At 38.3% G+C, this 72,089-nt stretch overlaps 1 long non-coding RNA gene across 3 annotated transcripts; it reads left to right on the forward strand.

Moving 5' to 3' along the window:
• Positions 1–8,459: 8,459 nt before the first annotated feature.
• LOC308551355 lies at positions 8,460–40,263 on the forward strand. Of its 3 annotated transcripts, none has more exons than XR_013998010.1 (6): positions 8,460–10,195; positions 24,596–24,685; positions 29,234–29,368; positions 30,736–30,954; positions 31,906–32,038; positions 33,202–40,263. It is a non-coding gene; the product is annotated as an uncharacterized lncRNA (long non-coding RNA). The 3 variants fall into 3 exon arrangements; XR_013998011.1 differs by lacking the exon at positions 8,460–10,195 and adding an exon at positions 20,013–22,745 and having other exon boundaries at positions 23,443–24,685; XR_013998012.1 differs by lacking the exon at positions 8,460–10,195 and adding an exon at positions 20,013–22,745.
• Positions 40,264–72,089: the final 31,826 nt, after the last annotated feature.

The raw sequence follows: 72,089 nt of genomic DNA on the forward strand, positions 1-72,089 counted from the left end.
CCACCTTGGCGAGGGGTGCGCTGCTACCTTTTGTCCTAGATGATGTCCTTTACGATGCCCTAGATGTAGCCATGCGGCTCTGCCAAGTCCACAGCACGCAGACACGGGGCACCCTCATGTTTCAGGCGCACCCAACGCAGAGCCGGCACTGTTCCTCTGCCCGGCGCCTTTGCTCTGCGTGGTGCCTTTTCCTCTGAGCAGAGACTTTCCTCGGCCCGAAGCTCCCGCGGCTCATGGAAGAAGTCTGGTGCCTAGCACAGACGAAAGAGGATCGGCTATTCTTTTACCTCTGAGTGCCTGTGGTAGTCAGAATTGGGGCCGGGTCAATTTCTTGTGGATTATTTTATTCAAGGTTAAGCTTATTTGTTAAATTCCTTCTTTAAAAAAATATATCTTTATTGATTTCGGAGAGAGGGAGAGACAGAAACATCAGTGATGAGAGAGTCGTCGTTGATCGGCTGCCTCCTGCACGCCCCCTACTGGGGCAACCCAGGCATGTGCCCTGACTGGGAATCTAACTGCAGTCTCCTGGATCCTAGGTAGATGCTCAACTGCAGTCCTTTTTTAAAAGGTGAGCTGCAGCTTTGGCCAGTATGGCTCGGTGGTCAGAGGGTGGGCCCAGGAACTGAAGGGTCTCAGGTTTGACTCCTGGTCAAGGGCAGGTACCTGGGTTGCGGGGTTGCTCCCCTGCCTCACCCCCACCCCCGTCAGGGCGCGCAGGGGGAGGCAAACAATTGATGTGTCTCTCACATTAATGTTTCTCTCTCCCTCTTCCCCTCCCTTCCACTCTCTTTAAAATTCAGTGAAAAAAATATCCTGGGGTGAGGATAAACAAAAAAGGAAGGAAGGAAGGAAGGAAGGAAGGAAGGAAGGAAGGAAGGAAGGAAGGAAGGAAGGAAGGGAGGGAGGGAGGGAGGGAGGGAGGGAGGGAGGGAGGGAGGGAGGAAGGAAGGAAGGAAGGAAGGAAGGAAGGAAGGAAGGAAGGGGGGAAGGAAGGAAGGAAGGAAGGAAGGAAGGAAGGAAGGAAAGAAGGAAGAAAGGGGGGAGGGAGGGAGAGAGAAAGAAAGAGAAAGGCGAGCTGCAGCTTTTTTTTTTTTTTTTTTTACTCTGTCTCTATGTCTCTATTGATTTCAGAGAGGAAAGGAGAGGGAGAGAGATAGAAACATCAACGATGAGAGAGTCATTGATCTGCTGCTTCCTGCACACCCCCTACTGGGGATCGAGCCAGAAACCGGGCATGTGCCCTGACAGGGAATCGAACCTCGATCTCCTGGATTGTAGGTCCATGCGCAACTGCTGAGCCACTCCCGGCAGGGCTAGTCTCTTATCTTACTGTTTTCAAAGGAGTAAACTGATTCCTGCAGAATCACCTGGGGCTACACTTATGTTCTTATTTTTGGCTTAAAATATCAACAATTTATTACTTCTCATGATTTATATGGCATTGTCTGAAGCCACTCATACAGCTTCTTTCAACTGGCAGCTTGACTAAGACGAAAATCCAAGATCGCTGGTTTGGTACCTTAGCTGGAGTAGCTGAAATGGCTGGAAGCTGATGGACCTGTCTCTCTCTTAAAAACAAGAAAAGTGTGTATATATACATATATATATGTACTTAAATATATATAATATGTTTTTATTGATTTTAGAGAGAGAGGAAGGGAGAGGGATAGAGAGATAGAAACATCGAGAGAGAAACATTGACTGGCTGTTTCCTGCCTGCTCCTTACTGGGGATCAATCCCACAATCTGGGCATGTGCCCTGACCCAGAATCAAACTGGTGACCCTGTTCATGGGGGAAGCTCAACCACCGAGCCACACCAGCTAAGCTGGACCTGTGTCTTTATTAGGGCAGTTAGACTATCTACACTGTGGCCCAGGGCTTCACTATCTCCATGATCTCCCCAATTTCCCCCCAACATTAAAAAAATTGTGATAAAATACACAAAATATAAATTTACTATTTTAATAATTTTAAAGTATATAATTCAGTTACATTTAACCCTTCAAATGTGGTGGAACTATCTTCACTGTCTAGTTCCAGAACATTTTCATGACCCCAAAAGAAAACCTCTCCCATTAAGTAGCCACTTCCCATTACCCTCTCCCCCCATCTCCTTCCAACCCCTGGCAATCACTAATTTCCTTTCTGATTCTATGGAATTGCTTTGTCTGGATATTTTACATAAATAGAATCATGCAATATGTGGCTTTTTTGTTTTTTTGAATTAGCATGTTTTTGAGATTCATCTTCCTTGTAGCATGCCTCAGTATTTCATTTTTTAATTGTTGAATAATCTATTGTGTGGTTATACCACATTTTTTATCCATTCATCAGTTGATGGGCATTTGGGTTATTTCCACTTTTTTTGCTTTTGTGAATAATATTCTTAATTTCCCTTTCAAGCTGTTCATTGCTAGTGTGTAGAAATACAACTGATTTTGTATCTTGCATCATTGCTGAATGCATTTATTAATTTATTAGCACTAATAGTTTTTCTGCATGTTTAAGATTATATATATATTATATATAGTCATGTCATCTATGAATAGAAATAGTTTACTTTTACTCTTTCAATTTTAAAAAAAATATGTTTTTATTGACTTTTTTAAAGAGAGAGGAAAGGAGAGGGATAGAGAGATAGAAATATCAGTGAGAGAAACATTATATTGGTCAGCTGCCTCCTGCACTCCCCCTACTGGGAATCAAGCCTGCAACCTGGGCATGTGTCCTGACCTGTAATTGAACTGGGAACCTCTTGGTTAATGAGTTGATGCTCAACCACTGAGCAACACCAGTTGGGCTACTTTTCCAATTCTGATGCCTTTTATAGCTTTCTTGCCTAGTTGTTGGGGTTAGAACTTCCAGGACAATGTTGAATTCCAGTGGTGAAAGTGGGCATCCCTGTCTTGTTCTTGATCTTAGGGGAAAACTTTCATAATTTCATAATTGAGTGTGCTATTAGCTGTGTTTTTTAATGAATAAATATCCTTTATAATGCTGAGGAGGTTACCTTTTATTCCTAGTTTGTTGACTGTTTTTACAATGATAAAGTGTTAGATTTTATCAAATGCTTTTTCTGGATCAATTAAGATGTTGTGCCTGGCTGGCTTGGCTCAGTGGTTGAGCATTGACCCATGAACCAGGAGGTCACAGTTTGATTCCTGGTCAGGACACATGCCTGGGTTTTAGGTTCCATCCCCCTTCCTCTCTCTGAAATCAATAAATAAAGCATATATTTTTTTAAAAGATTTTGTTTCCTTCATTCTTTCAATGTGGTGTATTACATTGATTGATATTCATTTATTAAAACACTGTTGTATTCCTGGGATAAATTCCAATTGGGAGTGATTTATAACCTTTTTAATATGCTGCTGGATTTGGTTTGCTAGTATTTGTTGAGAATTTTTGCATCTATGTACATATGGAATATTAGCCTGTAGCTTTCTTTTATTTGTTGTATCTTTGACTTTGATGTCATAGAATGAGTTAGGAGATGTTTCCTACTTTCTTATTTTTTGGAAGAGTTTGAAAACTATTGGTGTTAATTCTTTTTCAAACCTCTGGTAGATTTCAATAGTGAAGCCATCTGGTCCTGGATTTTTCTTTGTTGGGAGGTTTTATGTTACTGATTTAATCTCCTTACTTGGTATAGGTTTGTTCAGGTTTTCTGTTTCTTCTTGAGCCAGATTTGGTAGTTTGTATGTTACTTGGAATTTGTCCAATTCATCTAGGTTATCTAAATTTTTAGTGTTCAATTGATCATAATAGTACTGTGTTTGTTCTGTTTTAGTAATGTCTAATTTTTTTAAAAAGATTACAGAACAAGGTCTATAATTGTCCCCTCTGGCACCAGTAAACCACAATAAGAATGTAGGCTGCCATCCACACAGCAGTGGTTCAGCTAGGAAATGGCAGTGGGAGGGTTGGTAAGCAAAAATGCCACGATGCTCTTTTACTGTATTTTAGCAGCCTTTCTTCATTAAGTACTCCTCTGTTTTCTGTAGTTATTTTTTGTTAGATTCTAGAGTTCTGAAAAAGTTAATTCTGACCGTTTTCTCCAGCGTAATGGTTGCTTCAGTGGATGATGAATCAATCCTTGGACCTCTCTCTTCTTTCATTCTCAGTGATGTCACCTGCCCCTAATATTTCATTTTGATTATGAAAATTTTCAATCCTGCAGCAAGGATGAAAGAATAGTACAGTGAAGACCCCCCACAAATGTTCTACCACTAACGTGCTGTTATACTTATTTTTAATCATATAACTATCTATCAATCCATTAACTCATCTTAGGCTTTGATGCATTTCAAAGTAAATTGCAGACTTCCATATATACTTTGACACTTCCATATGTATATCATGAATAGAATTCAATATTCCTTTATAAAATTTTAAATTTTGATGAAAAGCATATACATAGTGAAGTTTATAATTATTAAGTATATATTCACTGAGCTTTGACATGTGTAACTCCATGTTCTTTCTTCTATAAACATAAGAACCTTTCCCAATGTCCTAATATGCCCTTGAAGGACACCATAAATGGTGTGTGGTGGGGCAGGATTAGAGGAATTTCCCAAATATTCTGATGAGGTTCATAAGATGTTGAGCTAAGTAGAAGCATGTTACAGGGCATGTGACCCATCTTTACTATCTGATGATTATCTCCATAGCATCCCCACAAAATTCACCACTGGCTTACACACCTTCAGAGATTGGCATCTCACCAGTTTTGGAGGTGAGATGCCAGTCTCTTCCACCTTTGGACAACTTAGAGTATTCAGACATCTTTATTTATATAGATATTTACATAGCGCTATACACAACAAGGCTAAGCCATCTCTTTCTCCCACTGCAGACAGTCCCTTAAGTTTGTAAAGAGTCCTTCCTCAAGTATTCTCTTTTTCATGTCTTTTTTTTTTTTAACTTATCTTTATTGTTGAAAGTATTACAGATGTCCCCCTTCCCCCCTCCCATTGATCTCCTCCACCAGGCATCCACACCCTTCCCAAGCCTTCTCCACACAATTGTCTGTGTTCTTAGGTTATGCATATCATAGTATGTCTTTGTTCCTTTAACTGCTTTTCACTGATAATGACCCCCATCATCCTGCTAATTTGATTTTGAATGCTTTATCAAATCCCTCTTTAAATGCCACTGCATGAAAGCCAAGGACAAATTTCCGCTGAGGGGAGGATGTGTTCACATTAGGAGAAGTTGAGTACTTTTCCTTCTCTCTTTCTTCTGATGCTGAACTGGTGTAAATAAGGCATTTCCCCCTTCAACTCAGATCTTAGTTGGGCTTCCTTCCTATTATACCTTGGCTCCTTTCCTGCAGGCTGGCTCAGTGTTTCTTTGATAATTTCGTGCTGCCATCTGGTGGCAAAATCAGGTCATTTCTGCCTTTTTTTGAATTTGAGCGGGAATTTTAAAAAAAGAGAACTTGATTTCTTCCTCCCACATAGTTCCTGCTGTATGGCATGCATTTGGATTAAGTAAAGCCTGAAGGTGATAAATGGGAGGAGAGAGCAGGGATGCTCCAAGGTATGATGCATAGCATAGTATGTCTTTGTTCCTTTAACTGCTTTTCACTGATAATGACCCCCATCAGCCTGCTAATTTGATTTTGAATGCTTTATCAAATCCCTTTTTAAATGCCACTGCATGAAAGCCAAGGACAAACTTCCTTTTACAGGCAAAAATTGTTATGGAGTTCCTTTCTATATAAGTAATCTGATTAAAATGTATTATAAAATGGATGGGCTCATGTGAGGTATAGTAATTTAGAAATGAAGACTTAGAATAATGGGCAAATATATATTTGCTTATTCAACAGTTCATGTGAAAATTCTTCATAATGTCCATGTATCATCTCTTCCTTTTCAGGTCCAGAAAACATTTCACTTTTTTTTAAATTGTCAAATGCACCATACCTGGCTAATTTAAAAGGTAGCAACACTGTTGCTACTTCCAACACAACTACTCTTTTTCGAACCTGTTTGTACCTAAAAACTAGAGATTTCTTACCTCTGCAGTTCTTTTAGCCTAGTTATCTGCAGTAGACCTGGATAGCCTAGAGCCTGAACATGTCCTGTTTCCGATATGAGTGAGAGTCACCCCAAATCGTCACATTATCAGCATTTTGGCAGCTTAATCTCACCTGATCTCATGAAAGAAATTACTGTGACAACCAATGGAAGTAATCTGCTAGCCTGGCCACCCTCTTGGAACCAGGATCTGGACACTGAACTCCGGGGCAACTAGTTTATAGCTCCTCTTTTCACCTTTTGAGGTTTATTTTTGTGGGATAAAATGTTTTAATTTCATAAAGTCAATTTTTTTTTTGTAGTTGATGCCCTTTGAGTGTTAAGAAAATTTTCCAGAACCCAAAGTCTAAAATATATGGAATATTTCCACAATTGTAGAAAATTCTTTTGGACAGAGCTGTATTTGACAGATCTAGTTACTTTAACAATTGGAGCCTGTGTTAAAGACACAATAACCTGAAACAGGTTAAATTTTATAGTGGGGTCAGGTTCCTAGTGATACTATTATTTTATGGCCTATAGAGCAGGAGTTTAAGACTGGTCAGGTGGCCTGATAGTATTGCTGCTGGTGGTAGTTGATTTTCTTCTTTTTTTCTGTTTTCTTTTTTTTTAATCCTCACCCTAGGATATTTTTTCCATTGCTTTTCAGAGAGTGGAAGGGAGACAGAGAGAAACATCGATGTGAGAGACACATCTATTGGTTGTCCCCTGCATGCGCCCTGACCTGGGCGGGGGATCGAGCCTGCAACTGAGGTACGTACCCTTGGCCGGAATCAAACCCAGGACCATTCAGTCCACAGGCCGACACTCTAACCACTGAGCCAAACCGAGTAGGGCTGGTTTGCTTCTTAGGTCCTCCTAGTTAGTCCAGGCTGAGATCCCAGGTGTTAAGGGAATACTACTTGATTATAATCCTTTTTTCCCTGATGGCTGAGTGATATCAAAGTGGTTATAGCTACTACTTTTTACAGGTATCATTATTTTTGAAATATACCACGTTCATTATAGTGATTTTAAACTCCATACAATTCCTACAGTTCTCACTAGAGAGATCTGACACACAACGTAGGCTTGTCAACAGAGTTATTTTACTAAAGTGCAACCAAAGTTATCTGAGTCCAAAGACCTCTACTCTGGTATCCTCATGCTGCTACTAGCTCTTTAAACCAAAATAGAAGTCAACATCCCTCAATTTACCAATTTACCAATCTATACAATGAATGAATCGTTCCCCCTATTTGTTTCATTAGGAACCTGTGAAAGCTTAAATTAGGGTGAAATCTTATAGCAGGCCTTGCTTATAGGCTTTTGCTCCATAGTTTAATTTTTGGGTGTTCAGGAAGGCTCCTGTGGAAAATTATCTTTCAGAATGAAATCCCATTATTAAATTCTCTTGGTGTTAAGCACTGTCTTCTCAAGGGTACTACTTTTATAACAAAATATTCCTCATTTGGAGTAAGATTTTTTTGTGTGTGTGAACCAAGAGCATTTAGAAGATGGAGTGTACCCTTTAAGGATGAAAATTTGCATACTTTATTTTTATTTATCTGGAGACTTACGGGCATGGTTGCCCGATAGTATTACTTTCCAGTTCAGACAGTGCGAGGACAATGCCTCCTTTGACTTTCTAGGCGTTGTTGTGTGATACAGGTTACAAATAGTACTCCTTGATTATTTAGGGACCAAATCGGCATTCTGTGCAATTCCATTCTTTCTTTGTTCCTTGTTGCTCACCATCTGACTTTCAGTATCTTATGATCAGGGGCCATACAAAGACAGAGTACTGGATCAGAAAATGTACTGACTCAGAATCATGGTGAGTGACCTCATGTACATTGTGTAACATTTATGGATGTCTATTTCATAATTTATAAAACTGAGGAATAAACCTTCACTATCACATTAGATAATGGAAGAGGAAGTTCCTTGAAGAAAGTTCTAACCTTCTAGACCCTTCCTGGCTTCTTTGGTTCATACATTTAGATACTTTATTAACATATCAAAGCTCTACTTCCCCTTTCTCCTTTTCCAAAACCACACTAAACTAAAATCTTTTCTTTTGGTATATTATTTGTGGAGAATTTTAGCATCAGTTATGTAATTTTATTTACTTAACATCCCCATTTTATAGATGACAACCCATTGAAAACCCATTGAAATTATGGCTCCTGGATTAGAAATGAAGCCTACTTCCAGTCTAGTGTTCTTTCAGATATGTTTCTATTTTCTTGAAATCTCCCTTTTTCTCATTGCTGAATAAATTTTAAACCAACTAAATCACAAAGATGTCTGGCTTTCAATCTTCTAGGCCACACCTCTTCCACTCCCTCCTCCCCCAGTCCCCACCCCTTTACTTCTTAAAGCTCTGCAATGTGCTGCCTGCGCCATATTTCTTCTTCTCCCGAGGTGGAATAGACTTTAGCTAATAGCTGATGTCTTCAGCCATGTGGTTCTTTCTGGAACATTTTCCAGCTCCCAACCACTCTTTATGGCGCATTTCTTTTAAAAAATTCACCAAACTTCTATAAAATATTTAAAAAATTTTAAACTTTCTTCCAGTATTTTCTTGACAGCTCCCTATTTCTTAGGTACTTCGGGTATTTTTATGCCATTTTCCATTTGAAAGGAATTTTTCTTTGCAATAATTTTTGGTTGAGGACTCTTTTTTTGTGGTCTAGTTTTCTATTCCTTCCACTTTTCTGTATTTTGCCCATCAGGGCTGCGGATATCTGGCTTTATTTATTTACTTTTAAAAATTTGCCCATCGGGGCCGCGGATACCTGCTTTTAATTTTTTTCCCCCCCTTAGCCCATCGGGGCCTCGGATACCTGCTGTGTCCCCCCCCCCTTCTCCCAAACCACTGGCCCATCGGGGCCTAGGATACCTGCTATTTTTTTTTTTTTTTTTACTTGCCCATCGGGGCCGCGGATACCTGCTTTAATTTTTTTTCTTGCCCATCGGGGCCACGGATACCTGCTTAGATTTTTTTTTCAATCGCTCGAAAAGTTGGTCTCTGTGGTTCGTTGTACTATCGGGAATGTCTACAATATTTTGCTGCTAATCTTTGGTGTTGTGTGAGTGAACCTACAGCTTTGGCTGGGAGATGACTTTGCAGTTAGGCTAAGGGGTTACTTAGGCTGGGGAAGAAATATGGCGGCGGGCCACTTTAGGTTTCCTGCGGAGCTCAGCTGACGGTTAGTTGGTTGGGCTTGGTGTAAATTAGGGAGGCAATATGGATAGTGGAACAGGGAGAGTCATGAGCTAAATATTTTGAATGACCTGATTTGGGGCTTGTTAGGAGATGTGCATGCATTGTGGTATCCTGAGATAGAATAATAGGATTATCCTGTGTCGCAAGGGGCTAGCAGAAAATGAGAGGGAGAAGACTTAGGGGCAGGGTTCAAAATGGCCGCTTGACTTTCGGTATTGCTCAGAACGGCTTTCTGCTTTGTTAGCGTGTCCAAAATGGCGTGTCCAATCTTGCTGCAGTGTTCAAGTGGTGGTGAGGTCTTTGTTCTAGTGCACAACATGGCGTTGGACATATTCTGTTACATGGTATAAGATGGCGGCGCCAGGATTTGCCGCATTGTAAAACATGGCGGGCTTTTGCCTTTGCGGCAAGAATTGCCGGACAGGATTTGCCGCAGGAGGAAATGGCAGGCCTTTTCTTGCAGATAATCAGTTTGTCACGTGGACGGGGGGGGGGGAGGGGATTGCGCGGTACATTCTTCGCGGGCTTTGCTCCAGGTAGCGGGCTGCATTGTTAAATATGGCGTTCATTTCCGGCTTGCAGCAAAAAAGTGAAAGGTGAGATGATTGCCGCGGATTGCCGCATGACCCATCCATTCAAACAGGGTGCTACAATTGGATACAGCCAATTAATGGCGGATGGAATTAGACCAAGTTAGCATGGCTCCTGCAGGGGCCACGTACTGAAGTCTGCTCCCAGTGGGTGGTGCCCAAGGTCTTTCCAAGGACATTTGGCCCTTCCAACTCCCTCCTCTTGCCAGCTCCCTCCCCTCCAGCATTGCCTCTTTGCTCTTCCACGCTGGCAAGGACCAAAATGGATCACAGATGACCAACAGGTGGCAGAAGAGGAATCCCTGCCTTCAAGAGGAACACCTACTCCTGGCTAATGCTGGGGTTGGATTTGCATTTCTACTTATTTCTTGAATGTCAGTCATAGATAGCTCGATTATGTGGTTTGCTAGGGTTAGATTTAAGCCTCAGGTCACCATTATGGCATTATTTGTAGAATTCATTTCAGTTACATTTAATGAGTTCAGTTTTGAGAATTCATCCTTGAAGTTTTCAATTTCTTTTTTATAAATGGCTTAAACTTTTATTTTTTTGGCCTAAAATATCCAAAATCGAATAATTTGACATTAAAACTTCACTAATTTGTTTTACTTTGAAATTGATGTAATAAACTACTTCACTTTGGATTTTTGAAGTCTTATAGCACATAAATAGTTAATTAAAAACTTTATGACTGAATAAAAAAGTATTTGAAGGTCCATTCCAGTCCAGGCCTTGCTTTATTCCCATCTTTAATGCTGCACTGATTGGCCAACCTATCAGGCAAATAACTTGATTTGCTGGGGACTTGTTTCATTTGTTCAAGCTTGGAGTATTAAATGCCCACATAATCAATATTCTGTAGTATTCTGCCTCCACAGTCCCCAGCTCCTCCCCCCCCGCCCCTAGAACCCCCATATCTAGCCCCAGCCCTTCATCCCCCCCAGCCCCATCCCCAGCCCCATCCCCAGCCCGAGCCGCAGCCCCAGCCCCAGCCCCAGCCCCAGCCCCAGCCCCAGCCCCAGCCCCAGCCCCAGCCCCAGCCATCCCCTTCAGCCCTACTCCCTAAATCATATACTGTGCTGACCATTTAAACTCTTTGCATGAAATTCTAATTATCCATAATCCTGCCCATCGGATTATATCCTAGTCAAACCACTTTTGGATTCAGTAGTGAACACAGAAAACCCAAGTCTTTTGTTCAGCAGTTAATGTACTCAGTCCCAATTGTCAGCCTTGTCCAAAGGCACCCTACCAACTTTGCCCTGCTTCTGGGGAATCCTGCTGTTCTGGGACAATGAAAATACCAAAATTGTAATTCTACATTGTCTCACCTATAATCAATGGTCATCCATTCCCTTTTCATTTCTACTAGGCAATGCTGACTGTCTGAGACCATGTTCCATGAATAACTAATGAGTAGAATTCGAATTGTCCATATCCCTGGTCATCACACAAATCCTTTGCAACTTTGGATTATACAAGGGATGTTCATGCTCAAAGCCCTTAACTTTGGAATATTAATGGACAGAATTATTCATAGTCCTGCCTAACAGGTAAGACCCACCCATGCTCTTTTCATCACTCATGGGTTCTGGGAATATGTAAAATACTAATTGTCCATAATCCCACCAGTCAGTCTAGGATATCCCTTATCTCAATGTCAACATGGCATATATTCATAGTCTTGTGCAATAAAAAATGGAATCATACTCCATTGCACGGTCTAGGATATTGCTAAGGATTGAAGATTGCTCAAGAACTCAGCTCTTGGACACCTAATTTCCACAATCATAGTTGTCCAGAGTACTGTGTATTTAAAAGGTCCACTGTATCCGATTTGGTAGGTGTAATGTGGACTCATTACTGAAGGATCCTTTTAAATTAAAAATACCCGTAATTGCATTTATGCATGTCTGTAACCTAGCCACAACCACTCCTATAGTATTCCAGCACTGGGGCATTTAATGTGCTTAAATACTACTACTGCCCTTATGTAGCTGTGGAACCCTTTCATACTCACTTTGCATTAAAACAGGGTCCTTCCAGCAGTTACAGTGCTTAAATGCCACTCCTACCATTATGCTAATGTGGAACCCATCCATTGTCACTTTGCATTAAAAAAGGGTCATTGTGGCAGTTAATGTGTTTAGGTCCCACTACTGTCCTTACCTTAGTATGGAACACACCCATCCTCACTTTGCATTGAGACAAGCCCTGGGGCAGTTAATGTGCTTAAATTCCACTACTGTCTCTATGTTACTGGAAAACACGCCCATTGTCACTTTGCATTAAAATAGGGTCCTTGGGGGCAGTTCCTGTGTTTAGATTCCACTACTGTTCTTTCTTTAGTATGGAACACACCCATCCTCACTTTGCATTAAGGCCCAGTCCTTGGGGCAGTTAATGTGCTTAATGACATTACTGCCTTTATATTAATGTGGAACACATCTTTCCTCCCTTTGCATTAAAAAGGGTCCTCCGGCAGTTAATGTGCTTAAATGCAGATACTGCCTTTATGTTAATGTGGAACCCACCCTACATTGCTTTGCATTAAAAAGATTGCTCTGGGAGATGCCTGTACTGGTCTTAGTGTGGAACACACCCATTCTCACTTTGCATTAGAACAGGGTCCTTGGGGCAGTTAATGTGCTTAAATGCCACTACTGTCCCTATGTTACTGGAAAACACACCCATGGTCACTTTGGGTTAAAATAGACCTTGGGGCAGGAAATGTGCTTAGTTCTGTCCTTATCTTACTATAGAATAAACCCATGGTCACTTTGCATTAAGACTGGGTGACTGGGGCAGATAACGTGCTTAAAAGCTGGTACTGTCCCTATGTTACTATAAAACACACCCATCTACTCTGCATTAAAACCTGGACCTTGGGGCAGTTAAAGTGCTTAAAAGCCACTATTGCTGTTATGCTAATGTGGAACCCACCCATTGTCACTTTGCATTAAAAAAGGGTCATTGTGGCAGTTAATGTGCTTTGATGCCGTTGCTGTTCTTATCTCACAATTGAACACACCCATCCTCTTGGATTAAAACTGAATCCCTTTGGCAGTTAATGTTCTTAAGGCCACTACTACCTTTATGGTAATGTGGAACCCACCCTACATTGCTTTGCATTAAAAAGGGTGCTCTGGCAGATGCCACTACTGGTCTTACTTTAGTGTGGAACACACCCATCCTCACTTTGCATTAGAACAGGGTCTTGGGGGCAGTTAATGTGCTTAAATGTCACTACTGTCCTTATATTACTATAAAACACACCCATGGTCACTTTGCATAAAAACGGTCCTTCCGGCAATTTATGTTTTTAGGTACCACTTCTGTCCTAACCTTACTGTAGAATAAACCCGTGGTCACTTTGCATTAAGACTGGGTAATTGGGGCAGTTAACCTGCCTAAACCCATTACTCTCCCTATGTTACTATAAAACACATCCATTGTCACTCTGCATTAAAATCCTGTTCTTGGGGCAGTTAAAGTGCTTAAATGCCACTTCTGCTGTTATGCTAATGTGGAACCAGTCCATTGTCACTTTGCATTAAAAAGGGTCATTGTGGCAGTTAATGTGCTTTGATGCCACCACTGTTCTTACCTCAGAATCGAACACACCCATCCTTTTCGATTAAAACAGGGTCACTTCAGCAGTTAATGTGCTTAAGGCCACTACTACCTTTATGGTAATGTGGAACCCACCCTACACCGCTTTGCATTAAAAAGGGTGCTCTGGCAGATGCCACTACTGGTCTTACTTTAGTGTGGAACACACCCATCCTCACTTTGCATTAGAACAGGGTCTTAGGGGCAGTTAATGTGCTTAAATGTCACTACTGTCCTTATATTACTATAAAACACACCCATGGTCACTTTGCATAAAAACGGTCCTTCCGGCAATTTATGTTTTTAGGTACCACTTCTGTCCTAACCTTACCATGGTCACTTTGCATTAAGACTGGGTAATTGGGGCAGTTAACCTGCCTAAACCCATTACTCTCCCTATGTTACTATAAAACACATCCATCGTCACTCTGCATTAAAACCCTGTTCTTGGGGCAGTTAAAGTGCTTAAATGCCACTTCTGCTGTTATGCTAATGTGGAACCAGCCCATTGTCACTTTGCTTTAAAAAGGGTCATTGTGGCAGTTAATGTGCTTAGATGTCACTACTGTCCTTACCTTAGTATGGAATGTACCCATCCTTTGCATTAAGACAGAGGCCCGGGGGCAGTTAATGTGCTTAAATTCCACTATGGTCTCTATGTTACTGGAAAACACACCCATTGTTACTTTGCATTAAAATAGGGTCTTTGGGGCAGTTCATGTGCTTAGATGGCACTACTGGTCTTACCTTAGAATCGAACACACCCATCCTCACTTTGCAAGAAGACCCAGTCCTTGAGGCAGTTAATGTGCTTAAATGCCACTACTGCCTTTATGTTAATGTAGAACCCACTCTTGATCCCTTTGCATTAAAAAGGGTCCTCCCCGCAGTTAATGTGCTTAGATGTCACTACTGTCCTTACCTTACAGTAGAATAAACCCATGGTCACTCTGCATTAAAACTGGGTCATTGGGGCAGTTAAGGTGCTTAGATGCCACTACTTCCCTTATGCTACTGTGGAACCCACCCATCGTCACTTTGTATTTAAAAAGGGTTTTTGCGGCAGTTATTGTACTTAGATGGCACTACTGTTCTTACCTTAGTATAGAACACACCCATCCTCACTTTGCATTAAGGCAGTCCTTCGGGCAACTAATGTGCTTAAATTCCACTGCTGCCCCAATGTTAATGTGGCCTTGATCACTTTGCGTTAAAACTGAGTCCTTGAGGCATTTAACATGCTTGAATGCCACTGTCCCTACATTCCTAGAAAACACACCCGTGGTCACTTTGCATTAAAACAGTGTCCTCAGGGCAGTTAATGTGTTAGATGGCATGTTACTGTGGAACGCACCCATCTTAATTGCATTAAAACATCGTCCTTGCTGCAGTTAATGTGCTTAGATGCCACTACTGTCCAATGTTATTAGAAAACACACCCATTGTCACTTTGTATTAAAAAAGGTCCTTGGGGCAGTTAATGTGCTTAAATGCCACAACTGTGCTTAAGTTACTATAAAACACACCCATCCTCACTTTGCAATAAAACAGACCTTGGGGCAGCAAATGTGCTTAGATGCCACTACAGTCCTTACCTCACTGTAGAATAAACTCATGGTGACTTTGCATTAAGACTGGGTTGTTGGAGCAGTTAACCTGCTTAAATTCGACTACTGTCCCTATAGAACTATAAAATACACCCATGATCACTTTGCATTAAACTGGGTCTTGGGGGCAATTAATGTGCTTAAATGCCACTATTATCCTTATCTGACTGTAGAATACACCAGTCCTCACTTTGCCTTAAGACAGGGTCCTTGGGGCAGTTAATGTGCTTAAATGCCACCGCTGCAGTTATGTTAATTTTGAACTCAGCTGCCTGCACTTTGCACTAAAATGGAGTCTTTTGGCAGTTAATGTGCTTAGATGTCACTACTGTTGTCGTTAATCCAACCCACCCATCTTCACCTGACATTAAAACAGGGTTATTGGGGCAGTTAATGTGCTTTGAGGCCACTGCTGCTGTTATGTTAATATGGAACCCATCCACCCTCACTTTGCATTAAAACAAGGTCCTTGGGGGCAGTTAACGTACTTAAAATGCCACTATTGTCCCCATGTTACTAGAAAACACACCCATGGTAACTTTGCTTTAAAACAGGGTCCTCAGGGCAGTTAATGTGCTTAGATCCCACTACTGTTCTTACCTTACTATAAAACACACCCATGGTCACTTTGCTTTAAAACACGGTCCATGGGCCAGTTAATGTGCTTAAATGCCACTGCTGCCCTAATGTTAATGTGGAACCCACGTGGCCTTGATCACTTATCTTGAAAACAGGGTCCTTGGGGCAGTTAATGCGCTTAAATGCGACTGCTACTGTTCTGTTAATGTGGAACCCACCTGCCTGTACTTTGCATTAAAACGGGTTCTTTGACAGTTAATGTGCTTAAATGCCACTACTGTCCTTACCTGACTAGAATATACCCATGGTCACTTTGCCTTAAGACAGGGTCCTTGGGGCAGCTAATGTGCTTAAATGCCAGTACTGTCTCTGTTACTATAAAACACACCCATCCTCACTTTGCTTAAGACAAGGTCCTTGGTGCAGTTAATGTGCTTAAATGCCACTGCTACTGTTGTGTTAATGTGGAACCCACCTGCCTGTACTTTGCATTAAAACGGGTTCTTTGACAGTTAATGTGCTTAAATGCCACTACTGTCCTTACCTGACTAGAATATACCCATGGTCACTTTGCCTTAAGACAGGGTCCTTGGGGCAGCTAATGTGCTTAAATGCCAGTACTGTCTCTGTTACTATAAAACACACCCATCCTCACTTTGCTTAAGACAAGGTCCTTGGTGCAGTTAATGTGCTTAAATGCCACTGCTACTGTTGTGTTAATGTGGAACCCACCTGCCTGTACTTTGCATTAAAACGGGTTCTTTGACAGTTAATGTGCTTAAATGCCACTACTGTCCTTACCTGACTAGAATATACCCATGGTCACTTTGCCTTAAGACAGGGTCCTTGGGGCAGCTAATGTGCTTAAATGCCAGTACTGTCTCTGTTACTATAAAACACACCCATCCTCACTTTGCTTAAGACAAGGTCCTTGGTGCAGTTAATGTGCTTAAATGCCACTGCTACTGTTGTGTTAATGTGGAACCCACCTGCCTGTACTTTGCATTAAAACGGGTTCTTTGACAGTTAATGTGCTTAAATGCCACTACTGTCCTTACCTGACTAGAATATACCCATGGTCACTTTGCCTTAAGACAGGGTCCTTGGGGCAGCTAATGTGCTTAAATGCCAGTACTGTCTCTGTTACTATAAAACACACCCATCCTCACTTTGCTTAAGACAAGGTCCTTGGTGCAGTTAATGTGCTTAAATGCCACTGCTACTGTTGTGTTAATGTGGAACCCACCTGCCTGTACTTTGCATTAAAACGGGTTCTTTGACAGTTAATGTGCTTAAATGCCACTACTGTCCTTACCTGACTAGAATATACCCATGGTCACTTTGCCTTAAGACAGGGTTCTTGGTGCAGTTAGTGTGCTTAAATGCCAGTACTGTCTCTGTTACTATAAAACACACCCATCCTCACTTTGCCTTAAGACAAGGTCCTTGGTGCAGTTAATGTGCTTAAGTGCCACTGCTACTGTTGTGTTAATGTGGAACCCACTTGCCTGTACTTTGCATTAAAACGGGTTCTTTGGCAGTTAATGTGCTTAAATGCCACTACTGTCCTTACTTGACTAGAATATACCCATGGTCACTTTGCCTTAAGACAGGGTCTTTGGGACAGTTAATGTGCTTAAATGCCACTACTGTCTGTATGTTACTAGACGACACACCCGTGGTCACTTTGCATTAAAACAGGGGCAGTTAATGTGCTTAAATGCCACTACTGTCCCTATGTTCCTAGAAAACACACCCATGGTCACTTTGCATTAAAACAGGGGCAGTTAATGTGCTTAGATGCCACTACTGTCCTTACTTTAGTATGGATCCCACTGTGCTTAAATACCACTACAGTCCTTATCTGACTGTAGAATACACCCATCCTCACTTTGCCTTAAGACAGGGTCCTTGGGGCAGTTAACGTGCTTAAATGCCACTACTGTCCTTACTTGACTGTAGAATACACCCATGGTCACTTTGCATTATGACAAGGTTATTGGGGCAGTTAATGTAACCTGCTTAAATGTCACTACTGTCCCTATGTTACTAGAAAACTCACCCATGGTCACTTTGCGTTAAAACAAGGTCCTCAGGGCAGTTAATGTGCGTAAATGCCACTATTGCCAGTATGTTACTGTTGAACCCACTCATCTGCACTGCATTAAAACAGAAGGACCTTGGTACTGTTAATGAACTTATGTCTACCGTCTCTACTGTTACTCTGGGGTCCTGTATCCTCCCATCCATCTGCATTGCCTGGGAGCAGATTTGTTACTGAACTGTGCTTAATTGCAGCTGTGGTGCCTTTTTGCCACTTTAAGTTTCCTCCCAGTCTGTTTGCAGTTTAGCAGAGTGTACTTGGGCCTGTTAATGGGCTTAATTATAGCTACTGTCCCTTCTCTTAGTGTAGGGTCCCATGCACTGCAAGTCGTTTACACTTACTGGAAGTATATTTGGTTTTGTGAAGTTACAGCAGTGGTGCCTTTCTTTGTCGAGGTTCCCATCTACCTGCTAGTCCTTTTACAGTATCTGGATGGGCATTTGGGACTGCAGTGTGCTTAATTGAAGATGTGGTCCCTTCTATAATTCCAGGATCACATCCTGCTCTTTTCCTTTTACATTACCTAGGAGGGTTTTTGGGACTGTTAAAAGTGGTCAGTTGTAGCAACTGTCCCTTCTGTTAGTCAGAGATCCCATCCCCTCCATCTCAATTTGCGTTACAACAGTGGATACTTGGGACTGTTAATGTGCTTAAAGGCAGCTATAGTCCCTTTCCTTATTCTGGGGTCCAAGCCCTTAAACATCTTTTGCATTACCATGGGGGAAATGCAAGTGTGGTCCCTTTTGTTAGTTTAGGGACAGATGACCATTTACTTTCTTTACATCACCTGGAAGTCATTAGAACTTAAAGTTCTAATTATAGCTGTGGTCCCTTTTGTTACTCTAAGATTCCCTTTTCTCCTACCTCGTTTGCATTACAACATAGGGGGACTGTGAAGGTGTATCCCTTCCTGTCACATTGTTAACTTTACAGAAGAGCATCTGAACACCAAGGCCCCTTCTTTTGCACTGTTAATGTGCAGTATTGCTTTTGTCCTTTCTCCTTTGCAGTAGATATAGTCCTCACTCATTTTCCTTATATTCAGAAGTGGATGCCCTTTACTAAGGACCATTGTACTAATAATAATTAAAGTGAGTCATGGTAATTGGCCACAATTATGTCTTATTAAAGGTCCCTGTACCCTCTTCATTTTACAATAAGGTGTATTAATTACCTGCTACTTTTTTTCTGGGACTGTTTATATGCAGAATTCCAGTATTTATGGTCTCTCCCTTTAAACTAATAATCCCATTGTTTCTATATTATAATGGGATGCTAGAGACCGAAAGTTAATCTCTTGGGACTCTTAATGTGCATGTTCTCTCCTGATAAGCTAATATCCTGACTTCTTAGTATTGTAGCAGGAGGTACTAGCCACCTAAAGTCTTCTGGATAAAGTGGAACATTGGATAGTTAAAGTGGGACATTGTACTGGCATCTCATTCTCTTATTTCCTTTGCAGCAGGGGTGCTGACCAATTACAGCAATTACAGTAGTCTGCACTCCCTTACGTTAGAATGGGATCCCATTTCCTTACCCCATTTACATTACTTCAGGGGCTTCTGACTACCCAAGATTCACTCTCCTGGACTGTTAATGTGCATACTTACATTTGCTCCTATACTGTATACCAGGTAAGGTCACTCCCCATCATATTTATATTCTAACAGGAGCTGCCTACTACTAAAGACCTTACACACTGATGTAGTTAATGTGCACAACTTTTACTGTCTTGTGCACACTCTCAGTTGCCCATAACTGCCGTTTCAATCAGGACTCCTGCACTTACGGAAGCAGATGTTACTAACTTTAAAGCCTTGTCTTGGGACAGTGGGTATGTTTAATTAGTTGTTCGTGATCCTTTGAATTAACTTTGGTTCCTGACTCTTTATACCCTCTGCTTTACTGCGTGGGGTATGTCCACTTAAGGCCCCTTTCTCAAACTGTTAATGTGTATAATAATTACATTAGGATCATTCCACTTCTCACTGCCTTTGAAGTGCCACAGGGATTCTGACACCCGGTCCCCAACTTCCTATGCCTTCCAATAGGTGGTACACACTACTAAGACCTTTACATTTGGACAGTTAACGTGCAGAATTGCCGTTTTCCTTAATCCCATCACTTCTGGGACTATTGTACCTCCTTTGCACTACTGCAGGGGATACTGTTTTCCCCCAAGGCCCCTTCTATGGACTGGTAATATACATAATTGAAACTTTCTGTTGTCTTCATCAGTAGTCTAAGGTCACCCCCCCCACCAACTTCTCTTTGCAGTGCAGCAGAGTGAGCTGATCAACCAAAGCCCTCTTTTGGACTGTTAATATCTGCAGTTACATTTTCTCCTGTTCTCTGTGCTAGATATGCACATCACCTACTTCCTTAGCATTTTCAGCAGACAGTGCCTACTACTGAAGACCCGTTCACTTGGAAGTTTCATGTGCACAAATGTAATTATGTAAGCATGTCTTATACCAGAGTGACTGTACCCTCTTTGCTTTAGAGCAAGGATATGCTATTTTTTAAACTTTAATGTGCATAATTGCTATTGTCCAATGCTTCTTTTAGAGTAGGATTGCATCTCCTGATTCCCCCTTGAGATTATTAATGTGCATAATTAACTGTATTTGTCTGTGTACCTGTGGAGTAGGAAAGGGTGCTCTATGCCCTTACCTCTGCCTTTGAATTACAGTTGAGGCGTGCTATCATGACCTCAGCTCTTGTACATTTATCCAAAGTGCTGATTATTAGATAGGACCCCACACCTTCTTTGTATACATCAGGGATACTGTCTCACCAGGGCCCCTTTTTTTGACTGTTAATGTGAATATTTGCAATTACCTATGCCCCCTTCTGTTAGAGTAGGCTACTCTACCATTCCCTTATACCCCCTTTGCATTACTGCAGGGGCTGCTGACCACATAAAACTTCTGCAAATGTTAAATGTTAATAGGCACAATGGCAATTAGCAATGGATTTGTCCTCCCTGTCCTTGTTAGGCAAGTACTCCCAGCCCCAATTTCTCGTGGCATCATAAAGTATAAACATTGCAGTATGCCCTTAACTTGTCCTTCAAACAGCAATCCATACTCCCACTCACTTTGTATTGCTCCAGGACATACATTTCCAAGTAGTCATGGTCTTACCCTTATCTTCCCTCTCTCCACCTCTTGCCTGTCCTTTGACCCTTATGGACCATTAGTCACAATTTCAGGTGCTCATGTATCCAGCCATTAGATAGTGTTGTGGTCCGTCATCCCTCTTGCCCCTGCCCTGCCCCTTTTACACTGTTGGTGGGGAACACTGACTGGGCAAGGCCCCTTCACTTGGACTTAAATGTTAACAATACCAGATGTCATTGGCTTATCCAGTTTATATAGCTCTAATGCCTCAGTTATATTTTCCTTGGTCTTGTACATCTGACATGGACCCCTCTACTTCCTTTTTTGCATTGCTTCTAAGTAATGATGACTACCCAAAGGCCCTTCTGTGTTGTTAATTAACACAGTATTGATTCTCCCATTTTTCAACCCATCAGCCCAAGACCCCCATACCACTTTGATGTTGTGTTTGTGCAGTGTTGATTACCAAAAGCAGGCCTAAACTAAGTAGATGGACCTTCACTCCTTTTCTTGTGTTTATTAACAATCCGAATTCCATTTATTGTCCCATTCTTGGGTCAGGGGCTATCTCTGCCCGCCTCTGTTACTGCTTTAAGGGGCAAAATGTTCAAGGCAAGTCAAGCCCAAGCAGCTGGATTGCCACCCTTTACATTTTGGATTTCCAATATATATAAGTATCATTTGAGAGTTATCTCCCCAGGAAAGAATGTTAGCACTGTCTCTGCATTCTTCCTTCCAAAGCAGGTTGCTTGGCTAACAATCTCTCCTTTTGTATATTGCTATTCTACAGAATCAATTGCCAGGATACAACCAAAAAGTTAATGTTAATTTTTTATTAAGAAAGACATCTAGATTGCAAAGTGGGATTGATAAACTGGTCATTAAATTTTTGAAGTTAAAAACCCATTTATACCATGTACCTGATGACCAGTGTCTCATTTTACTAAGGGTGGTGGGTCTATGGATAGACCACTGTGACTCTTGTTATGCCAAACGAGTTCTAGAATAGAACTCTTAAGACTAGTATCTTTGGGATCTACCACCATTTTATTTTTATTTTTTAAATATGTCTTTATTGATTTCAGAGTAAGGAAGGTAGAGGGAGAGAGAGAGAAATATCAGTGATGAGAGCATCATTGATTGGCTGCCTCTGTCCCCTACTGGGGGTCGTTCACACAACCTGGGCATGTGACCTGACCAGGAATCAAACTGTGATCTCCTGGATCACAAGTCGATGCTCAACCCCTGAGCCACACCAGCCGGGCTCTACCACCATTTTAAAACCATGCCTTATTTGGGCTTTACCACCATTCACTTTTGGAAAAACTACCTAAATTTTCTAATCCTTAAATTTCTTCATTTGGAACACCAACCAGCCTTTACTTCAAGAAGATTACTGCAAAAGGATGAAATTAAACTACGTATACTGAGGTGCTTTTGAAAACCATAGGTCACCTTATTTAATTAATCTATTGCATAAAATACACCCTGTTTAATTGTGCTCATTTAAAGTAGCCTTAAGCATCGCACTGAAGTGAGGACTTAAAAATGATGGGACCTGTTTCCCTGCTTTATATCAAAAGAATAATAAGCCAATATCTAGTCATTCTAATGGACATAAATTTGACAGTGAGCTACCTGGTAAAAATGAATAGCCTAGCCTCTAGTGTACAGGGTGTGGTGACAGAAGCATTTAATAAGGAACTACTGAAGCAAATAACTAGTCATCACAACAGCAGTTCTTTGTAATCACTGAGAAAGGATACTATTCCTCAGAAGGATGTCGAAAGGTCAGCCCAGGTCAGGGTGCAGTTTGTACTATTAACTCCTTGGACAGCTGTAAGAAGAGTCTGGCTCTTTAGAATACTGTAAGTATTAACTTTGTAATACTAAGTAATCTTTTCCCTATTCTGTTTTCTTTCTCTTAGATGCTACCCATAGAAAAGTCAGAGTTTTCCTGTTAAGTCTCTTTCTGGGTTCCCACCTCATCTGCAATTTTTATAAATATATATATATCACCATATGAGTTAACCAACAGAATTATAGAATTGATATTGTGTATCTGGTCCTATGCTAGGTTACACTTAAGTGAGGGTTAGAAATGATATACAGTAATCCTATATATAATCTTATCCCCTAGATGGTTGTATTGTTGAGCTAATATAAGCACACTTGGAATAATTTTAGGAAATGATAATCAAGTGCTGTCTTGTGTGAATTATGTTAAACTTTTATAAAGGGAGCCTACCAGGGTTTGAAGTTGACTGTAAACTTGAAGGAGTTGGGTTTACTTTTTCTCTTTGGTCTAGGATATGATTAATATTGGAGTCATCTGGGTAGTCCAGTTGGTTTATTTAATGCCATTCGGTTTTTACTTCTTTTGGAGGCATGTAAATCTAATAAAGAGATAAGGCCTAGTCATTGTGTTTGACTACGTGCCATGGCTGGCAAATTGTTGATTGTTAAATCTCATAAGCTTGAGCTTTTCAAGGTTCTGGTATTGCTGATATAATTCTGATATGTTGGTTCTTTGTACCTTTTTATTCTATCTCTGCCCAAGAACAGATGAGAGTAGCGATGATGCCTTTTTTAGTTTGAGATGTTTGTGGAACCTGTTTGGCAAGAGGGCAATGGAAAAGTGTAAGTTTTATAAGAAAACCATGACCATGCCTACTTTATGATGAAGTTAATATACCTTTTTCCCCTTTGCCTTTTTTCAACAGGAACCTTGGTAAGCAAAAAAGCTTAGCCTCTCTGATATAAAACAAACACAAAAGTACAGCTGAAAAATATTAACATCAAATTTGAAACATTTTTTGTGCACATCAGTACATCCTAGTAGGAGCAAGAAGAATCATAATAATGTGCTGGGCTTCTCTTACTGCCCATTTTAATTCATATCCATATTTCTTCACAGCTTATTGTGCCCCCCCCCCCCCCCCCCCCACAAATGCCTGAAGACATTATTTGTCTGACTGACTAGGAGTAATATACAAATGGTCCTGAGCCTTTTTGGAAGCATGGTCTGTGCCATTGTTTTTCAAACTGAAGTAATTTGTCAGAATGAAGCACCTTCTAGAGCAGTGGTGGGGAACCTTTTTCTGCCAAGGGCCATTTGGATATTGATAACATCATTCGCGGGCCATACAAAATTATCAACTTAAAAACTAGTCAGTTAGCCGATCTATGACTTTCTCATAATTGATGTTTCCCTCTCCCTTCCTCTCTCTGAAATCAATGAGATATATTTTTTAAAAAATTAATCTGCTATATTTGGTCAAACATTTAGTTAACTCACCCTTAATGTGATGGTTGGAACTGCTTCTCTTTTGTGAGGCCTTGGCAGGGCCATACCAAATGATTTTGAGGGCTGTATATGGCCCGCGGGTAGGATGTTCCCCACCCTTGTTCTAAAGGAACAAAATTCTATGAAATCATAAAGAGCATGTGTTTTGAGGAACACTGACTTAAGAAAGTTATTTGAAATGTAAACATGTTTCCCAATTTTAATATATCCTTTGTGAAAAATAAATACATATATATATATAATTTACGTAGGACTTGGGGATCCATGAGTATATCCACAAATCTCCAGGTTCTTATCACCCCAATTTGAGAAACACTGGTCTATGCTCATGAAATATTTTATTGCTACTAATAAAATTATCATTCAATGTTAACATACAACTATAACGATTTATTGGAATTTGTTTTAAAGGGATGATTTCTGAGCCAGTTTGGAAGCCCTACTTAGGAATGATGCGTCAATCATAGGTGGATTGAATTCTGCACTAGAAAGCATCCAAAGGTGAATTTTGGAGTTGTATTTCAATTCATTGTTCAAAACAAAGTCTCCAGGTCTGAAAAGAGGTGCTCTGGAAATGTGGGCATCTTCAAAATTGATACAACTTATGTTAACCAATAGTTATTGGGTCAGGTACTGGAATAAATAACAACACCAAAGACATGGTTTATGTCAAGGAATTGGCTATCTCATGGAGGATGCACAAATCATTATAGTGTTAGGCAGTTTGATGAGTACCATAAAAACTTTGGGAAGTTCTTTGGGACAGAGAAGATTGGGTGGAAACACTTACTGATCCAAGTGATGGTGTGCTCGGGAGCAGGCTTGGGAATGTGTGAGCTGACGGCTTACAGGTACTACTCTTGATTACTTCTTGCAAGTGCATTTTAATGAAGCACATGTTCTATTAGAATGGAGTAAATTGCTGTTTTTCATGGATTTGGAAGCAGAAGTGAGATGCTGGCAAAATTATGAAAAAGTTATGAAGTGGGAATAAGAACAGCTAGCCTTTGGTTCTGGTTCTAACCTCGGATCAAATCACCATCCATGTCAGCCTCCATGTCTAGGGACTACCAGGGGCTTAAGTTGAATACCTCAGCTCCTGAAATGACATTTTGTCATTTGGAAAATTTTCAAAGGGTAAAAAAAAGAAAGCACTTAAATGGGGGGGAGGCATTTCTCTACATTGTTACTGTGACATCTTTTCTGACTTTCCTCCTTATAGAACCTTAATATATAGGATTGGAGAAAGTTTCCTGACCCTGGTTTTATGCATATTTTTCCATAACCCCTTTAGCTTTTCCACTTATTATTCTGTAACTTATTTCTCTAATGAACTCAGAGTTGCCATGATTAAACATAATTTTTTTTTCAGGGTATCTGGGCCCTGGTTATCAAATATACATCTGGATGGGAGTTTGTGACTTGAAGTAAATAATTAGATGTTGAACTGTGGTGGCTCCTAAGATATTCTTATTTATGAAACTATTCTCTAAAAAATTTTACTAGCTTAAGGAGAAAGAAACTTATCTGAACTGAGCTGTTACCCCAAATGTTATACTCTTGGGTGGCAAAGAGTACTGACATGTATGGTTAAACAGAGCAGATGCTTTCCTCTGCCTCAAGTCTTACAAACTGAACTGGAAGAAAACTATTTTCCCAATACTGTATTTTTGACTACTGTTGAGTAGCATGTAACATTGGTTTCCTTCAAAATTCAACTCAAGTTGGATCTCAAGTATTTATCTGAGACTTAGCTGACCTGCTGAATTAGCAAATTAAACTTCAATGGCCATGCACAGTTATATGTCATTGTACTGGTGCCATTGTGTTAGCTATGTTTTTTTGGTGATTTAGGTGTTACTTGATTGCTCTCTGACCTCTTCAAATTAAGAGCACAGAAATATGGCATGTTAGCTTCCTTGTGCATCCTGTACAAACAATTTCAATAAAGGACTTTTTTTAATGTTTTCATGCCTACATTGGAATGAACTTTTGATTTGTTTTTATTACGTTGAGAAATTGAAGCAAAATTTAAATTTGACCAGTGATAGATTTCAAGTATTTTGACTAATTTGTCCAGAAATAGAGGCTAGGCAGCAGACCCAAGTAATACCCTCTTTTTGCTTAAACCGTGTAATCAAATGCTTATGCAGGTAATAATTTCGAAATAGGGATATGGCTGGGAGATCACTGTACATTAGTGAGTTTCATAAAATATCTAGATTACTATATACACAGCTTTGAAAACTTTTAGCATACTGTATTTTATGCTGTTTGTTAGTGTGATTGTCATTGTGCAGTGTTGGTATGCAATTATCCTGTAATCTATGTATCATTAAAGTTTTCCAGCCTTACATGCCCCCTTTGACTGAAAACTAGCCATTAAACACACTACCTTTGAAAAGAACTTTTGCTATTATGGATAATTGAATGTTTGGACCTTATGTATTTCGATTTTAAACAAGTAATTCCTTATAAACAGGAAAGAAAGAGAGCAAGTCTTTTCCCCAGATTTGCAAACAATGAAGGTACCTGTTGTAGCAAAATCTGGCACATAGAATTACCAGTCTCAAGTTCTATTTCACTTGCTTTTTAAAAAACTGCATTTTATAAGCCTTCAGCATATGGTTGGGAGATGCAAAACAAAACAAAAACTTATTTTAGAACAGTTTTAGAATTGTATAGAATAATTCTAAGGCTATTACAGAGAGGTCCTGTATACCCTACACCCAATTTTCCCTATTAACGTCTTAACATTACTATGGTATGTTTGTCATAATTAGTAAACCAATATTGAAATGTTATTAGAGAAAATCTGTACTTTCTTTTATGACTAGACTGGGTTTATGAGTTTTTGGGAAGAGGACCACCAGAGGCATAGACTGCCGTTCTTATTTCTTAAGAGTTTATACTATAGACATGAGACATGACATATCACTGTTGATGTTGATTGTAATCACTTAAATTTTACGATTAATATTTTGTTATATTTGATTAAACTCGTAAGAAAATTCGTATGCACACTTTAAGTTCATGGAAATAATTTTTAAGCTAAAGGGTATGAACAAAATAGGAATAAAATTTTTGCTTAGGTCTATAATAAAACTTGAAATGTAAAAATAGTACTATTATGGTGTTGCCTCTTTTGCAGCATAGTATGTCTCTGCTGTCACATGCTGTGATAATGCACTTAACCAAATTGCTCTTTTCAAACTGCTGCAAAATCTTGTTATTATAGCACACAGCAGCAACACTATTGTCTTTTATTTGGCACAAAACACATTTATATGGTTTCCTCTGTTCTTTTCTTTATACTCTAGGCAACAAAATTAATACCATTTGCCACCAATCTGGCAATGCAAGCCTCCATTATGAGTTAGTCATCTAGCTGATCTGGACCATCCTTATGGTGAAATATAAATTGGTAGACAGTTTTTAGAAAGCTCCTATAGTCCTGAGAATCTTTGTCCAGACCTCAGAGTGAAAAGACCTTTGGATTGAGAGAAGACTTGTGTTTACATATCACTCCACCACCCACTAGTTTTATAACATTGAGGGAGTCTCATCTACTGATATCCCAGTTTCTTTATGTAGAGAATGAAATACTGGATTACATGATATTAATATTCTTTCTGTCATAATTCTGTGATTTGTCTGGTGTTGGAATATTTGAACTGGCTGGCTATGCCACTTGTCTTTTTTTTTTTTTTAAATACATCTTTATTGATTTCAGAGAGAGGGAGAGAGAGAAACATCCATGCTGAGAGAGTCATTGATCAGCTGCCACCTGCACGCCTCCCACTGGGTATCGAGCCTACAACCTGGTCATGTGCCCTGACCAGGAATCAAATCTCGATCTTCTGGATCATAGGTGGATGCTCAATCTTTGAGCCACGCCGGCTGAGCACCACTTGGTTTTTATGTCTAAAGTACCTTGACATTTTGTTGGACTAAGGGATGATGGATCAAGAGTCTAAAAATTCTTATCAATGAATATTGAACTGTAATGAAATGTATTCTTCTGATCCAAAATGTAACTACTTTCTCTGCCCATAGAATCCCTTTAAGGGAAAGAGAATGATCCTTGTATATGCCATCACTATACTAACATAAGCTTTGATGCTAAAGCAGCCATACTTAGTAAATATGGTCTATAGTAGCTCAGAAGATCTGGGGAGGCTGGAAAAGTTGTTTCCTTTTAGGTACCTTAACTGGACAATGTATAATGAATTTGAGCTTGGATCCATTTAAAAGTTCTTTGGGAAAAATTTTTTTCACATGGAGTGTCCATTTACCATCATTAATAGGGTTTCAGAAGGGAGCACAGTAAATATGTATAATGTATGGACTGCCATGTTTAACTGGAAGCCTGTATTTAGGGATGAAGTATCTAATCTTAGGTTAAATAAAGATGGGAAAGGATTTGCTAAGAGATTTTGAAGCTTGTTCTGCTCATATTGAGAACATCATAAAGTACCAGTTTGGCTTTACTGGACATTTTATCTAGAGAATAGAGCTGAGTAAGTGATCTTTCACTTAAAATTAGAATTTGTTGACATAAAGGCCCTTATAAATAATATGGCAATTCCTGATCAGAAATCTAGAAGCCATATCTGGTTCTTTTCACACCATACCGTACTATGCAAAATACTTTGAAGATTGCAAACCTGGCTTAGACCTGCCTCAGTGAGCTATCTTATAGTAAAGACAGTTAACTAAATATTAAAAATGGTCAAGGCAATTGTACCTCCAGGTAATAGTAACAATTTCTCTGCTACCTTGTACCTTGAAGTATTTTCAGCAAGAGCATGACCTTTAGGCCAGAAATTTAGTCAGCCCTTAAGGTGGGTATTGGTTTGACCTATATTTTTATTTAGTTCTTTTTTAACCTTCAGCGATACTGCCAGTACTTGCCATTACAGGACCTGAGGGAGACAGGACACACCTATATCTAATGATTCAGGTTCATGCTTCCTAGTTTTTTTGATGTTGAAGTTTTCCCAATAGTTTTGGTATCCTATCCCACTGAGCTGTCTTTTTCCCCTCAAGGACATTCTGAACATGTGAGACCTGACGACTACAAGCAGCTCTAAGAAGCTCCATATTCAGCAGATCTTTCCTTTTGAAAATCTGAATAAGCTCCAACTAATCTAAGGACGGCTTGCAGACTACGTGGAGAAAAAGGTAGTTTGTTGTGGGAATTCTTTCTTTGGCTTTAAGGACTTTAACTTCCTGCAGATCTCCTTTTTAAAACAGAACAGGAGCCAGTTTTCGTCAAATCCTACAGTTGTGTATGTGCGTTTTTTGTTTTTTTTAATGTATATGTACATTTTAACTTTCCCATTTAACCTTCAGAGCTAGGCTCAGTGAGGTCTATAAGGGCAAGAATACTTGATCTCCTTTTTATAAATAAAGAATTAGAGATACAAAACAATAAATTACTTCCTTTCAAATCTCTTAGCTACTTAGGAGAAAGAACAAACGTATGCTTTCTGATTAATAGGTCTCGAAAATTATTTCTACTTTCCTTTGGCAGGCTGGTAGTAAGAGCTGAGGATTTGTTATGAGTAATACTAATGTGATCTGTCATAGCCCTGTTTTGGCAGGCCTAATTTCATTGTTCCTGTCATTCCCTCTTTATTTTAAGAAGTTGAGGTTTTGTTACTTTGAAAAGCCACGAAATTGCTAAAAGGTAGAATAAGAGACCCAAGGTCCTGTGTTAAGCTGTTTATCTGATTCTTAGCCTTCTGTACCTTGTTTTTCCTTTTATGTAGACTTGCTTAGCTGTCATAATAACTGAGGTTTTATATCACTGTAAAGATTCTTGATTTCTCTGAATATCTTGGGACTTTGGTAGTGTCTAATCTATGGAAGGTGAAATGTACCATGTGGATTGAATAGAAAACAATTGTTTACCTTGGCAGTGCTCCAGCATCTGACTACTTAACATATGAATTAAAAGAGAAGAATGCTACAGAACTAGGTGAGAGAGAGAGAGACACATTGAAGTAGATTGCTCAGTTATTAAAACAGTGTTTTATAAAAGAAGCTTGAGGCAGTATGAAGAGTTCTTATAGAACTCATAGGGTGAGACAATATTAGATCTTTTCTAAGTAGCTTGATAGGTCTTTTGTTTGAGAAAATTTATCTTTTCCTTCTGTTATTTTCAACCTCTTGACTTTTTGACCCCTCACTTTATTTTATGGTGAGAACGCCCGAACATTAATAATCCACACTATAGAAGATTGCTCATTAGTAGAGTGGAGAATAAAGCACAGTATGGGATTTGGTAATAATTCACCTCTAAATTTCTCTTTGAGATGAGGGGAAATTCAAGGAATGGAGCTGGAATGAGCAGAAGACTCTGCTTTTCTCTAGGCTGGTAGCTAGAATATAGAGCTCTCCACAGTTCTCAATCTCCACCCCTCAATCCATACTAAAAAGGGTAGACATCACTTAATCTAATAGCTAATTGCTCTTTGAGACAGACTTTCCCAGTATACTGCATTTCAGTAATTTGTTAATTTGTTTTTCTTTCATCTCTTCTCCAGATCTTCCTCAGAAGAAAGGCTTGTTGCTTTTCAGTGTTAGTGACCTATTCCCTTTGACGATCCCTAGGTGGAGATGGGGCATGAGGATCCTCCAGGGGAAAAGCTCACTACCACTGGGCAACAACCCTAGGCCAGGAGGTTCTTTCTACCAAGATTCTTTCCTGGGCCCAGATAAGAAGGTGAAGTCTCAAGACGTTCTCCGTACATCAGAGGTGGTGGGTAAGCTGTCCCTAAAGCACAATAAGGACACTGTCTTTAATTTTTCAGTATACATTGCATTTAGCTTTCCAGTGAGATTGTTCTGATCATTATTGACTGTGTCTGATTTGGTAAAAACAGCTTCCCAACTCACCTGGGAAGCAACTGTGTGTGAGATGGGTCAAAATGGTGATGTGAAGAGAGTAGCAGGCTGCCTGAGTTAGGGTGTTTAGAGTGGGACTATAACAGTAGTACGTTGTAGAAGCCTACAGCTAAATTGTTCTTTTAAGAGAACATGGACAACAGCTGCCACATCTGCAATATTGATCATGGGCAGATCATCATTCTGGACCCTTTAGTCCTCAGAGTCTCCCCTGAGGCCCTATTGGAGAATTTTACAAATCATTTACATACTTTAGGATGCCTTGGAATGTCCATGAAATAAAACACAAAACATGCTGTTTCAGAAGATAAATAAGAGTTGTATCTTTTTATGCCGTGCTTGATGATTGATGGAAGCCTCACAACTAGAAATAGGAACCTGACCAGAAATTGCACAAAGTTATCTATTGTCAGGCAGATCTAAAGAACCAGAGCCCTGCACACTGTAGGTCAGTGATGAGAGAGGCTGATTAGGTGGCTTTAGGTTGGGAGATGGGTTGAAGTGTAGTAAGTCCTGATTATAAAGGCTTTGTACAGATTAGCATTCAAGTAATGTTGGTGTTTCCAGTGGCTCATCGAATATTATTAGACAAGACATTTTCCTGTTTATCCCATAGTTTCCCATTCTGTTCAGTGAGGAAGTTGTATTAGTTTTACCTCTAAGGACCTAAACTTTATACATTTCTAAGCTCTGTAGAGATAGTTTCTATAACTCATTAATTTGAATCTTCCCATAACTCTAGTGAGTACTCAGTTAATACTTCTTTATGGCATTTATATAGATTCCCTCCTTTTTTTTCTTTTTTGTAGCTCCTGATTGTTCCCTTTATATCTACCAAATCATTAATCTTTCTCAAAAGCAATGCAAAGAGCAAGAAATTTGAAGACCCCAGAGGAAGATCAACATGCTTGGCACTCTAGCATTTTAGAATAGCAGAATGAAGTAAGTTGTTGGTGTTGTAATCATGTGAGGACTGGTTTAGAGCTACTAATAGCTGTTTGTTGGAGATTTTTGTGGGATGGGGTATCGTGGTGTAATATAGAGAAGAGGGGCCTGAATGTGAGATGGGAGGATGAACACTAACCTGTAAAGGCATACCTCAGATGTACTGCAACTTGGTTTCAGACCACCACAATAAAGCAGTATAGTGAGTTGTAAGCTTTTTGCTAGTAGAGGATGTTGCTTTCATTTTGTAAGAAATGCAAGATCTGTGAAGCACAGTAAAGTCAAGTGCAATAAAACAAGGTAAATTATGCCTGTATAACCAACTGGGTTCACTGAAGCAATTTAAGGATTAATTAGTCTATACCAGTTGTGTCAAGGTTAGTCTCACCTTATCTGTTCTTTATCTTCACTGCATAAATTCTTTGCCACTCTTAGAGGTCTAAACATAGAAACTTTAAAAAGAAGTTTTTGGTTTTTTTGCCGAAAGGGTACCCTTTTTCTTATCTCCTCTTGTGAGAGAATCTATCTGCATTTAGTGCTAAAGGAAAAACCGGTGTTATAATGTGAACTGTGTGAAAATCAAGTTAGTTTTCTAAAGGGATAGGGAAAGGTGAAAATAAAAAATGAGGGCATTGACTAGGAGCTCTCTAACAGCCCTTTATAATAATATTTACTCCTCTGTGGCACCTTGGAAATTCTTATAAACAGTTGCAGTAGAATGTTAAAGAGGCACACATTCTATATTTAAATCCTCTGCCACTCATTAGGTGTATGGCCTTTGGTAATTTAGAGTGTCTGATTATGCTTGTCTGTTTATGAAGGTTAAGTGAAATAATGTATGTAAAGTGCTAGTACAGTGCCAGGCACAGGGTAAATTAAAGATTACCCAAGAAGTTTCATAAGTTTATTGGACCAACACGAGTGACCACTACTACCGTCTAGTGGCTGGCAAAGTTGGCATGTTTTGGGTCTATGTAAGGAATTTCTAAGGTAAAAAAAGTCTAAGTAGAAGAGCATTTGTGTTGGTGGCGGTTATCATAATTATTGATAGTGACATAAGTAACATTGTTACTAATAATAGATTATTGTAGTTATTAATGTTCCTTTTGGTTTTCTTTTGTTCTCTTTGTGATGCTTCTCATGGCTATTGTGCCCCTCAGTGTATCTTGTCTCTTCTACTTCTAAATGTTTGCCTTGGCTTACCTCTTTCACTCATAAGTGTGTATTTCTTTGCTTGTCTATTTCTTCCTTGAATGTCTTTGTTCGCTAAAGTGTGTTTTACCCAATTCCATGATCATCTTGCATCTTATCTGTGTATCTTTGTTTCGTTTTTTTGTTTGTTCATAAGAGTCATTTGTGCCTTGTCTTAGATGTCTCTCATTTTTTCCCTTTGTTACTAATTGTCTTTGTTCTAGATCTGACTCTTCTTTCACTGTTCTTCCCATTGTGTCTCTGAGTCACATGCTTTTGCTCATTCTTTGTCTTGTCTATCTCTTTTTTTCTCTTTCGAACTCTGCTTACTCATTACCCTCTCCCATTTTGTTAGTTTGACATTTTACTTTTTTCTGATTCTGGCCTCCCTTCTGCTGTTTCTACTCTTCATCTTGGATATCTCTTTTCTACGTGTCCTTTCTGCTTCTCTTGGGCCATTTTCTCTCCTTTTTCCTGCTCTGTGTGCCTCAGTGTCTCTTTGTTCTTTGTGTCTTTCCGTTTAAACTTTCCTCTCTCTGTTTTCTTTGTTTCTTTTGCTTTTCTTCCACCCACCTTTGGGTAGTTCAATCTCTTCATGAGTCTGTGTCTCCCCCCTTTGATTTCCTGAAATCTTCTCTCCTTGTGTATTTTTTGTACATGTGTGTACACCCATTGTGTGCATGTTTGTGTTTGCGACAAAGGGGCTTCCTAACCCCTTCCCAATAGGTGCAGAGTGTCTGCTATCAAAAGAAGCATTGAAGAGCTGTTCCTTATGCCAGGCCATCCTGTGAAATAATCCAAAACTAAAAGAAGGCCCAAGGGTCCAAAGACTTAAGATGGACAAAAGGTAGAAGGCCCATAGTGGGTAGAAGTCCCAACACAGAAGATAGAACCATGATGTACATACAGAAAGTGGCCCTTGTTGGACAGAAGACCTGACTAAGTTGGATGGAAGTCTCATGTCTTGAGTTAGACAGAAGGCTGAAGACTCAGGATGAGAGGATGAAGACCTGAGTGGGGACACATGGAAGGCCTGAGACCTGAGACACAAGGCCTAAGACCTGAGATAAAAAGCCTGAGCTTGAAGACCTAAGAACCGAAGATAAGGAATCCCTACATGCACATAAAAACCCAGGAGTCAAGTGTCTCTACATGGACTCAAAGGCCCAAGAGAGACAGATATATTAAGACTAAATTAGGTGGGAAACTGGAGTCCCATGACACAGAATCTCAGAAGACTGGAAACCCCAAGACCGGAAGAAATCCCAATATGAGAACCCTAAACCTCATTTCTATTCTACTGCTATCTTCCCTACTGTTGGACATGTTTAGTTCTCCCTTTCCAGTTTTCAAATCTCCATTTAAGCCCACTTACTTTGAGATGTCCTTTTTGATGATGTTACTACCTTGAAGAGATATCTTGAGATTGGCAATATTATGCCTGGGCCAGTCTAAGGCAGTTTTTATCAGAGTTTTGAGTCATTAAGTTTTAGGTATTTTTTAAAAACTTCATTTCTTTTCACCTCCACTCTGTTTGAGAGAGACAAATGGGTGAAATTGTATTTTAGTCCTCCCTTTTCGTAAGAGGCTCTAGGCTTATGGGGGAGAAAAGTGCCAGGCTATCTAAAGAAAATGTGAAGAGATGCTCCAGACCAATGAGAACAATTAGATAAAAAGTACACAGATGTGCCAGCCTGCTGAGAAGTACCAGCCAGCAACACCTGACTTCTTTGAGCTTGAGTGAGCAGAATTCCTGGGGTTTGGGAATCCTAGTGATGGTTACAAAAAAGAACAAGTAAGCCTGGAACAGAATGAGGCTCTAAGGAGACACCCTGAACTCCCTGCTCATAGTAGTGGCCTAATAATTTGGTAAACTGCACCAGCCCTGCCCTGGGGTTTAATACCAACCTCTAGGCTTAAAGGTGACAGAACTTGGAAGTATTTAGCAGATTTAAACTTTCCTTGTCTCCCCCACCTTACCATAACGAAAGAATTTAAATGATTGAGAATATATATGAAAGCAAGGTGTTCTCATTAATAGTGTATTGGCAGTCATGCATAGCTAATATTTATAAGTACAGTCAGTTGTGAATCATTATATACATCAGGAGTCCTCACACCCTTTCTCCGAAGGGTGAGATGGCAAATATTTTAGTCTTTGCAGGCTTTATGGTCTACATTCTCTCCCCTCAATCCTTTAAAATGGAAAAGCTATTCTTAACTCTTTAACCAAGTGTATTTGGTCTGTGGGCCATAGTTATTCCTGTTGTAAATGTTAAATAATATTAATTTCCTTGTGTGGGCCTGTCTCTGTGCTAGGCACAAAGGACTCAATGATTATTTATGATCATATCCAGGTGACCTGAATAAAAAATGTGAATATGTTTTTAAACTATGAAAGTGCTTAAACACAAGTTTAAGAGTTGATGAACGAATATTGATTACAAAGTATATACATTCTACTGTCTAAGCACAGTGGATACAAAGATTAGAAGAAGCATGAATGAAGTGCTTTGTCCAAATTACATAATACTATGCAGATATTAGGAATTAAATAATTGATAAATGAAAATTTATTTGTAGCCATCGTGTTTCTGCTGCTTTGGTGATTTTGAATAAAAATGCAGTATTCCAGGTAGCAGAAAAGAAAACACATGGAAACTACTTTAAACTATAAAATATACAGCAAACACAAGGGATTAAGCTATTGCAATGACTTCCAATATACTAGATAACATGCTAGGCACTACGGATAACAGGAAAAAGCATTCTCAATAGAGAATTTAAAATTTCAGATAAGTGCATTTTAAAGTGGTTTGTAAACTAAAGCACTAAATACCAATGGGCTAAATGTTTATGAATGAATGAATGAATGAATATTTCCAGCTATTGTTTTGGGTTCTGTGAAATCTAAGATAATGCTCCCAAGTAATAAGAAGGAGGTTTATATTCTGCATTATTTAGATGTAAAGAATTAGATATTGCTTATTTTAATCAGTCAAGACTTTACTGGTGATAACAAGTTATTACCAGTATATTTTCCCAGATAACAAGAAAATATAATGAATGAGATTGAGCTTTCTAAACTATAAAGTGTTGTATAAATATGACATAAGACGTTTTCTGTGTGAATAAAACTTTCTGTGAGTTAAGCATTGTCTGTAAAATTCTGATTATATGCTTGACCCACTATGAGAGAGGTCGTATAAATAATTATACAAACTGAGCGTTTGATTACTTATTTAATGAACTAGTATCAGTTCCTACTGTGCGAACTAACTGGTACAGGTACTAAAGAGATACACACATTTAGTGTGCCTACAGTTGAGAATAAGGCAATAAATATGTTAGCATTTTGTGAACTCTAAAGCACCATATAAATGTAACTTGATTTTCTCATTTGGTGCCAAGTACTATAAAAACTTGAAGTATTGTTAACTATTGAACACTCTGACTATAATATGTAAAAGATTAAATTTATGATGAATTCAAGGCTGGATAATGTCTACTATGTGCCAGTCTTTGCTAGGCATCAAGGATCTGAAAATAAAACATCTTTATTGTGTTTGTAAATGTTAAACTGCCATACAATGTAAGCAATATCTGCTGTATGAATATTGATGATTTACTCTCTCATATCCCCAGAAAGCAACTAGTGATACAAAAATTAATTACCCTTATTATTGAACCTGCAACAGAGATCTGCATAAATTTAGAAATCTTTGTGTTCTATATAGATAAAAGGAATTAACTGTTGCCTTAGTGAATGACTGATTACTTTCTATGAGGCTCAAAACTGCACAAAAATGATTTTATCATTATTGGATGCTTATAGGAGGAAATGATGTAATAGATGTGAGATCTACACTAAAAGGTACTTAACTACTGCCAGGCTTATGTAATGATGAAAACATGGGGAAAATAGAATTGTGCAAAGCAGTATGCTAAATGCTGAGCTTAGGTGTAAAGATACCATCTAGACCAAAAAGCTACTTGCTCCCTGGCCTAAGTGAAGAGATGGGAAAATTTTTTAAAAAAACAAGGTGTTCCGGTTTTCCGTTAGATTTTTAAATTCTTAATGCTGAAGATGGAGGTGAATTAGCTTCACCTTGGCCTGGCTAGAGACATTTAAAGAGTAAAAATAAATGGCTCAGCATTGCTTTTGGATTTACTTGACAAACATGGCATATTTTATATGGAATAAATAATTCTAGGTCCTGAGCATAAGAGCAGTGAAATGGGCCTAGTGTAAAGATCTTTATATCAGTCACAGATCATAGCTGAAGATATGAAAACATCTTTGATTTTTGAGTAAATATCGGAGTGCCTGTTTTCTGGGAAGTACTATGCTCATTTAATTAGTCGAGTAGGTATGGTTCAGAAAACCCATCGACTTGCTTTGGAGATAAAAACAAAAGGGGGAAAAAGTCATGGTTCTTTTAATATAAAATGACATTTTCCCTAATTCTAAAAAGTCCCAATATCACTTGCTCATTGACCTAAATTGAAGCCAGAAGACTGATAAAAGGGCTCAGGATTTGTCCTTAATTGATTAAGATTCTGCTTTAATTATTATTATGCAGTTTATGATGAGAATTAAGATGAAACAACTGGTAAAGTTATTTGCTCATTGGCCTGGCTTAGAGTCAGGAAGCCAGTTGAGCAATAAGAACTTTTTTTTCTATATTTTGTAAACATTTATTCACTCCGAATAAAGTACTGTCCTTAAGTACTAAGGAGAATTAAGAGATTCAAAACAACAAAGTGCACTTTAATCTCAGTAGCTTATGGTTGAAACACAAGAACAAATTTTATCATTGCAGGTCTTTCATTAGATGAAAAAAATTAATTGACCAGCTGTGATATTAAGACACAGAGGGAATGGTTAAATAGATCACCTTCTCTTTGACGTGTTTTATAGAGGAGGAATGAGAGCTTTTTATTTATTCATTAATACAAACATTGGAGAAGGTGATGCTAAAAGAAATAGATCTGTTGCAAAGGCATTTTGTCTTGGAGATGCAATAAAAAAACAAGAATGAAACTGGTCATTAAACAGAAGTGTCTATTTCAAGGCAATGTGCTAATTTCTAGGCAAGGAATAAAAAAGGGTCTTAACTGAAATACAATTTTTTTTTAACTGGCTTGGAGGCTAGAATATGGAAGAGTTTACTGTTCCTTCACTTTTTTTTTTCATTTATTAATTCATTCTACAAGTATAATTGAGTACCTATTATATATAAGGTTTTGCTGGGTTCTCACTTGGCCCAAGAGATGAAAAATGAATGCTTTCCCAGAGAAATTTTAAAACTTTCCTTTAGAGTTGTTTTCTTGTTAGGGGTTTTTAGCCCCTGGATAACATTGTGTGGTTTAATTCCTACTCCATATTTCTTCTGTCATTCTGGCCACTACAATAAGCAGGGTTTTTCACTGAGCTTGCTCCTTAAATTACAGGAGCCTTTCTTATAATAGACCATTTTTCCTAGCCCATCGCTCATGAGAAATGGCTGTGGCCATTGTTGGGCAGAAGGAGGGATGACAACTAATTCCCAAACCCCAGTCTCAATGGTACCATCCTTGGGGAACCACCCATACTCAAACCACAATTGGTTTTGAAACATTCACCAGTTTTGTCTATTTTCAATTCTTTATTCTTTACATTCTGACAAATACACACTGCCTAAGTAGATCTCTGAAGAACAATCCCCAGATAGCAAGATTGGAGATGGAGACATGATATCTCTTTAACAACAAACTTTCTACTTAAACCTTAGAAATTGCCTCTCAGCATCAAACTTGGTCACAAAAGGACTTATTGTGGTACAGTACTGTCATTGAATGAAAAAATGAAAATGGCTTAACAATTTTTACCATGCTTAAATTTTAAGAATAATAAAAACTAGAAGTAATTGGCAAAAATTGGAGCGAAAAACACCAAACAAACAAAAAGTTAAAATCCAAACTTCTAAATCTAGGCCCAACTGGGTTTTGACCTTTTCTATTTTTAAATCACTCACAGAGGGTGGGATAGGAGGAAGAGTGAAAGAAAAGGTCAAACCTATTTCTAAGGGCAGCCTGGCTTTGTTTTGGATTGGTCTTGAGGTATTAGTACCTCCAGGAATAACTTGGGTATTGCTTTTTTAAAATTTAATGGAATTAAAATAACTGGTCATTGTTGAGATGAGGATAAAGTTTTTTGTCCTCATTCATTTCTATAAGTTTTTTAGAAGCACTTTTTGGCTGAATGATATTAACCAAGCCTTGGGTTAGATAATTATGTGATATGTTAATTAAATCAACTTGGCCTCCATCATAAGGTAGTCTTAAAGATAGAGAAAATTCACTGTAAAGGAAGAGGACTTTATTGTTTACTTTCAAAACATGTATATTTTAGTTTACATGGCAAGCCAACAATAACATGCGTAAATAAATGGAGAAGGAAAGAGATAAATGTGAAAGGATAGTTGGTGGAGGGAGCACATTTGAAGAGGATGTGGGGTGATTTTTCTGGTTTTCTCTTTGTACATTTTAATTTTGACATCAGATACATCTGTAATGTTTAGCTTTTAATATGTGGTGTCAGCTGGACTCAGTAACACTCCGTTCTTTAGGTAGGGGTGAGTCTGTATTGGAAAGTGCAAAGAAGAAAGTAATTACAAGCCTTCCTTTCGCAGTTTCTGGCATCCTAAGATTGCCACTCCTGAATAAGAACACGTTACCATCAGCTGATTTTTGTGGCATAAATGAAGTAATGAACAAATCTGCTTTTATAAGAGATGGCTTTATCTCTACCCTTCTACCTCAAAGGGAATATATGCCAAAATACTTCACTAAATGGAAGAAGAAACACTTTGACTTGTGAACTCATGTGAAATGCAGAATCTTTGCCTTGAATTTTTTGAAGATTGACAAATCTTGGTCAGCATGAGTGACATCAAAAAGCAATCTAAAAGCCATCACATATCACAACTGAGACAAATTGGGGAGTATGTTTTCTAATGTCAAATAAAATGTACTGTTTGAAAACTTTGTATTTTTATGTGACAAGTTCTGCCTCATTGTCTATTAACTACACTAGTTATTTCATTTTTTTTTTTACTACTAGAATCACCCAGTATGGGTGATTTGTGGTCTCATTTCCAATTTCATTTGCTTTGGTCAGGAATACTGAGAAGCACAAACCCAATAAACTGAGGAACAAAAACATTTTGAGGAAAGGGCAGGATGGGACTTGAGCATGAAAAACTATTTGTAAGTTTGTGGCAAGTAGGATGTATTCAGGAAAGAAATCACTGTAATTGAAGAAGTAAACAGCCCCAATTCCTTAGTAAGTGCAGTGGTCATTGGTGTTCCTAGAATTCTGGGTGATTAAATACCCAAATGTTAGGTTTGTGACTTCATAAGCATATGACTCTGCCGTCTTAATAGGCAGGAGTGTCTATTCCTTCGTTGGCAATTATATTGGCAAGTATTGCCTTTGGAAGAAAGCCTTAAGCTGTACATACGCTTTTAGTACTTAAGCCTGAAGAACTCGTGCATTACATGTTACAATTTTATCTTGTTACTACAAATGAGTAGGATGTGATGTGACAAACTTGGCCGATGCATATCCTGGTGTGTTGCTTCTGAAAGGGAATGGGCCCTAGGTTCCCATTAGTACTCATTTACATTTCCCTGCAAGGGAATATACCTGTGGGACAGATAAACCCAATGAGGAAAGTGGAAGGAGAAGTTCCAAAAGAGTTCTTAAGTTATTCATTGTCCCCTATGCCTGTGACTCTTGGCAGCTTCCCTGTGCTCAGCACTGGGAGGACTTCCAGTTTTGTCATTTTAAGCTTATTTTGGGGTTTCATTTTTTTGGGGTTTTTTTTTGGTTGCTTATTTGAATATTATAGAAAATATTACAGATGTCCCCTTTTTACCCCCATTGATCCCTTCCCCAGACCAGTGTCTGTGTCCATGGGTTATGCTTATAAACATATAAGTTCTTTGATATCTCCCCACCCACCCCTTCTCCCCCCCTCCCTTTGAGATCCCTCAGTTGGTTCCATGCTTCTATGTATCTGGATCCATTTTGTTCATCAGTTTATTTTGTTTATTCCACATATAAGCGAGATCATGTGGTACTTGTCTTTCTCTGACTGGCTTATTTCACTTAGCATAATACTTTCTAGTTCCCTGCATGCTGTCCCAAAGGATAAAAGATCCTTTTTTATAGCTGCATAGTATTCCATGGTGTAAATGTGCCACAACTTTTTTACCCACTCATCTATTGATGGGCACTTGGGCTGTTTCCAGATTTTAGCTATTATACATTGCACTGCTATGAACATAGGGGTGTATAAATTCTTTGTGATGGATGTTTTGGGTTTCTTAGGATATATTCCTAGAAGTGGGATCACTGGGTCAAATGGCAGGTCAATTTTTAATCTCTTCAGGAAACTCCATACTGCTTTCCATGGTGGCTGCACCAGTCTGCATTCCCACCAGCAGTGTACTAGGGTACCCTTTTCTCCACACCCTCGTCAGCACTTGTAGTTCGTTGATTTGTTGATGGTAGCCATTCTGACAGGTGTGAAGTGATACCTGATTGTGGTTTTAATTTGTGTCTCTGAAGATGAGCGATGTTGAGCATTTTTTCATGTCTCTTAGCCATCTGTATGTCTTCTTTGGAGAAGTGTCTATTTATGTCCTTTGTCTATTTTTAAATTGGATTGTTTGTCTTCCATTTGTAAAGTTGTATGAGTTCCTTATATATTTTGTATATTAATCCTTTATCAGATGTGTTGTTGGCAAATACGTTCTCCCATAAAGTGGGCTCCCTTTTCATTTTGTTGATGGTTTCTTTTGCTGTGCAGAAACTTTTTATTTTGATGTAGACCCATTTGTTTATTTTCTCCTTAGTTTCTCTTGCCTTAGGAGAGGTATCAGCAAAAATATTGCTAAGAGAGATGTCTGAGAGTTTGCTGCCTGTTTTCCTCTAGGATTTTTATGGTTTGATGTCTTACATTTAAGCCTTTTATCCATTTTGAGTTTACTTTTGTGTATTGTGTAAGTTGGTGGTCCAGTTTCATTTTTTTGCATGTACCTGTCCAATTTTCCCAACACCATTTATAGAGGAGACTATTTTTACTCCATTGTATGTTCTTGCCTCCTTTGTCAAATATTAATTGACCATAATGAAGTTGGCCAGTTTCTGAGTTCTCTGTTCTGTTCTGCTGATCTATATGTCTGTTCTTGTGCCAGTATCAGGCTGTTTTGATTACAGTGGCTTTGTAGTATAACTTGATTTCTGGTATTGTGATCCCTCCAACTTTGTTCTTCTTTCTCAAGTTTCTTTTGGCTATTTGGGGTGTTTTTCTGGTTCTGTATAAATTTTTGAAGTGTTTGTTCTAAATCTGTGAAATATGCTCTTGGTATTTGAATAGGGATTCCATTGAATTTACAGATTGCTTTGGGTAGTATGGACATTTTAATGATGTTAATTCTTCAAATCCATGAAAATGGTATATTTTTCCATTTGTTTATATCTTCTATGTCTTTTTTCAGTGTCCTGTAGTTTTCTGAGTAAAGGTCTTTTACATCTTTGGTTAAGTTTATTCCTAGGCATCTTATTTTTTCAGTTGCAATGGTAAATGGGATTGTTTTTTTGTTTGTTTTTTTTTAACAGTAAAATTCACTTATATTTGTATTTTTCTATAACAACAAACAGTACAATCATTAAGCAGTGTGGCTAAGCAGACAGTTTCTGTTTTAGCCCATGATAACTTATATTCTTTCTTTCAAGTGAACTTGGGGAGAAAATGGAATTGTTTTTTTAGTTTCTGTTTCTGAGAGTTTATTGGTGTATAAAAATGCCATTGATTTCTGGGTGTTAATTTTGTACCCTTCTACCTTGCTGAATTCATTTATTAAATCTAGTAATTTTTTGGTGGAGTCTTTAGGATTCTCTATGTACAATATCATGTCATCTGCCAATAATGATAGTTCTGTTTCCTCTCCAATATGGATGCCTTTTATGTTTTCTGATCACTGTGGCTTGGACTTCCAGTGCTGTGTTGAATAAGAGTGGTGAAAGTGGACACCCCTGTCTTGTTCCTGTTCTTAGGGGAAATGGTTTTAATTCTTGTCCATTGAGTATGATGTTGGCTGTAGGTTTGTCATATATGGCCTTTATTTTTATGTGGAGGTAAGATCTCTCTAGTCTCACTTTGCTGAGAGTTTTTATCAAAAACCTGGCTTGGATTTTATTGAATGCTTTTTCTGCATCTATTGATATAATCATGTGATTTTTGTCTTTCAGTTTTTTTATGTGATGTATCACGTTTGTTGATTCGTGAATATTGAATCAGCCTTGTATCCTTGGAATAAATCCTATTTAATCATGGTGTAAGATCTTTCTAATATATTGCTGGGTCTGATTTGCTAATATTTTGTTGAGGATTTTAGCATCTATGTTCATCAGGGATATTGGCCTGTATTTCTCTTTCTTTGTAGTGTCTTTATCTGGTTTTGGAATTAGGCTAATGCTGACCTCTTGAAAAGAGTTTGTACATCTTCCTTCCTCTTGGATTTTTTGAAATAGTTTGGGGAGGATAGGTGTTAATTCTTCTTTGAATGTTTCGTAAAACTTCCCTGTGAAACTTTCAATGCCAGGGCTTTTGTGTGCTGGGAGACCTTTGATTACTGCTTCAACTTCATCAGCAGTTATCAGCTTGTTTAGACTTTCTGACTCTTCCTGAGTTTCCGAAGGTTGTATTTTTCTAGGAATTCATTTCACCCAGGTTGTCCAGCATGGTGGTATAACATTGTTCACAGTATTTTCTTATAATCTTCTGTATTTCTGTTGAGTCAGTTGTAATTTCACCTGTTTCATTTCTGTTTTTGTTTATTTGGGTCCTCTCTGTTTCTTGTTGAGTCTGGCTAAAGGTGCATCAATGGTGTTTACCTTTTCAAAGAACCAGCTCTTGGTTTCATTGATCTTTTGTATTGTTTTTTAGTCTCTATGTCAATTATTTCTGCTCTGATCTTTATTATTTCCTTCCTTTTACTACTCTGGGCTTCTCTTGCTGTTCTCTTTCTAAGTTTTTTAAGTTGTAGGGTTAGTGAGTCTGTTAGAAGTTTTTCTTGTTTTTTGAGGTAAGCTTGTAGTGCTATGAACTTCCCTCTCAGGACTGCTTTCATTGTGTTCCATGGATTTGGAGCTGTGTGTTCATTTTCATTTGTTTCTAGGAAGTTTTTTATTTCTTTCTTGATCTCTTTGGTTAACCCATTCATTGTTTAAAAACATGCTTTTCAACCTCCATGTGTTTAAATGTCTTTTAGTGTTTTTATTGTAGTTGATTTTTAATTTCCTGACATTGTGATCCGAGAAGATGCTTGATATGATTTCAGTCTTGAAGTTGTAGAGACTTGTTTTGTGTCCTAACATGTGGTCTGTCTTTGAGAATGTCCCATGTGCATTTGAGAAGAATATATATTCTGCATCCCTTGGGTAGAATGTTCTGTAAATGTCAATTAAATCCATCTGATTTAGTGGGTCTTTTAGGGTCAGTGACTCCTTGTTGATTTTTTGGTCTGGAAGACCTATCCAGTGAAGTCAATGGGTTGTTAAAGTCCCCTAGTGTGAGTGTATTGCTTTCAGTCTCTCCTTTAAAGTTCTCTAGAAGTTTTATCAATTTAGGTGCTCCTATATTGGGTGCATATATGTTTATCAGGGTTACTTCCTTTTTTTGGATTGATCCCTTTAGTATTATGTAATGACCTTTCTAGTTTCTCTTTATGGTCTTCATTTTGAAGTCTATTTTGTCCCATATGAGTATTGTTGCTGCAGCTTTTTTTTCATTTTCATTTGTATGGAAAAATTTTTTCCATCCCTTCACTCTCATCCTGTGTGAGTCTTTTGTTCTGAGGTGGGTCTCTTATAGACAGCATATATTTGGGTCATATTTTCTTATCCATTCATCCATCCTATGTCTTTTTATTGGGGAATTTAATCCATTTACATTTAAGATAATGATTGAAAGATACTCATCTACTGCCTTTGTTTCTTTATGCCTATGTTTCTCATTGTCTTTATTTCTACTTCTAATTATAGCAATCCCTTAAACATTTTCTATAATGCTGGTTTTGTGGTGATAAAGTCTTTTAGCCTTTTTTTTTGTTTGGGAAGCTCTTTATTTTACCATATATCTTGACTGATAATCTTGCTGGATAGAGTAGTCTTAGTTTCAGATTCTTATTTTGCATTACCTTGAATACTTCATGCCATTCCCTTCTGGCCTGTAGAGTTTCTGATGAGAAGTCAGATGATAACCTTATGGGAGCTGCTTTGTAGGTAACAGATTATTTTTCTCTAGCTTCTTTTAAGATTCTCTCTTTTTTCTTGGATTTTTGGCATTTTAATTATGATGTGTCTGGGCGTGGGCCTATTTGGATTCTTGCTTGGGACTCTGTGCCTTCTGAACTTGTGTTACTTTTTCCTTCTCCACGTTACGGAAGTTTTCTGCCATTATTTCATCAAACAAGTTCTCTAACCCCTACTTACTTTTGACCTCCTCTGGCACTCCTATAACATGAATATTGTTACATTTCATGCTGTCCCACAGCTCCCTTAGACTGTCCTGTTTTTTAATTGTTTATTGTTTTTGGGTCTCTGAGCTATTTTTCTTACCGGCTTTTAATTCACTGTTCTGATCCTCAGCTTCCTCTAATCTTGTGTTTATTCCTTTCATTCTTCATTTATGACTGGTCATTTTTCATAGTTTCCATATCTTTTTTCATGCTTTTGAGCATCCTTACAATCTGTATTCTGAACTCTATATCTGAGAGATTGCTCATCTCCATTTCATTTGGCTCTTTTTCTGGAGACTTTTGCTTTTTCCTTTGGGGTGTGTTTTTTGGTCTCTCCATTCTGGCTACTTTTTAGGTTTGTTTTTAAGTGTTAGGTAGATCTGGTAGGACTCAGCGTTTTTGGAGCGTCTCTGGTAAAGGCTAATGTCAGACACAGTTTGTGACTGGCCCTGAGTACCCTGTTTGGGGCCATCTACCACCTTTGGCTTGAGGTCTCCTCTGCTGGGGCTGTGTATTTGTACAGGACCAAGATGCACACCAAAGTCTATTTTTCTAAGGCCCAGATCCCGAGGCAGATCAGTCAAAGGCTCAAAGCACCTGGAGGTCTGCCTCTGCCTGCAGACTGATTAATCTGATTCTCTTAATGAGCCTCAGGCTGTAGAAGCTCCACTGGGTGGGGTGGCTGGTTGTTAGCAGTCTATTAACAAGTCTTAGGGTGTAGAAAGTCCTCTGGGCAAGGGGAGAGGCTCTCCAGCAATGTAGGACAATTGCAGTTGATTTCTAATTTCAATGCATCATGGTTAGAGAATACGCTTGGTATAATTTCAATCTTCTTGAATTTGTTGATGCTAGTTCTGGGACCCAAAATATGGTCTATCCTTGAGAATGTTCCATGTACACTGGAGAATGTATAATCTGGTATTCTGGGATAAAAGACTGTAAATGTCAATTATGTTCATTTGGTCTAGTGTCTCATTTAAGGTTGATAATTCTTTATTGATTTTCTGTTTGGTTGATCTACTTAGAGCTGTCAGCATTTCTATCTCAGCCAAACTAGTGTATTTTAAGCCCTTTCCCCAGCCATACTATGTAAACACAAAGATTACTTTGTTTGAATAGTGTCTATAGTGGCTAATACCCTAGCAGGTCATCAGGGCACTCCTCAGTCCCCCAAAAGTACCAGATGATTCTGTGATTGCCTTTTAGGTATAGGAGTTACACACTCATAGTTAACATGCTTCCTTTGGACAACCTTTCTTTTATATCACTGCCAACCTCTATTTAAAGGGCCTTGGCGATCATAAAAACAAGCAACAACCACCACAGCTGCTATTATCTTCACACCAACTCCACCACTACTGGAGCAGCTTCACTCTCCAACAGAGAAGCCTTTTCAGCAGTAGCTACAATTTGCACCTTCATCAGGCCCTTCACTTTTCCCAATTATTGGGCCTTCACTATCATAGATTCTCTACTCTTCCCTTTCAATTTCATTAGTGCCACCTATTCTCCATTCCCAAATAGGCTAATCTCAACTATATTAGAAGGGTTGACAAAGGAAAAGTCTGCCCATACTGCCCAAAGATGTTGCGTCCTGGCGATTCTTGACCTTTCTATGGGGTTGTGATTATTCAGATATAACTAGGTAAAATGAGAAAATATTTTGCTCAAGTTTTAAAACAGATACTTTGCAAAAAAATGACTACTTATCTGAGCTACTTTTTCTCACTTTTATGAGATACAATATTGGGTATAAAAAATGAGAGATAATTCTCTAACATACACTCATTAGTCAGCAAATTAGTACAATGCCTTTATTGCCACTTGAATGATTTGTCTGTAGATCAGGGGTTGGAAAACTAAAGAAACAGAGTGAATAGGTTAGGCCAGGGTTTCTCAACCTCAGCAGTATTGACATTTTGGGTCAGATAATTCATTATCGTGGTGAACTTTCTGATGCTGTATAGAATGTTTATCAGCATCCCTGGCTTCCACCCACTAAGTGCCAGTAATACAAAACCCCGTTGTGACAACCAAAAAATTTATAAAACACTGCTAAATATCTCTTTATAGAGCAAAATTGATCCCAGTTAAGAATGACTGGTATAAGCTTTGCAGTCCATATGTTCTCTGTCACAACTACTCAGTGTCATTGTAGCACAAAAGCAACCATCAACAATACATAAACAAATGTGCACGGCTTTTTAACAATACATTTTATTTATAGAAACTGAAATTTTAACTTCATGTAATTTTCACATGTAATGGAATATTATACTTTTTTATTTTGTTCAATCACTTATAAATGTAAAAAATATTCATAGCATGTGGAACATATAAAAAGTGGTGGTGAGCCATAGTTTTCCAATACCTGTTTTATTAAAATTTTAATAATATTTTATTTATTTATTTTATTTTTTATTATTATTTTTTTAAAATATATTTTTATTGATTTCAGAGAGAGGAAAGGAGAGGGAGAGAGAGAGATAGAAACATCAGTGATGAGAGCGCCATTGATCAGCTGCTTGGCCTGCTACCCGGGCATGTGGCCTGACCAGGAATCGAACCCTGATCGCCTGGATCCTATGTAGACGTTCAACTGCTGAGTCATGCCCGGCCAGGCCAAAATTTTAATAATATTTTAATTCAATGAGCATATCCAAATAGTATTTCAACATGTGATCACTTTAAAAATTATATATTATTTAAAAAATAAATGCAGTGGGTTTTTTTATACTTATGGCACATCTCAATTTATACTGAATACATTTTAGATACTCAGTAGCTATATATGGCTAGTGGCTACCACATTAGACTATGATGCCCTAGAATATTTGTTTTTGTTGTTTTTTAAAACATATCTTTATTGATTTCAGAGAGAGGAAAGGAGAGGGAGAGAGAGAGATAGAAACATCAATGATGAGAGAGTCATTGATCGAGCCCAAAACCTGGGCATGTGCCCTGACCGGGAATCGAATCCTCATCGCCTGGATCCTAGGTCGATGCTCAACCACTGAACCACGCCCGGCTGGGCTAGAATATTTGTTTTTAAATATTAGGCATACTGTCTCTCAAGGGGCCCTGGTCAATGGGAATGTAGATCACTTTCTCTTTGAAGATAAAGCCCTGGAACTCACATTGGCTCAAGTCCACCAAATGATCAACTTAAAATAAGGTTGAGGTTCTTATTTCAAAGAATGTATTACTAGAAACCCGCCATTACAATTTTCGTCCAATTTGTGATAATATTTCTGCCTGCGAATTCAAAATGTTTATTTAGTTAATTTCTTTCTTGCCGTTTTTCTAAAAGTATGTTCTTATTGATTTTATTTATTCATTTATTTTTTAATTTATCTTTATTACTTTTTTTAATTTTTAATTTTTTAAATTTATCTTTATTGTTGATAGTATTACAGGTGTCCATTTTTTACCCCAATTGACCCCCTTCACCTTGCTTCCACCCCCTCCCCAGGCCTTCACCCCATTATTGACTGTGTCCATGCGTTATGTATATATGTATATAACTTCTTTAGTTAATCTCTTCCCACCCTCCACCCCCCTTCCCTCTTCCCTCTGAAATATGGTCTTCTGTTTCCTGCGTCAATGTCTCTGGATCTATTTAGTTCATCAGATTGTTTTGTTCATTAGCTTCTTAAAGAAGACCCTTCAACATTTCCTGTAATGGCAGTCTGGTGGTGATGAACTTCTTTAGCTTTTCCTTGTCTAAGAAGCACTTTATCTTACCTTCAATTCTAAATGATAGCTTTTTTGGGTAGAGTAATCTTGGTTGTAGGTTCTTGTTTTTCATCACTTTGAATATTTCTTGCCACTCCCTTCTGGCCTGCAAAGTTTCTGTTGAGAAATCAGCTGACAGTAGTATGGGTGCTCCTTTGTACGTAACTAATTGCTTTTCTCTTGCTGCTTTTAAGATCCTCTCTTTATCTTTAACCTTTGGCATTTTAATTATGATGTCTCTTGCTATGGGCCTCTTTGGGTTTCTCATGTTTGGCACCCTCTGTGCTTCTTGGACTTGTAAGTCTATTTCTTTCCCCAGGTAGGGGAAGTTTTCTGTCATTATTTTTTCAAATAGGTTTTCAATTTCTTGCTCTCTTTCTTCTCCTTCTGGAAACTCCATAATTCGGATGTTGGGCCACTGTAAGTTTTTCCAGAGACTCATTAGACTATCTTCCTATATCTGGATTGCTTTCTCTTTTTTGCTCTGCTGGTTGGGTGTTTTTTTTACCCTCCAGGTGTCCTGTAGGTGTCCTGTAGGGTGCAGTGGTTCAGCCTCCCCTGTCACCTGAATTGGGCCTTCTAGGTGCTCTCCTGTGTTGGCTGTGTGCACTGTCCTGTTGTAGTTGAACCTTGGTTGCTGTTGGCATCACTGGGAGGAATTGACCCCTAGACCAATCGGCTGTGAGAACCAGCTGCAACTACAGCCAAAGAGCTGCTGTGTTGGAGACACTCCTATGGAGCAGGATTTATTTCAGTGGAGCTTTGGTGTTCCTAAGTGCATCCCTTGAGTGTGTCACTCATGGATGTTGTAGGTTTATAATCCAGCGTGGATGAGTCTGGTCATGAGGTGCACTGTCTCTGGGCCTCCCCGGAGATGCAAAGTCAGCTTCTTCCATTGCCTTGCCCAGGGTCACCCAACATGAACTACACAGCAAATTATAGTTGGCTGCTACTTGTGTTGGTCTTGGAGGTGTCCAGGAGAGGCTAAGCTATGAACCAATGCAGGCTGCCACTAGTGCCAGGCCTGGGGCCACTTATCAAGCAGTTTGGGGGAATGCTGCTGCTTGTTTGAGACATTTTAGCAAAGTCCTAAACATGAGGCTTGAGAGGCCACTTGCACAGAAAATCCACTAGAAATGGCTTAGATGAGATTGCAGGTAGGGAAGGGCGGGGTCTCCAGGAATCGCCAGGGTGGGGCCAAAGGTTTGAGTCAGGTGCTGTGGATTCAAATATGGTGCCTGCTTGTCGCTCTTGGGGTGGGGGGGGTTGCCAAAGGAGCAATGGCCTCTGCCAGCTCTTTTCTCGGAGAAAGCTGCCCCTCCACCTCTCACCCCTATTTCTGGAAAGTTAGTTCTTCTCCAAATGTCCCAGGTTTTTTTAAAGCTGCTTCCCAGTGCTGGAGCTCAGAGAGAGCGCATCTGAGTGAGTCTGTGCATAGACCCTTTTAGAGGCGCTGCCCAGGACTCCTGCAGCTCCTGCACCCCGACAGTTGCTGGTTTTTACAGCTTGTAGTTGTGGGGACTTTTCTTCCTGGCCCTGGAGCCCTGGGCTGGGGGGGTCTGCTGTGGGGCTGGGACCCCTCACTCTTTTGGGAAATCTCCACCACTGAGATATCCCTCCAGGGTTTAAACAGTGGCACCAGGTGTGGGACTGCAGTCAAGGCTCTGTGATTCTTCCCCAATCCTTCCACATCTCCGTCCCGCCTACCTGTCTCGATGCTTCTTCAGTTCCCTCATTGTAGGACTTCTGTTCAACTAGATTTCAGGAGGTTCTGAGAGATAGTGGTTCTGTATTTTAGTTGTAATTTTGATGTGGTTGTGGGAGGTAGCAGGTACAGCTGCTACCTATGCCACCATCTTGTTTCTCCTCCATTCTTATTGATTTTAGAAAGAGAAGGAAAGGGAGAGACAGAGAAACATTGATGGCTGCCTCCTTCACCCCCTCTCAAAGGGGATCAAGCCATGCCTCCACCACCCTCCAAAATGGATCAATCCTGCAACCTCAGCATGTGCCCTGAGTGAAATCAAACGTGCAACTTCTCAGTGCATCGACGATGATTAGCCACCTGAGCCAGACCAGCCTGGGTTTTTTCTTGCTGTTTTGAATAGAATGAATCAATCCCAGAAGTTCTGGTAAACTGAGTGTTTTTTGGTAACAGTTTCTGGTTCTACAAAGTTCAGACTTCTCCCTTGAGACTTTGGCCTTTGTACCCCTAAAACAGCCATATAGCCATTTGTTCTTTCACTCAACAGATATCTAGCATGTGCTAGTTAAGGCAATGTACGTAGAGCCACCTATTGAAGTCTCCAAGTATTTATACTTTACACAGAAGGTTTATTTTAAAATAGTAAACATACAAGAGCTTATAATTGACATCTCACTGTTAAAAAACACCTCCATTTCATATATATATTCACATACATAATAAAATGATCAATATTCAAAACAAAGAGTGAAAACAGTCTTTTTTGTACAGTTCTAGAATGCATGGATTTCAAGTTACCAGGATTTAGTTAAATAATACCAATTATCCAACAGCACGTTTCAAATTTTATTTAACATGATATATTTACTGTATAAACTTCACTTTAGCTCTTCAGTACATAAATTACTATGTAAGTAGCAGATGTACACCATGATCAACAACCAATTTTATTATTTTTTTTCAGTCTTGGGGTGATTGGTTACTGAGTATCAGTTCACATGCAGAGAACAAATCGTGTTTCTGTTGCTCTGTTTCCCAGTGTAAACCCATGTGATATTTAGCAAAAATGTATAATGAAAGAAGGAAGTGGCCAATAAAGATGAAAGTTCAGGAAAGAAACTAAAAGTAATAATACTGGAAGTGAAATTCAAATCCAAGGTAAATGGAGTTATGAAAGAAATAACTAGCCATGGGAATGCCAACACTGCCACTGGAGAGGTTATATATATGAAGCTAGACATCACATAAATAAGGAATCTGGTTGTGATGACCAACTGTTTCAGACTGATGGCTTGTATCTTCATTAGGTTCTGTCAGCATACCAAAATAGTTGATGATAAATATGGCAAAATTATAGCACATCTTTATGTTGACTTTTAGTTGCCAAGATTATCTGTGACTGTGATTGCTGTTTTTAGTATTAAACATTACCACCAATAGTGAAACAATTTGTGGGGACAAAGTATGAAATTTACATTCCTCTGCATCCACATTTCCCAGTGGAGTTCCCAGCCCTAACAATGTTTACCACTTCCTACTTTCCATTTTCACAGGTAAGAATAAATAATGATATGCTTTTGAGCCATGTTTTTTAGCTAAACTCTACCACAGAACAAAACGGCCAATAAATCATTCTCATTCTGTATAATATCCACTCTGTAACACTGTGAAAACCAAACACAAATGGACTAAACAAGATAGAGTATATCCCATTTCTTTTAAACCCATTATCTTGTTTCCATGCTTTTCCATGACAGGTTTTATGTAGAATTGGTACTACAGTGCATGAACTAGTGCCAATTCTTATTTTCCAAAGTTGTTAAAATATTAAAAAGGTGAACTTTTATTTATTTATTTATTTATTTATTTATTTATTATTATTTTTAAACATATCTTTATTGATTTCAGAGAGAAGAAAGGAGGGGGAGAGAGAGAAAGATAAAAACATCAATGATGAGAGAGTCATTGATTGGCTGCCTACCCCGCAACCCGGGCATGTGCCCTGACCGGGAATCGAACCCTGATCTCTTGGATCCTAGGTCAATGTTCAACAGCTGAGCCACGCCAGGCTGGGCAACAAGGTGAACTTTTAAAAGTGACTTTTTGCAAGACCAATCTATCCTTTCTTCCTGAGCAGATGCTACATGACACTCTTTTCCATCTGGCCACTTGCCTGCCACTATTTTTTTGAGCACATTTTTCCCACTTATACTGTGAACCACAGATCAGGCCTAATGGAAGGTTATATACATAAAGTTCCTCTGTATTGTTCCAGTCTCTTAATACCTTTTCATTTCTTCTCAGAGACTGAAGGCCTTCTGTTCTCCAGCTTCTTCACAATCTTTCCAAATAGGATCTGCTCTTAATAAAGTATCCCTTAGTGCTTGGATGGTAAATGAATTTTAACTTTCATGCCAACTCTAAATTATCAATGGTAGCCAACTGAAATGCTATGTAAAGAAGGATTATAGGGCTGGATACAGTTGTTTTTAGTTATGGGAAGAATCGTCTACTATAAGAATGAGAATCAATGTAAAAATTTCAGGACAGAGGGGCAACTTTGTTTCAGAGTTATTCAGGGACATGGTTTCTTTCCAAGTCATCGTACTTCCATCTTATAGTAAATGACTGTCATCTGTATAGATTTAAGGTAGCTGATGGGAAGGCATAAGAGTGAAGAGGCAGCCATACCCAAAGTCTTAAGAGCCAGTAACAGAAATGACACACATCACTTCTATTTATATTTGTTTGGTTATAACAATCATCTAGCTACATATCTGCAAAGAAGACTGGGAAATATAGTCTAACTGGGCAGCCACATGTTAAGAAAGAAGGAAAGAATGTATTTTGGTGGTCAATTAGCAATCTTTAAGGACTGGGTTTAGCAAATATAAGCCAGGATTAATACTGTCTGCCATGGGTTGGGAGAAAGAAACTGATGAGTTTAGCTACGCTTACATGTGGAATGAAAGTCATGTTTTCTCTCACTCTCTCTCTCTCTCTCTTTTTTTATCTTCACCCAAGGATATATTTTCCATTGTTTTTTTCAGAGAGAGTGGAAGGGGGAGAGAGAAACATCGATGTGAGAGAGACATACTGATTGGTTGCCTCCCACACATGCCCCGACAAGGGCAGGAGATAGAGCCTGCAACCGAGGTATATGCCCTTGGTCGGAATCAAACCTAGGACCCTTCAGTCCATGGGCTGATACTCTAATCACTAAGCCAAACCAGCTAAGGCCATGTTTTCCTTTATGAGGGCTCTGAAGTTTAAGTTTAGTTCAACAGATATTTGTTGAGCATCTCCTATGTTACATTCTGGGCAGCTACAAAAATAAAATAAATGTAATCCCTGTTTTATCATATATTAAAGAATCAAAGACTCATCTGTAGATAATGGAATTTCAGACATCAGCTACTCAGAAGCAGAAATACAGCCTTGAAAATTAAGGTCTTCTTATATTTTGGAAATCACATCACACAAGCAGTATAGAGCTCTGCCTTCTCCTTCCCCCTCCCTATCTCTAGCTAATAGTATGATTAGCTAATAGTATGATTATTATACCTTTGAGAACTAGTAACCAATCTAGTGCCAAATGAGGCTGTTGCTACTAGAGCTGTTTTCTGTGAACCTTGTAGAATTCCAGCAGAATCTGTTCTGCTGAAAACTGTGGGATTTACCTTTTATTCTGGGTTCTCTCCAAAGCCAGCCTGCTATCTACAGTAACCAGTGGTCATTCCCATTTAGCTACAGTTCAGGTAAGTCCCATATATCAGGCCCTGCTTCTCAACCTCTTAGCTGCCCATGGCTAGATCCCTTGCGTCAAAAGCCCAAAATAGATGTCTAGTTACTGTATCAAAAAACAGGTAGTACCTTTTGGAGAAAAATCTCTTCCATTAGAATATAGTTGAACCAGTATTAGTCCGTTCCAGCTACATTGTTTTCCATTCTCTTCCCTTTGGAAGCAACAGCTTAGTATGGGGAGGACAGCTAAAATCTATTTTGTATCTTTTCATTTCTTGTAGCTCAAAACTAAATTACTTGCTAAGACCCATTCTTTACAATTATCATTCAACCAAGACAGGGGCAACAGTGAGAAGATAGATTTGAAGTAATAAAATGGTATTATCCAAAGTACTTTGAAAATGCCTCTTATGGTCTTACTACCTCCTTACAGACTCAGGTTTCAACTGATCCTACATACACATGCTTAATACCATGGGTTACTGTGCCAGACAAGGCATGCAAAATTTACTAAGCATCTGCTTTGAGATAAAACGTTATTCACTATCAAGAGGTACTAAAAACTCCATACTTCAAATCCTGCCCTTGATAGAAGGGCTCACTTACTTTTCTCTCACTCGATTACAATCTGTCCCTTTAGAACCACATAGTTACAAACAGTAAAAATGGCAAGTTCTTCCTTACAGGTCAAAGATGACTACCTGCATAAAAATAGTCTTAATATCATGGGCAAACTATCACTTCTCCAATGCTTTCTGGCCAATTCTTTAGGAAAATACTCACCATATGCCTTCTAAGACCAATTCCATAAGAAACCCATTTATAATGAGCCAGAGTGAATCACCAAAAGGTTGTCTTACCCACTTCAACCATATAGCTAGAAAATATAAAATGTAGCATTAATTTGCTCACTATTTGACACACACCATTGTGCTTACATATATATTCTAATATAAAATCCACAATGACTTTATGAGATAGTCAACATCCCCATTGTACTGATGAGAAACAAAAGCAAAGAGATTCAGTGACTTCATATTTGTTAAGTGGCAATAACAAAATATAAGCTGAGTCAATTATTCCCAAGGCTGCTATTGCAAGTATAATTCATGCCTTGCCACATTCCATAAGACTGTATTTCTTGATAAGCATGACAATATGAAGTAGTCTCCTGAAGGTTGGCTTTTTTTTTTTTTTAAATCCCCATCTGAGGATATTTTTTCCATTTCTTATTCAGAGAGAGTGGAAGAGAGAGCGAGAGAAACAATGATGTGAAAGAGACCCATCAATCGGTTGTCTCCCACATGTGTCCTGACAAGGGCCGGGGATTTAGCCTGCAACCGAGGTTCAGGCCCTGGGCTGGAATCAAACCTGGGACCCTTCAATCTGCAAGCCGATGCTCTAACCACTGAGCCAAACTGGCCAGGGAAATTAGCTATTAAAAAGAGGTATTCCCAACTAAAAGCTACTCATAACCCACTCCTTCCTGATAAGAATATACCCCCTCTCATAAAAGCTATATAGAGAATATGTACTAAGAAAAGCAGTTTAGAAATTAAGTGATCTTAGATCTGGGTTCACTTCAGCAGTGTTTGCACTGTGACACTTGAACAAGTCACGTTCTACAGACTACAGGTGCCTTATCTATATCATGTACATTTATATACACAATCTTAATACTCTAATGAGAATTTTATGGCTAACACCTATATGCACCAAAATAAAGTCCGGTTGAATTTAACTGGAGTAAAACCACACTATGCATATTAGTCTACATAGTAATTGAACTGCAATTTCTTAACCTCCAGCACTACTGCCAAATGTTCTCTGGGAGCAGGGGGAAGGCACAATAGCTCATTGCCATAAATGCACCCCAGACCTTTCTCTATTCTCATTATAATTCAGGTGGCCTTCTGAGGATACTGTCAGGATCACTGACTATTTAAAAATATTCAGAAAGAAAAGCAGAAAGGATTTATTCTAGGGCTGGGAGATATAATTTGTTCCTGTAGATTATAAAGTGAGGTCTTCACAACCCATCTTACCTTTAACATTCCTCTTCCATATATTTTTCTTCCCAAGTTTTTCATCCTACCTGCAAATTCTGCTTCCACACTGAGTTTCCCATAGTGACAGGTACCTACCTAAGTGGTAAACACTCTGCAAGTCCCCTCAAATCCAACTTCTCTTTTCCACCTTACTTTATATTGCCCTATTTCTTTGATCTTTTTTTTATGCATTCAAATGATGAGAGTTTTCACTCCAGTCGAGTTATGATTCTGATTCAGTATACACATGGAAAAGAAACCAGATTGGGTAAATAGTAGATTATTAGGCATGCTGGTAATGGGGTGAAAGACTAAGGCAAGCCCAGGAACTACTAACAAAAAGTACCCTTCATAATATCACTTTTAACAAGCTAAGGGAAGCAATACAACTGAGAGGTTAAATGTATGAGACGTAGTCATATGGTTGCCAGGCCACCATGTAAATGTTGTTGCTCTATCATGTGGTAGAATTTCCAGGAACTGTCTCAAGTCTCATTATGTTTCCAAAGAAACCAGTGAAAAACTTCTCATGACCAAGAGTGGAATAATAATATTACAATAGGCACAAATTAATCTGTAAGAGTGGCTTGGCATGGAAAAATACAACTAGGAACAATGATCACGCTATCTTTACCTCACAGAAAATACAAAAGCTGAAACGTACTATCAAACTCTTTATTTTCTAAATATTCCAGCTGCCCTTTAAAAACTGCTGTCTGGCTCTAGCTGGTTTGGATCACTGATTAGAGCATTGGCCTTCAGACTGAAGGATCTCAGGTTGAATTCCAGCCAAGGGCATGTAGCTCAGTTGCAGGCTCAACCCCAGGCTTGGTACAGGCACGTGTGGCAGGCAACCAATCAATGTGTCTCTCTCAAATGGATATTTCTCTCTCTCTCTCACTGTAAAGCAATGGAAAAGATATCCTCAGGTGAAGATTTCAAAAAAGGAAACTGTTATGTCTGATCTTTCCTCATTAGACAGAGAAATGGTGCTTTTCATTTCCTTTCCATTACAGGACTACAACAGAATGAGAACCTTGAGGACCAAAGGTATCAGAAGCCCCAGAGGGAGGACTTTAAGGGAAAGATTGAGAGCAACACAATCATACTAGGGGGCTTTAACACTCCACTGAATTCACTGGATAGGTCTTCCAGACATTGACCATAAATGACACACTAGATCAGATGGATTTAATGGACATTTACAAAACATTTTTAATCAAAACCTGCAGAATACACATTCTTCACAGGTGCACATGGGACATTCTCAAAGATAAATCACTTGTTAAGACACAAAACAACTCTCTATAAGTTCAAGACTGAGATTATATCAAACATCTTCTCACCCACAATGGCATGGAATTAGAAATTAGACATAATAAAAATGCTAAAAAGCATTCAAACACATGGAAGCTAAACAACATGTTTTTAAACAATGAATGGGTTACTAAAGAGATTATGAAGGAAATAAAAAACTACCTGGAAACAAATAAAAATGAACACACAACTCCAAATCTATGGGACACAATGTAAGCAGTCCTGAGAGGGAAGTTCATAGCACTACAAGCCTACCTCAAAAAACAAGAAAACTTCTCATAGACTCTTTAACCCTACAACTTAAAAATTTAGAAAGAGAACAACAAGAAAAGCCCAGAGTAAGTGAAGGCAGAAAATAATAAATATCAGAGCAGAAATAAATGATATAGAGACTAAAAAAAACCCAAAATATCAATGAAACCAAGAGCTGGTTCTTTGAAAAGATAAATGAGATTGATAAACCTTTAGCCAAACTCATCAAGAAACAGAGAGGACCCAAATAAACAAAATCAGAAATGAAATAGGTGAAATAACAACTCACCCAACAGAAAAACAAAGGAGTGTAGGAAAATACTATGAACAACTATATGCCACCAAGCTAGACAACTTGGATGAAATGGATAAATTCCTAGAAAAAGACAACCTTCCAAACTCAATCAGGAAGGGTCAAAAAGCCTGAATAGGACAATAACTGCTGATGAAGTTGAAGCAGTAATCAAAGGGCTCCCAGCACACAAAAGCCTTGGCCTGTATGGCTTCACAAGGGAGTTTTACCAAACATTCAAAGAAGAATTAACACCTATTATCTCTAAAATATTTTAAAAATCCAAGAGGAAGGAATACTTTCAAACTCTTTTTATGATGTCAGCATTAGCCTAATTCCAAAACCGGATAAAGACACTACAAAGAAAGAGAATTACAGGCCAATGTCCCTGATGAACATAGATGCTAAAATCCTCAAAAAAATATTAGCAAATTGGATCCAGCAATCTATTAAAAAGATCGTACACCATGACCAAGTGGGATTTATTCCAGGGATACAAGGCTGATAAAATATTCTCAAATCAATAAACGTGATACATCACATAAACAAACTGAAAGACAAAAATCACATGATCATATCAATAGATGCAGAAAAAGCATTCGACAAAATCCAGCACCCATTTCTGATAAAAACTCTCAGCAAAGGGAATAGAGGGATCATACCTCAACATAATAAAGGCCATATATGACAGACCTACAGCCACCATGATACTCAATGGGAAAAAAATAAAACCATTTCCATTAAAATCTGGAACAAGACAGGGATGTCCACTTTCACCACTCTTATTCAATATAGTACTGGAAGTCCTCGCCATAGCCATCAGACAAGAAGAAAACATAAAAATTATCCAAATTGGGAAGGAGGAAGTAAAACTGTCATTATTTACAGATGACATGATACTGTACATAGAAAACCCTCAAGACTCCATCAAAGTACTACTAGATTTGATAAACGAATTTGGCAAGGTAGCTGGATACAAAATCAACATCCAGAAATCAATGGCATTCTTATAACCAACAAGGAACTTTCAGAGAGAGAAACGAAAAAAGCAATACCATTTAACACTGCAATTAAAAAAACAAGATACCTAGGAATAAACTTAACCAAGGATGTAAAAGACTTGTACTCCGAAAACTACGTGACACTGAAAAAAGAAATAGAGGAAGATTTAAACAAGTGGAAGAATATACCATGCTTATGGATCGGAGGAATGAATATTATTAAAAAGTCCATACTACCCAAAGCAATTTACAAATTTAATGCAATTCCTATGAAAATACCAACAGCATATTTCACAGACCTAGAACAAACATTTCGAAAAATTTATATGGAACCAAAAACGACCCCAAATAGCTGCAGCCATCTTGAGAAAAAAGAACAGAATGGGAGGGATCACATTACTAGACTTCAAACTATTACAAAGCCACTGTAATCAAAACGGCCTGGTACTGGTACAACAACAGGTATAGAGATCAATGGAACAGAACAGAGATCCCAGAAATAGACCCAAGCCATTATGGTCAGTTAATATTGGACAAAGGAGGCAATAGTATCCAATGGAGTAAGGACAGTCTCTTCAATAAGTGGTGCTGGGAAAATTGGACAGATACATGCAAAAGAATGAAACTAGACCACCAACTGTCACCATACACAAAAATAAACTCAAAATGGATAAAAGACTTACATGTAAGTCACGTAACCATAAAAATCCTGGAAGAAACCATAGGCAGTAAAGTCACAGACATCCCACATAGTGTACCTTTCACTGATACAACTCCTAGGGCAAGAGAAACAAAAGAAAAAATAATCATATGGGACTGCATCAAACTAAAAAGCTTCTGCACAGAAAAAGAAACAACCTCAATATACAAAGGAACCCCACGTTCTGGGAAAACATATTTGCCATGGATGTATGTCATAAGGGGCTAATTTCCAAAGTGTAGAAAGAACTCATAGTACTCAGCAAGAGGAAGACAAACAACCCAATTAAGAAATGGGCAAAGGACTTGTATAGACACTTCTCCAAAGACGACATACGGATGGCCAAGAGACACAGGAAAAAATGCTCAACGTCGTTAATCATCAGAGAGATGCAAATTAAAACCACAATGAGGTATCACTTCACACCTGTCAGAATGGCTACCATCAACAAATCAACAAACGACATGTGCTGGCGAGGGTGTGGAGAAAGAGGAACCCTAGTACACTGCTGGTGGGAATACAGACTGGTACAACCACTATGGAAAACAGTATGGAGGTTCCTGAAAAAATTAAAAATGGAGCTGCCTTCTGACCTGTGATTCCACTCCTAGAAATGTATCCTTAGAATCCTGAAACTTTCATCAGAAAGAATATATTTACCCCGATGTTCATAGCACCGCAGTTTATAATAGTTAAGATCTGGAAACAGCCCAAGTGCCCATCAGTAGATGAGTGGATAAAAAGCTATGGGACATTTACACCACGGAATACTACACAGCTGTAAAGAAGAAGAATCTCGTACCCTTTGGGACAGTATGGATGGACCTGGAGAATATTATGCTAAGTGAAATAAGCCAGGCAGAGAAAGACAAAGATCACATGATCTCGCTTAACTTAATAAACTGGTGAACAGAATAGATTTAATAACATGGAAGCATAGATGAGACTGAGGAATATCAGCGGGATGGAGGAGGGCAGGTGGGTGGAGGGGGAGAAAGTAGCCAATGAATTTATATGCATATATGCACAACCCAAGGACACGGGCAATGGTGGGGAAAGGGACTGGGGAGGGGTAAGTGACGGCGTGGAACGGGTCATTGGGGAGAAAAAGGGACATCTGTAATATTTTAAACAAAAATAAAATTAAAAAAAAACAAAACACCAACAAAACAAAACAAAAGTCCAACACACATTTTAGATAAAACTCTCAGCAATGTGAGAATAGAGGGATCATACCTCAATGTGATAATGGCCATATATGACAAACCTATAGCCAACATCATATGCAGTGTGCAAAAACTAAAGCCATTTCTTCTAAGAACAGGAACAATACAGTGGTGTCCAGTTTCACCACTCTTATTCAACAGCGTACTGGAAGTCCTAGCTACATTGATCAGAGAAGAAAAAAATATAAAAAGCTTCCAAATTTGAAAGGAGAAAACAAAACTCTCATTATTGGCAGATCACATGATATTGTACATAGAGAATCTGAAAGATTCCACCAAAAAACTACTAGATTTAATAAATGAATTCAGTAAGGTAGCAGGATACAAAATCCACACCCAGAAATCAATGGCATTTTTGTACACCAATAATGAACTCTCAGAAAGAAAAACTAAAAAAAAATCCCATTTACCATTGCAACTAAAAAAATAAGAGACCTAGGAATAAACTTTTTAAAAAATGTATCTTTATTGATTTCAGTGAGAGGAAAGGAGAGGGAGAGATAGAAACATCAATGATGAGAGAGTCATTGAATTTCTGCCTCCTACATGCCCCCGACTAGGAATTGAATCGTGATTTCCTGGATCCTAGGTCAACGCTCAACCACTGAGCCACACTCAGCTGGGCCCTAGGAATAAACTTAACCAAAGATATAAAAGACCTTTACTCGGAAAACTACAGGACACTGAAAAAAGACATAGAGGAAGATATAAACAAATTGAAAAACATACCATGTTCATGGATTTGAAGAATTAACATCCTTAAAATGCCCATACTACACAAAGGAATCTATAAATTCAATGGAATCCCTATTTAAATACCAACAGCATATTTCACAGATTTAAAACAAACACTTCGAAAACTTATATGGAACCCAAAAATGCCCTGAATAGCCACAGCAATCTTGAGAAAGAGCGAAGTTGGATCACAATACTAGATATCAAGTTATACTACAAAGCCATTGTAATCAAAACAGCCTGGTACTGGCACAAAAACAGACATATAGAAAAATGGAACAGAACAGAGAACCCAGAAATTGGCTGACTTCATTATGGTCAATTAATATTTGACAAAGCAGGCAAGAACATACAATGGAGTAAAGATAGTCTCCTCTATAAATGATGTTGGGAAAACTGGAGAGATACCTGCAAAAAAATGAAACTAGGCCACCAACTTACACCATACACAAAAGTAAATTCAAAATGGATAAAAAATTTAAATATAAGACATGAAACCATAAAAATCCTAGAGGGAAACAAGCAGCAAAATCTTAGACATCTCTTTTAGCAGTATTTTTGCTGATACATCTTTTAGGGAAAGAGAAACTAAGGAGAAAATAAACAAATGGGACTATATCAAAATAAAAAGTTTCTGCACAGCAAAATAAACCATCAACAAATTGAAATGGGAGCTCACTGTATGGGAGAACATATTTGCCAACAACATATCTGATAAAGGGTTAATATCCAAAATATATAAGTAACTCATACAACTTAACAAAAGAAATACAATCCAATTTAAAAATGGGTAAAGGACTTAAATAGATACTTGTCAAAAAGAGGACATATAGATGGCTTAGAGACATATGATAAAATGCTCATCATTGTTAATAATCAGAGAGATGCAAATTAAAAGCACAATGTGTTATCACTTCACACCTGTCAGAATGGCTACCATCAACAAATCAACGAACTATAAGTGCTGGCGAGGATATGGAGAAAAGTGCACACTAGTACACTGCTGGTGGGAATGCAGACTGGTGCAGCCACTATGGAAAGCAGCATGGAGTTTCCTCAAGAGATTAAAAATTGACCTGCCATTTGACCCAGTGATCCCACTTCTAGGAATATATCTTAAGAAACCCAAAACATCAATCACAAAGAACTTATGCACCCCTATGTTCATAGCAGCCGAATTTAAAATAGTGGAGATCTGAAAACAGTGCTAGTGGCCATCAGTAGATGAGTGGATAAAAAAGCTGTGGCACATTTACACCATGGAGTACTATGAAGCTGAAAAAAAGAAGGATCTTTTATCCTTTGGTCCAGCATGCAGGGAACTAGAAAGTATTATGCTAAGTGAAATAAGCCAGTTAGAGAAAGACAAGTACCACATGATTTCACTTATATGTGGAATATAATAAAGAAAATTTACTGATGAACAAAATGGATCTAGAGACGTAGAAGTATGGAACAGACTGAGGGATCTCAGAAGGAAGACGGGGAGTGGGGAGTGGGTGGGGAGAGATTAATCAAAGAACTTATATGTTTATAAGCATAACTCATGGACACAGACATTGGTATGGGGAAAGTCTGGTGGTGGGATGGATGCAGGATGGAGGGGATTAAAGGCGATAAAAAGAAGACATCTGTAATATTTTCAACAATACGGATAAAGAAACTTAAAAAAGTAAAATAAATAAATAAGTAAATATATTTTTTAGAAATTCACAGAGAAGCTGTTAAAATTAATTACCAAAATCATATTTTTAAAAACACACACAGAAAAACAACTACTGTTTCCATTTCAATTGTTTTTAGCCAGTATTACTTTAATTAGATACTCTTTTAACATTTGGACATGTGGAACCTTAAAGTCAGCTTTTCTCAATCTGGTTGAACTTGAGAATGCTCGTGTCCTAAACTAGAGGCTGTGATTTAATTGACAAAAAAGAAAAAAAAGAAAAGAAAAAATAATGAAAGCAGAATTGAATGAAATAGTGAATGAAAAGACTTTACAAAAAATTAATAAAGCAAAGAGCTGGTCCTTTGAAAATATTAATAAAATTGACAAAATCCTCGCTAGGCTCACTAAGGAAAAAAAGGGAAAAGAACCACATAATTAAAATCAGAAATGAGCAAGAAGTCACCACAGATATCACAGATATACAAAGGATCATACTAGAATACTACCGACTATATGCCATCAAATTCAATAACCTAGAAGAAATGGGTAAGTTCCTAGAAATATATAAACTTCCTAGACTGAATCATGAATTGGAAAATCTAAATAGACCGATTAGCAGTCAGGAAATTGAAATAACCATCAAAAACCTCCCAATAAATAAAAGTCCAGGACCAGATGGCTTTACCAATGAATTCTACCAAAATTCAAAGACTTGATACCTATCCTTGTGAAACTTCCAAAAAATTGAAGAGGCATACTTCCTAAAAATTTTTATGAAGCTAATATAACCCTGATACCAAAACCTGGCAAGGATAACACAAAAAAGGAAAACTATAGATGCTAAACCCTCAGTTAATATACTCAATGGTGAAAATCTGAAGCCTTTTCCTCTAAGATCAGGAACAAGACAAGGATATCCACTCTCAACAGTCTTATTCAACATAGTTCTAGAAGTCCTAGACAGAGAAATCAGGCAATAGAAAAAAATAAAAAGCATCCAAATGGGGAAGGAAGAAGTAAAATTGTCACTTTTTGTGGGCGACATGATTCTGTATGTAGAAAACCCTAAAAACTCCACCAAAAAATCTATTAGAAACAATAAACAAATACAGTATAGTTGTAGTATACAAAATCAATGTATAAAAATCCATTGCCTTTCTGTATACTAACAACAAAACTTCAGAAATGAAAAAAAACCCTAACAATTCCTTTTGCAATTGCAACCAAAAGAATAAAATATCTAGGAATAAGCTTAACAAAAAATATGAAAGACCTATATACTGGAAATTACAAAGCATTATTAAAAGAGATAGAAAAAGACACAATAAAATGGAAAAATATCCCGTGTTCATGGATTGGAAGAATCAACATAGTTAAAATGGTCGTATTACCCAAAGCAATATGCAGATTTTTAAAAATATGTATATCCTTATTGATTTCAGAGAGAGGAAGATAGAGAGATAGAAACATCAATGATGAGATAGTCATCATTGATAGGTTGCCTCCTGCATGCCCCCAACTGGGGATTGAGCTGCAACCTGGTCTTGTGCTCTGACCAGGAATCGAACCAGGATCTCCTGGATCCTAGGCTGATGCTCAACTGCTGAGCTACATACGGCCGGGCACAATATACAAATTTAATGCAGTTTCTATCAAAATAAAAGTCATTTTTAAAAGAAATAGAATGAGAAATCTTCAGATTTGTATGGAACCATAAAATACCCTGAATAGCCAAAGCAGTCCTGAGAAAAAAGAACAAAGCTGTAGTTCTCACGATACCTGCCTTCAAATTATACTATAGAGCTATGATAACCAAAACCGCATAGTATTGTCACAGAAACAGATACACAGGTCAGTGAAACAGAATAGAGAGCCCAGATATAAAACCGCATGTATGTGGGGAGATAATTTTTGACAAAGGAGCCAGAAACACACAATGGAATTCATAGTCTCTTCAATAAATGATCCTGGGAAAACTGGAAAGCCACATGCAAAAAAATATATATGAAACTGGATTACAGTTTGTTCCCCCATGCACAAAAATTAACTCAAAATGGATCAAAGACCTAAATGTGAGACCTGAAATAATAAGTTACATAGAAGAAAACAGAGGTACCAAACTTATGGACCTTGGACATAGGGAATATTTTATTAACTTGACCCAAAGGCAAGGGAAGAAAAGGCAAAAATAAATGAATGGGACTATATCAAACTAAAAAGCTCCTGCACAACAAAAGAAACTGACAACAAAACAAAGAGGCAGCCAACCAAATGGGAGATATTTGCAAACAGTAGCTCTGATAAAAGTTTAATTTCCAAAATATATAAAGAACTCATAAAACTCAACACCAAACAAACAACCCAATCAAAAAATGGGCAGAGGACCTGAATAGACACCTCTCCCAAGAAGAAATATAAAGAGCCAATAGATATATGAAAAGATGTTCAACCTCACTAGCAATTAGGGAAATGCAAATCAAAACTACAATTAGATACAACCTCACACCTATTAGAGTGGCCATGATCAACGAAACCAGCAATACCAAGTGTGGAGCAGTTGTGAAGACAATGGAACACTTTTTCATTGTTGGTGGGAATGTAGACTGGTTCAACCACTATGGAAAGCAGTATGGCGATTCTTCAAAAAATTAAGAATAAAGTTACCATATGACCCAGCAATCCTTCTCCTGGGTGTATACTTGAAAAATTTGAAAACATTTATTCAAAAAGATATATGCACCCTTATGTTCATTGTAGCATTATTCATGGTGGACAGGACATGGAACCAACCAGTGTCCTTCGAAAGAGGACTGGATAAAGAAAATGTGTTACATGTACACGATGGAATACTACTCAGCCATAAGAAAGGATGAAATACTGCCATTTGCAACTACATGGATGGACCTTGAGGCTATTATGTTAAGTGAAATAAGTCAGAAAAAGCTAAGAACCATATGATTTCACTCATATGTGGGATATAAAACTGAAACTTGTGTACACATACAGCAGGAAGGTGGTGGGGAGGTGGGAAGTGAGGGGGGTTCTTAGTATATGATGATGGGGAAACATATGATTATGGGTGGTAGGCAACAGGGCCCTATATAGATCTTGTAACAAAAAATCCACCCAAACCCTGAAACCTATATGTTCATATTAACCTTTGTCACCCCAATAAATTTAATAATAAAAAACTCTAAATTTATCTAGTTAAGGCTTTTTATTTTATTATTTTATTTTATATTTTATTTTTTATTTTATTTATTTATTTTAAATTTATCTTTATTGTTGAAAGTATTAAAGGTATCCCATTTTTCCCCCCATTGACCACCTCCACTTCACTCCCACTCCTTCCCCAGGCCTTCACCCCATTATTGTCTGTGTCCATGGGTTATGCATATATGCATATAACTTCTTTGGTTAATCTCTTCCCACACTCCACCTCCCCTTCCCTCTTCCCTCTGAAATATGACCATCTGTTGCATGTGTCAATTTCTCTGGATCTATTTAGTTTATCAGATTCTTTTGTTCATTATCCTCTTCTCAAAGAAGACTCTTCAGCATTTCATGTAATACTGGTCTGTTGGTAATGAACTCCTTTAGCTTTTTCTTATCTGAGCAGTTCTTTATCTGACCTTCAGTTCTAAATGATACCTTTGCTGGGTAGAGTAATCTTGGTTGTAGGTTCTTGCTTTTCATCACTTTGAATATTTCTTGCCACTCCCTTCTGGCCTGCAAAGTTTCTGTTGAGAAAACTGCTGACAGTCATATGGGTGCTCACTTGTAGGCAGCTAACTGCTTTTCTCTTGCTGCTTTTAAAATTCTCTCTTTGTTTTTAACCTTTCGCATTTTAATTATGATGTGTCTTGCTGTGGGCCTCTTTGGCTTCCTCTTGTTTGGGACCCTCTGTGCTTCCTGGACTTGTAAGTCTATTTCTTTCCCCAGGTAGAGGAAGTTTTCTGTCATTATTTTTTCAAATAGGTTTTCAATTTCTTGCTCTCTTTCCTTTCTTTCTGGCACCCCAATAATATGAATGTTGGGCCACTTGAAGTTGTTCCAGAGGCTCCTTATGTTATCTTCCTATTTCTGGATTCTTTTTTCTTTTTGCTCTTTTGGTTGGGTGTTTTTTGTTTCCTCATGTTCCAAATTGCTGATTTGATTCTCGGCCTCTTATACTTTGTTGATTCCCTGTAAATTTTTCATTTGTTTATGTAATCTTCATTTCTGATTGGTACTTTATTATTTCATTGATGATCTCACTAGTTTTCTTAATAGTTTTATTAAGATCTTTGAACATCCTTATAACCACTAGTCTGAACTCTGTATCTAGTAGCTTGTGTGGCTCTCTTTCATTTAGTTCCTTTTCTAGAGATTTCTTCTGTTCTTTCCTTTGTGACATGTTTCTTTGCCTCCACATTTTAGCTGCTTCCAGGTGTTTTTTTTGTTTGTTTGTTTTTTTATGTATTAGGTAGAGCTGCTATGTCTCCAAGAATTTGTAGAGTGGCTTGTATAGTAGGTGTCCTGTAGGGTCCAGTGGCTCAGTCTCCCCAGTCACTTGAGCTGGCCCTTCTAAATTCTCCCCTGTGTGGGCTGTGTGCCCTGTCTTGTTGTAGTTGATCCTTAGTTGCTTTTGGAGTCACTGGGAGGAATTGATCCCCAGGCCAATCAGCTGTGAGGACCAGCTGAAACTACAACCTAAGAGCTCCAGTGCTGGAGACACCCCAGTCTCATGGCTTCTTCAATTCCCTTTTTGTAAGACTTCTGTTCAGCTAGGTTTCAGGAGGTTCTGAGTGATGGTTGTTCTATATTTTAGTTGTAATTTTGATGTGGTTGTGGGAGTTGGTGGGTACCATGTTTACCTACGCCACCATCTTGTTTTCTCCACCAAGGCTTCTTATTTTAAATGGGAGAACCCTGAGGTCTGAGAGTTTAAATTAATTGCTTCAAATCACAGAGAATATTTACAGAGCAAGAAGTTGGACTCAGATCTATTAAATACCTGCCTATTACCATGTTGTCACCTTTTTAAAAATTTTCCCTCTGAATTCTGTATATAAAATTCCTAGAAATAAATAGTCTGGACAATCTACGTTCTGAATTTTCAGTTCTGGTATCATAAGTGATTATAATTGTAAATATTTAAAATGGAAGATTTTGTGCCCAGCCAGTGTGGCTCAATGGTTGAGCATCGACCCATGAATCAGAGGATCACAGTTCGATTCGCAGTCAGGGCACATACCCAGGTTGTAGACTTGATCCCCAGTAGGGGGTGTGCAGGAGTTAGTCGATCAATGATTGTCCCTCATTATTGATGTTTCTATTTCTCTCTCTCGCTCTCTTTCTCTCTGCAATTATTTTTTTTTGTTTTAAAAAGAAGATTTAGGGTCTATAAAGGTGTTCACTGGTCTATAAAAGCTATGGAATAAAAATGGTTTAGGAAGTGAACTTTGAATATAAACAAAAGAAGAAAACAAACATACAGAGGAACTTGAAAATTTCCTTATGGAAGACAAGAACAAAAATGGAGGTAAGTGATAGCAAACATATGTGTAGCTTGCCCTGAGGTGATTACCTGGCTGAGGTTCTCTGTAGCATGTTTGAAAGTGATTTCTTTCTTCCATTCTTCTAAGAAATCATGTTTCTTCACTGATCACATTAGTTTCTCCAGTTAATTTTCTGATAGTAAAATACACATGTTTCTCAGCATGTAATTATACATTTATTTGTGGGATTATTTCAGTGTGTGTCCTCTTCCTTCTCCAGCAAGAATGATAGGGGCCAAGGTTCATTTTTAACCACCTTTTTTATCTCCATTACCTGGCACATTCAGGCTCTCAATAGAGATATGTTACCTGAATAATTGAATACCCCATGAATTCAGTCCAATCTTATATCCATGTTCCTGATTCCATTAGAACTGCTATTTATAACCCACATGTTCTCCTTCCATGCATTTCCATCCCTAGCCTAAAAAGCTCTTTCTCTCTTACCTTCATCCTTATATAACAGATATTTTACAGGGATGTTCTTCATAGTCTTCCTATCTTCACTCTTCATTACTATTTAATTCTTCAATTCACTATATTAATTAGCTTACCACCATCACAACTCCATAAAATTCACCCATAATCTCCCTATCAAATGGATTCTATGCTCACCTGAATTGGTTTACCTGTTTCTATTGACATACTCCCCTCATCCCTTTTAAAAAAATCCTGCCTCTTTCCCTTGGTTGTTGTGACATCTCCCTCTACTGATTCACCTTCATTGTTTTTGAATCCTCTTGGGGTTTTGCTTAAAGTGTTAACCATTGTCATTCCAGATTAATGTGTTTTAATCACAGAAGCTTCATCTTTACAATGATGGACTCAAAGTAAAATCTCCTTATAGAATAACAAGAACAATAAATATTAGCAATAAGAAAGAATTTATGTGTAGAGAAGTGGGGCAATATTAATATATAAGTATCTGGATAAAAGAGTTTGTATACTTTAATGATTTAGGTAAAACTAATTTAACTGGGTGGATTTAGGTTTTTGTCTAGAAGTTAGAACCTTGATTATGTGATGTGTATAATCTCTTTTCTATCCTTAACATTCTACCATTTATGCAATATTTTATGTCTTTTAAAATACCCTTCAGTGGTTGCTGACTCTACTTACATATTGGGTACTGGTCCCACCTTTAATTGTTCATGTACAAAAGCATTGAAATCTGTATTAGGCTTTTCTCCAAAGATGTTCTCAGTCCCTCCAGATTTCTCTGTGAGTCTGGAAAAAAAAAGTAGTAAAACAGAGATATCATTAAACATTGTGTTCTTCATAGACATGGGATACTGTCATAGGGAATAACTTAAGATTAGAATCAGGGCCTGTAATTTCCACTACCTACTCTGCTTTCATAGAATTTATATATCTTCTGTGTAAAAGAAAGAAAAACCATAACTGTTGTGGATTAAATGGGGCCATATACTAAACCTGACAAGCTCAGGGAAAGCCTGCGTGGCACCCTTACAAACTCAGAGACCTAAAATAACCTAAAAGGAGTGTCTGAAATGAAAACTTTTTAACTAAAGCAGTTTATGGTGGGTAGTCATGTCTTAGGCCGGCATCTTCCCTGACAAAAGTCAATTTTTCACCTTAATTAAGTCTGCTTGTTGTCTTTTTGCATCTAGGATAACATACCTTTGAAATGTCAGGGTAACTTCCTTCCTCAAGGCAGAACCAATGCACCAGATTAGAGACCACAAATCTTCTCATTGCTATTTTTATTGCATTGTTGATTATTAACTATCCTGTTCCCACGTATGTGAAAGATGTATCTATTTACTTTTTATCCAATTCCAGAGGTTTCCCCTCTTTGCTTTCTCCCATTTCCCCAATCTATCACCAATGGATTTCAGGTAACCAATTTATGTCCTTCTCTTTTGATTGTAATGTATAAAATAAGGTGCAAAACTGCCATTCTCTGGAGCATTTTCTCAATCCATTGAGATTTTGCTTCCTGGAAATTATAGACAGTTTGGCTCAAATAAACTCACAAAAATTCTTCACAGGTTTGAATGTTTTACATTCACACTGTCTTCCACCTACGTGTTATTGGGTGAATTGTCTCCATTTCTCAATTCATATGTTGAAGCCCTGGCTTGATTTGGAGATAACTTAAATAAGGTTATAAGGATAGAGTACTTACCTGATAGTACTGGTGTTTTTATGTTGTAAACAGTGGGAACAGCACTGGGTGTGGCACTGGGTGTTAGTCCTGTGGAGTCAGACTGGACTTGGGTTCAACAACTTCAGTATTTGGATCCTGGGTAGGAAAGAATTCAGAGTCAAGACCCAAACCATAAGAGAACATTTGTTT

This window comes from Miniopterus schreibersii, assembly GCF_964146895.1.
Source record: "Miniopterus schreibersii genome assembly, chromosome: X".
NCBI lineage: Eukaryota > Metazoa > Chordata > Mammalia > Chiroptera > Miniopteridae > Miniopterus > Miniopterus schreibersii.